Source organism: Lytechinus pictus, unplaced genomic scaffold (assembly GCF_037042905.1).
Source record: "Lytechinus pictus isolate F3 Inbred unplaced genomic scaffold, Lp3.0 scaffold_25, whole genome shotgun sequence".
NCBI lineage: Eukaryota > Metazoa > Echinodermata > Echinoidea > Temnopleuroida > Toxopneustidae > Lytechinus > Lytechinus pictus.
In genome coordinates this window covers 399,266-471,354 of record NW_026974145.1, presented here as the reverse complement: position 1 = coordinate 471,354, position 72,089 = coordinate 399,266, and the positions used below count along the sequence as shown (strand labels likewise).

General features: G+C 36.1%; 1 protein-coding gene across 1 annotated transcript; it reads right to left on the bottom strand.

Moving 5' to 3' along the window:
- Nucleotides 1-12,842: 12,842 nt before the first annotated feature.
- LOC129253960 (GDP-mannose 4,6 dehydratase-like) lies at nucleotides 12,843-61,498 on the bottom strand. The gene is made up of 9 exons (XM_064115255.1): nucleotides 61,367-61,498; nucleotides 34,077-34,127; nucleotides 32,973-33,060; nucleotides 29,678-29,787; nucleotides 25,068-25,260; nucleotides 22,698-22,802; nucleotides 21,045-21,172; nucleotides 18,162-18,280; nucleotides 12,843-13,552 (listed from the first exon to the last, which is right to left on the bottom strand). The coding sequence occupies exons 1-9, from the start codon at nucleotides 61,496-61,498 to the stop codon at nucleotides 13,363-13,365; spliced, it is 1,116 nt and encodes a 371-aa protein (XP_063971325.1). The 3' UTR covers nucleotides 12,843-13,362.
- Between the last annotated feature and the right edge of the window lie 10,591 nt (nucleotides 61,499-72,089).

The following is a 72,089-nucleotide window of genomic DNA, read 5'->3' as shown; positions in this document are numbered from 1 at the left end:
AGGGGGAATACAGTATGATGGGATGGAATTTTACTGTATACGTTTATATGGTACAGGGCCAAAATGAAAATCAGACTCAATATCTGTTTGGGTGTTTGAAATATAAGTCTATATCAGTGTGAACTTTCCAATGAGTGAACTGATGAATTGATACAATTATATTTACGAAAATCCCTAATTAACCATTCTTAATCATAAACCATACATTGATTTAATGTATGGTTCAAGTTTATCCAATCAACTTAGCGATCCTAATCAACTGTGTGATATGATACAAGGGGTGTACTTTGGAGATGTCTAAATTTCCATTTTCCCAACATCTCAACAACAAAACATGATCATCAAAGGATACTACAGATGAAGTTGCTTAGATACCAGTGGGCAGTCATCTTAAAACATGAAGAGTCACCCCCTCCCCTTATATACCCCTCCAATTACAACTAATTTGACAGAAAGATACATATAGGATAGTAAGCTGCACACTTCACAAGTTTTTGTTTGTATCTGTTTCAATCTTCACATACCAGAGAGATAACAAAACCCACATAGAAACCTAATTATTGGATCACAATGCATTTCCACAAAGTGGCAAACACCTCTCTTTAAGAACTCTACAAACATTTTAGCCAGGTTCACATGAATGGACAGGAAAAGTTGGGAGGAATTCATTTTGTTCATGATTTCAAATGTTGGGCTTTATAATAAGTACACAAGAAATGAACATAGATATTTATTGCAGTCGACACATTTTGGGGCCGTCATCGTTTCAGAAGCATGATTTTTTATATAGCCTATACATGTTTGGACATCATATAAAACTCTTGTTTTGCAGTTTACACCATTACCAAGACAACAGTAACCTTTAAATAAGGCCCTGTGTCTGTTATATTTTCATCAAACGCCTATACCAACTGAAAAAAAGACTAATCGTGAAAGGCCGGGTGAATGTTAGGATTGCTTGATCACGCATTCACCCGGGTCTTGCCTACTCTTTTCGTCGACGGATATTCTCGTTTCAGCCACTACTTGACGACGAATATAGCCAAGTCACAAGGCCTTGTCAAAAGGCTAAGATAACAGTGGCATGTGAACACAGCATCTTTCATTGATGGTCTGACTCATTCAACTTATTTCTGGATTTGTCTCTTTCATAGAAATAAACAAAAATATATATTGAACAAATTTTAAAAGAAAAATATATATATTTAGAGATTCAAAGAAAATTCTAAATGTCAGATTTCACTTTATTGTAATTGAAGTCAAATAAAAAAAATTATTTAGATTTAATATTTTCAATGCAAAAAAACTTAATATAATTTGAACAAAAATGCATGGATTGGGGACAATATTGAAGTAAGTATGCCCCTTTTGCTTGTCACCAGAAGTACACATCACATTTCTAGCCACTGTCGCATTGTACGGGATTAAGAGGTAAATATTATTTTGGATAAAATATTAATAATATGACATCTACAATTAAAGATTGGGTAAATGAAAGAAAGAAATGAGTCAGATCGAAGTGTCCACTAAAGAGAAATAGAGACAAGGTAAGAAAACGGAGTGAGACAAAAAATTCAATTATGAAATGCACAAATGAAGAGCCTTTTCTTTCTATGAGTATTTGTTTTTGCCATGCAGGTGGTCTACTTTCAATACCTTGTTTTTACATGGGGAAGGATAAGCCAAGTTGAAATGAAAAGGAGGTATGTGGAGATGGGCTGGAAAAGGGGATTTCTTTATCCCTGTTCAAACAGACAGACCTTCTACTGCTTGCAGCTCTTCAAAAATAAAAAGAGGCAATACTTGTTGTCTTCTGACTCTGAGAGCTTGATAACGATATTCCCCACCCCCCAAAAAACAAAACAATTCAAAACAAAAAATATGTTGTCCTGATTCCCTCGTATCCATACTGTAATCATTTTATCATATCTCATGTTAGGTTGCAATATTAGATATTTGAAATATCAGTTTTGTGAAAGATTTGCTAATTCCGACTGATCAAATATAATCTAAAGGAAATGTCTCCAACATCAAGAGATAATGAATTACAAATATGTAATTCATAAAACAGGAAATCGAATATATACCATATCAATTGTAGAACAAATATTATTGTTGAATTTCTAATTTTCAGAGGGCTACTTTTCACAATTTTCTACCTGAATCTGCAACATTAGATAAGCTTTAACAATGCAACGAATAGGGATTTCGAGGGCTCCTTTTTTTTAATTTCCAGGGTTCTTTTGCACATTTTGAGGGCAACATCGCCCAAAGCCCCCATGTTATTTTTTCCCCAGCTTTGAAGTATTAGAGTCATCATTTAGACTGCCCATAATCAACAAAACCCTGGTAAGTTCTGTCAATCCTCTACATAACTCAAACTGAGAGGGAGCTCTTGCACTTAATGGGAAATATTTGTAGAACAACACAACTTGGTTGAAAGGTTGCACTGGAATCTCGAACATTTTGGATAGCCATCTCTGCTACTTTCTACATCATAAATGACTATAATTTATCAAGGAATGCTTGACAAAATATATTGGGATATATAGGTGGTTTAAAATGAAATAGAATTTCTAAAATATCAATTTAAAATATATATTGATATTTTTTTGTATCCAAGAAATTGACCAATTAATATCTAAAATATATATTTTTTTAATCCAAGAAATTAATCACTACAAATTTAAAGATATTATTGAAGAAATAAAATTTGGTGACTTTTGTCATTGTTTGTGGTCAACAAACTATCAAGAGCAGATGTACATGTATGGCATTATGTAATGAATCTGTCTTTGTTTGTGAGCTGTGATATAATATAATATTTGACGTCTTTACTGATTGTACTTTGGGTCCACTCTGAAGTTGTTTTAGACAGGCACTGAATTAAAAAATACAAGTAATTCTTATTTATCAGCGTTGAATTCTGACAGCGGTTACATGAATATGGCCTAATGCCAAGAATCGTTTGTATTTTATGTTTTCATAATACTGTCATTTTTCTTCAATGGAAAATCTGGAGGAATTTTCACCTGTCTATCATACTTAAAAACCAGAACTGTAGAAATGAAATGATTATATGCTGCAAAGAATGTGTAAATATTTGCTGGCCTTACATAAAACTTTATGAAAAAATGGGATCCTTTGACTACAGATTTTCTTTAAAAGTGTATATGTGTTATTTCTTGTCGAAGTAAATGACAGGACACCATTAACCATGTTTATTAAAGGAGAATGAAACTCTTGGAGCAAGTTAGCTTTTGTGAAAGCAGAAAAATCAAAGAATAAGATCAACAAAACTTTGAGTAAAATAGGACTAGCAATAAAAGAGTTATGAGCATTTGAATGTCGAGATCACTAATGCTATGGAGATCCTCCCATTGGCAATGCGACCAAGATCTGTGATGTCACACACGTACAACTCTCCCATTTGGACACTGAAAATATACCCCAAAACATCTCTTTTTGCTTATTCTAATCATATGACAAACGATTCATCAATGGTATAATGTTGTGAAACCTCTGTACTTGTCATCTCATAAAGAGAACACCTCACCTTGTGATAGACTCTATAAAAGTGAGAATATAAGTGAAATAAGTACCGGTACTAGAGTAATGAGGGAGTTGTACGTGTGTGATATCACAGATCTTGGTCGCATTGCCGATGGGAGGATCTACATGGCACTAGTGATCTCAATATTTAAATGCTCATAACTTTCTTATTATTCATTCAATCTTCCTCAAACTTTCAACAATATGTTTCTTTGATTTTTCTCTTTGATATGGATTCAGCTGGTTTCAAGGGTTTCATTCTCCTTTAAATGTTAGTGAAAGAAGACGTGCAGAGGGGCTCCCTTGAAGGAAAACCCCGCTTCTTTTTATCTCAAATCACTCTGAAAGTTATTAAATCATACTGGTTGATACAAATACACAGGCTGCTAACATTTCAATTATCACAAAAAATAAGAACTAGATTTATGATAGAATCCAAAGCAAGGAACACCAAGAAAGTAAACTGACATCTTGCCTACCACATGGGTAAACTTGTGACCCCAGCAAGGGTGTAGGTTTGCCCCCTATCCCGGTGGATATAGGCACAATTTTCAGGTTGAGTTGTCTGGAAGACTGAAAAGGGGGGCACTTTTGCTTCACTGAGCACCTGGCCAATTTACACGACTTCCTGGCTGGGAGGAAGATAGAATGCTCTAATTGAAAGAAAGATGGATGAATTGAGAGGGATGAATACAGAGTGGAAAATACAAAGAGGGGGAAATTGCCTGCAACTGCAAAATGAGTAATAATATAGGACTAATTGAAGCTTACAAAAGGATAAAGAAAATGCAAATTAAAGGAGAGTACAAAGGAATGAAAGAGGAGAAATATATTTTAATTGAATTGAATTCACTTTTGTCGACCATAAAAAGTCAATATAGAACATGTATTTTAAAATATCTAAAAGAGGGAAATGAAATGACACTTTACTCTGTCATTGTATTGAACTATCAAATCAGACTTAAAGGGATGGTCCAGGCTGGAAATATTTATATCTCAATAAATAGAGTAAAATTCACAGAGCAAAATGCTGAAAATTTGATCAATATCATATCGGATAACAAAAAACAAACTTATTGAATTTTAAAGATTTGCATTATTCCGATGAAACAGTTCTAGGCATGTCTTTATGAATATTCATTAGGTGGGCTGATGATGTCATATCCCCACTTGTTCTTTTGTATTTTATTACATGTATTCAATTTTTTTCTACCAAGAACTAAAACAATTGGATTGACAATTGATTAAGTGTGTTTCATCATAATGGAGACACATCATTTACACAAGTATGAAAAAATGAAACATTTATGATTTCATGTAATAACATAAGAAAAAGGAAGTGGGGATGTGACATCATCAGTCCACTTAATGAATATTCATGACGATGTGCATATAACTGTTTCCACAAAATATTGATAAATTTTAAAAATTCAATAACTTCGTTATTTATTTGTTATCCGATTTTGATGAAATTTTCAGCATTTTGCTTTGTGAATTTTACTCTTATTTATTTAGATATATATATTTTCAGCCCGGACCATCCCTTTAAAACTAGACATAACAAATCTTGTACAAAACCCTTGTAAGGAAATGACAGAGAGAAGAGAGGATAAAAAGTATGAATTTTGAAGAATGAAATGAGATGTTATAGGATAAGAATGAGAAAGAAGCAATCTAATATGATATGAAAAAAATATGATGAAGAGGAGAGAGATGGATGGCTTAGAGAACAATTTTGACAGTGAATGATTCTTTCTTGATCGAGTCAGTGCGGTTAAGAGGCAATACCCCCTTCTGCCCTACAGCAAAAGGACAAAATTGAAAGACTCCAAATTATGCTCATTAACTTGCATAGTGTGACCAATATAGCAGTGCAAATGGGGCCAATTTCCTCCCATTGATAGCGCCAAGACCTTTTTATTCCACGTCCTATTCACAACATTTTGTGGTCTCCCCGTCTATCTGTGTGCTTCGATTGGAATCAATCTCATTATCACTTTATAATTCTAGTATTTCACGCAATCTGGTCAATTAAAATGTCTGACCTTTGAACTCTCATTTCAAATCTTATCCATTATTTTAGAGCCTTGGTTGGGTCGAGAACTAAAATTGAATTTTAGAAAAATCCAAATTGATTTTCTAATCGATTTCTTAAGACACTTCTTAGCACAAAATAATTCAATCAGGAAAAAAAAAATTAAATGATAAAATAAAAATAGAATATATGGCTACATCCCTTTTGGGTGGACAGATAGAGACATAATGAGAATCAAGTGATTTTAACCTAATCCAACGTCCTAATACCAGAAACTAGTGTGCTTAATGAGGTCCGTGTTTTTATGAGACCATTTGCATCCAATGAGTGTACTGTAAGAAGCCAGTGGTCTTAATCGCATCAAATGTATAAAATAAATAACGTGAAAGGAGAGAAGGAAATAAATACTTCCGAATTTGACAAGCACCAGTCAATTAAGATTTACACCTCCCTTTCAGAAATTGGAGGCGGAGAAGTATTGTGACACAGAACGCTCTTCCAGCCGCACACCACAGAAAAACCACAATGGTCTTATTACACGCAGCCTCGCTGAGCTTAATGCCCCAATTATCCCTTGATATCAAATCACATTGGGCTAGGATACAAAAAGGGGTGCTTTTGGTGGTAATTTGTCAATATTTTTATAAGATTCTCAGGTTTTGATATGGCTGTGATTCGAGCAATTGTCATAAATCTTTGGGCAAAGGAAAGACGGCTTAGAGGTAAATGTCGCTGCTAATACAATTCATAATAATGCGTACATGTATACTTCAGAGATGATCGAGACTAATAAAGACTGGAGTTAATTAATAATTAAGATCTTGAGGATAAAATTGAAAAGCACTATTTTATCTCTGAAATAATGGGATTTTCAGCATTTTCCTAGCCTAGTTCTTCAACAAAAAATAAAGTAAAAATGCAATATATCTACCATTACTCAACTTTGTTTTTTTTACCATTAATTAACTTATAAACATATTCATATAATGATAACAGTAATTCACTAAAAAAATCCTGCTAATTTTATTTATTAGTATTACATACAATTCAATAATGCATACTTTTGCCATTTTCACTGAGCACTAAGAATAAAAAAGGCAGCTTAAACTTGTCTGACTTATTCCTAAAGAGGGAGCTATGTAGTCATTTCAGCTGAATATTTGAGAGTGAGAAAGGTTGGTGGGTAATATGTAGTAAAAGGGGGACTTGGTTCTCTGAGCACTATGGAAGGTAGAATGGTACTGAAAGCAAAAATTAGAGTAAGATGATCTCTAAAGACTGTAATAATATTTCTTAATAAACTGTCTGTTCTGTTCCAAGTTAAAGGATCATGTGTAACTTAGTGTAAGACATTGTAAAAAAATATTATGATTTTAAAATGATTAAAAATCCAAACAAAACTTCTTCTATATATATTTTTTTTTTCTTAAAATCTCTATATTAAAACATGTAAATTTCAGTAAAACATTTATTTAAAGAAATAAAGCAAAATAGTTTATTTTATTTTAATAAAATAGTTTACTTCACTTTAACATTATTCCCTTTTACACAATATTTGCAATTTGTTTGTAACTTACTGACTTGAATAATTGTGTAATAACCACAAAAGAGAGACAAAAGTGAGAGACTGAAGCAGAAAGAGTTGGACGAATAGAGATAGGAAAAGAGAAGTGGAGGAAAATAGGAGAAGATAAATCAAGGAAGTGTGTAAAGGGAGGGAGACAGAAAGAAAGAAAGAGACAAACAGACAGACAAATAGACAAAAGGAGAGAAAGTGATTGAGAGAGAGATGCAAATCACATGAAGAGGTGGCAGTGTCAGAGGTAAATGGTAATCAAAATTGTTCATCCTAGATACAATTAAGCTAATTACTGTGAACAAAGACCCTACACAGACCCAAAAAGACAAAAAATACCAGCCTTTTCTCCACCCTTTACATCTGGTTTTATACTACTAACGATCAGCTGCCACTTTTGATTGGAGAACGTCACCTTCGGAACCAGTACCACCATCCCGTATTTGGACTAGCCCCGGAGCAAAACCATGGCTAAGAAATTGAAAAATAATACTCAAATCTGGAATAATCTCATAAAGGGGTACCAGCTACTGCTAGAGGTGTTGGAAAGTAGAAAGTACAGGGGTTGTGCTCTTTTCTCATATTAACCAATCCAATGCCAATGAAAATGAAGTTCTCAAGGGGCATTTAATGTACAAACGATCACAACACTTGTTCAATTTCAACATTGTACAAGTTTTTTAAAGCCATTATTTCACATAAAAGTCTTTGGAACAGGTGAAGCTCCAACAGTGTGATTCAACAATTTTCAAATGTGTTCAGAATAAGAAACCAATTTCATTGGAGTTGCCTTTTTTTTTTGGGGGGGGGGTGCTGCATAGACGGATTCAATGTTTAAAGAAATATGTATTTACTTTTTAATGTTCAGGTTAGGTTTAAAATATGCCTTCAAGATTATAAGCTGCGCGACATGACGCCCATCAACTAGCTCAATATCATCTCATATTACAAATATTTAGATTATCTAATTCCGTACTTCTATCTGTGCAGCTGCTAAAAGGAATCAATACTTTGATATCATAGTATTGCACTGTTCTCTGTAGAGGGAAGCGTCAGTTAACATTCACCAATCTAACTGTTCACTCGTTTGGCCAAGTAACGAAACAATAAAAGCATTGTCTGTAACTATGTCCAAGTCCTCTTCACAAATCCTTAAAGCCAAATTTTCAATGGGAGTAGGGACCAAAAGGGATACAGATCACAGATAAACATGAGAAATCCATCAATGAATTTGAAGAATCTGAAAAAAAGAAAGATGTTACTACTGAATGAAATCCTTACTTAAAGTTCAAGATTCTCTGGGGTTTAAAGGTATGTAAAGGTGTGTCAAGGAACCAATTACATCGTGTCAAGATGCTTGAAAAAAAAAGAAAATCAAAATAAGGTATAATACAATCTGAAATTTGATAATTGAATGAGATGCTTTGTTGTCTAATTGTAATGTTTTTTTCCTTTTATTTGACACAGATGATGACAGACTTCCAACAAAAGAGTACAGTTCCAAAGCCCTCACATAAAGGTGTCCACTCGTCTATCAGCGGCCACTTAAGCCCCTCCAGTACAGGTGTGGTGGGCTACCATGGCCCAGTGTTTGCAAAGCTCAGGGAGTGACAAGCTTCTGAAAAGCTCAGATCATCCAGGATTTGGACAAAAAATGCTTCCACCTTTAGTTCTGAGGTGTGTCTATCCATCGTTACCTCCAAGCATCTGTTTCCTCTCAATAATGATACCTCTATTTCTTCTTGAGTTTTTCTCTCTTTGCTGAAAATCTACATCTAAATACCTCCTAACATGTGTAATGGGTACCCTGTATTTGGAATTTATCGGTCAGTTTTCCAATTGTATATGCTATATGTACATATATAGAACTATAAAAAAAAAAAGAGCATAATATTCATCTCTCCGTGAATTCTCAAATCATCACCCATGATACGTCTTCAGCTTAAATTCAAGAATTAGCCATATGCATCATGCAGAAATAAAAGGAAGGAAAAAAGGAGTAAACTGCTCCCTTCATTTAATCTGTAATCCCATAGACTACTTTTTTTTGTTTCAGCAATGTGCTTATATATATATAAAGAAAGTAAAGTTATCCTGATGAAAAGACCAAAACTCTGGCTTCCTATTCAACCAGTGAGATTCATGTGTATCAACAATGCTTGCTAGACATTGAGGGATACCACTTCTTAAGTAATCAGTGTAATTTGGAGTAATTAGGCAGCGTGCGACCATCATGAGATCACCAACAACCCAACCCAAATGATGATGTATAGGATGACGGTCTGCTATGAATTAAACATGAGGTGGAGAAGTGTGATTGGGAATCTTTGTTGATGAAAGCAGAGCTCGATTTGTCTGCTGAAATATACACTGCCCCAAAACATGTTTTAAGTGTTAACCATCTGGATGGAGGGGCCACTGCTCGACATGTTGCACAAACACGGGACATTCGTGTAAAACATCGACTGACAAATTGGGAGCGTGACGCCTTTGAAAATCAAGGGAACGAGGGAGTGCCTCCGTGGATGCAGTAGGAGATGAAAAGGCAAAGTTTCTGCGCTACTCTGATTTATGAAAAGGAAAGAAAAACTTCCTCTTCTTTGTGACTTAATCCAATTACGAGACGCCTAAAGAGGAACGGGAATCACCGTGGCGTGAATTTGAGGCGCAGGAATGGAGTATGGGGTGTCAATCACGGCGGTGTGACGTGAGAAGAATGGATTGGGGATAAAAGAAAAGAAAGAAAGAGGAAAAACGATTGAATTAGCACATTAGTGGTTCCTAGATTAACCAATAGCAGTAATCCAACCTTGCGGCTCACTCAGTGTGAGCCCAAGCCCAGGCACAGTATGCTATTATATCGTTCCACATTGGGGTCTGGTAGATGAGGTAGGCGAACTCTTGCACCTCTCCATTGTGAGGCTATCCTTTACCTCTGGCCCCTTCATTCAACCCCTTGACAGCATACCATTAACTACCATCTCAATATAACCACAAAAATACAAGAAACAAGATGAAAAATCCAATGATTCTTGCTAGGTTTCCCACCCCTGCCTCCCCCCTGCCAACATTTCTGGGTCTTGCATGGGGGCAAGGAGGGAAGGGGACTGGATATATATAGAGCAAAATGCGTCTGAAAAATGCCCTGGATGGACCTTCTGTTGTGCTGATTGCGAATGGTTGCCCACCAAACTTCCAAACTTCTACTTGATTTGACTGTACTTGTATTGCATTGTGCCCACCAGTCCTATGGCATCAAAACACTTCATGAACAAAGCTCGTAGGAGGGAACCCAAAGGGCACTGAACTAGAATACGAAAACCAGAAGAAAGGAATCCAGAAGAAAAAAAAGAGGAAAAATGGTTCTTTATATCACCAGCAGCCCTTTTAACAATGGGAGTGAGTGGTTTATAAACATGGGAGATGTGAAATGTCTCGTTGATAAGTCACATCTTTCATTGTGTATCAAAGATATTTACACCCTCACACACGGAAGTCAATGAATGGGACTCAGTTCAGGTTTAACTGCATAATCAATGTACTCTATGTGTTCTTTGATAGAGGTTGTCAGTTAGGATTAGCTTGTCTGGCATAAACAAAGATATTAGATTGATGTCTCAACGACAAGACAACATTAAACAAGAAACTATGTCAGTGCTATTACAGATCAATGTTTGAATTATTCTACAAAAAGATTTTTTTGAAAGAGCATATGGTTAAAAGATGAAATCCAATGACATCAAAATATAGATTAGGGGGTCTTTTTTCAAGAGCTAATCTCATCTTTATCATTATTACATATCCAACTGCTATTTATAAAGTTTTCTAATCAGTTATTGACCCCAAACCAAATTTCTCTCTCTTTATTCTTCTTCCCCTCCTCCTCTCCCACTATTATTTCTCCTCCTTCTTCTCCTACCCCTTCTCATTCTTCACCCTCTTGTCATCACTGCCATGCATATGATTTTGCTTAGTGAATATTCCAATGTGACAATTATGACATGCTCTTATTAAATCAATGTTGCGTTTTTTCAAATATTCTTTAAAGCCTGTAAAAATGTTTTAAAAAGAGAAATTAATCACACTGATGTATCATTTAACATACCAATTTGAAAACAGGAAAATGACAGTTGTATCTTTTTTCATCCATTCATTTTTTGTTAAAAATTGAATTTTATCCATGAAGATACCTACAGTAGTCAAATTTGTGTGTTTTTAACATCATTATTCTTTTGCTAATATGGCATAAAAAATCTTTAAAATTTGACGATCACATACAAGGATCAAATCCTGACATTATCAGCCCATTTCATGAGTGAGATTTGGTTTTATATCAAGAGGAGAAAAACAAATAGGTTTTCCTTTTGTTGGGATCCTGACCAAAATTAATTTCCAAGTAAAATTGGCCTGTACATGTATATCTACCAAATAAAAAATACAGACCCGAGTATAAAAGGACCAGTCCACCCCATCAAAAAATTGATTTGAATAAAAAGAGAAAAATCTAACAAGCATATCACTGCAAATTTCATCAAAATCGGATGTAAAATAAGTAAGTTATGACATTTTAAAGTTTCGCTTGATTTCACAAAACAGTTATATTTATATCCTTGTCGGTATGCAAATGAGGAGACTGATGACATCACTCACTCATTATTTCTTTTGTATTTTATTATATGAAATATAATTTTGTCCCTGTTGTCTTGTGAAACAACGATTAATTCCTCCCTGAACATGTGCAATTTGCATTGTTTAATACTATATAGTTCAATCAAGTTGGTCCTTTTTGTCAAATCTGTAAAAAAATGAAATATTGTATAATTCAAACAATAAAAAAAAAAAAATAGTGAGTAATGGACATCATCGACTGTCTCATTTGCATGTCACTAAGTTGTGCATATCACTGTTTTGTGAAAAATAAGCGAAACTTTAAAATGTCATAACTTTCTTATTCTACATCCGATTTTGATGAAATTTTCAGCATATTGCTTGTTTGATTTTTCTCTATTTATTAAAATAAACGTTTTTCTGGGGTGGACTTGACCTTTAAAGAGAAAATGATAGAGACAGCAAGAGAGGAAAGGAAAGGATGGCATGGCAGCTAACAATCACATGAATGGTTGTAAAATATACAACGAAGTCAGGAAGATTTCTAACACTATTATTACATAGAAAAGGGAAGAGAATGATTGATATCTTCTATTTATGAGATACAAGTTTTGATATAGAATACTGTAATTACGCTTTGCTTTGTTATAACTGTATATTGTACTTCATGAATTTTTGTAAATTGACCCTTTCAGCTTGTGCTGCTGGTCAATTTTTATGTGCATATATACCAACAAATAAATAAATAAATAAATGAATAATATTCCAAGAAATATTTAAATGGGTTTGATGATATCGCACTATGAAGTAACACAGATTTTTAGTTTCTTCTGTCACATGTACACTGTTTTTCATAATGCAATGGCACTTATTAGACAGTAGATGGCAGTAGACCACGTACAAATGCATTCAGGAGAAAGGGGATTTCCCCATTTTAATTGTTTTATCAATGACTCCAGTGGTAGCTGAAGACAATGGCACTACATCAAATAAATGATGAAAATGAATAAGGGGGTAGCTGTACAACAGAATTTCACATTAGAGTTATTTCTATACTTCTTTTTTTTGTTTGACTTCTTTCTTACCTTTCCTTTTAATACTTAAGAGTTATCTTAGAGAGATTAATTTTTTGCTTCTTTTTCGCTTGATGATTCTTGTCTGATAATCAACTTTTCTTTCTTCCTACATGTAAACCTCTTACTCGCCCCCCCCCCACCCCTCATTTCTTTCTCTCTCTCTCTGAACACAACACAAACCATTGCAACTAGAAACACTCAATAGGTGCCTGACCAGAAAGACTACTAACTAGGGATTTAGAAGCTGTGTTGCATTTTGCCAAAAGAGGGCAGTATGTAACTTCTCTCACTCACATGAAAAATCTTTAGGCATACAAGCTTGCCAGCTGGGCACTGAATTTTGCAAATTTAAAAGATTTTTTAAAAAGCATAATCAGGAAAGAAATCAAGTTGAGTTTTCTTGAGAAAAAAATACCAAGACAAAATATTGAATTGAATATAATATTGGGTGGATTTTGTGTGCATACTGTACATGTAGTGCTGAAATCAGTGTTGAACAGATATTTGGACATTTTTCAACTTAAAAAATCCCAACCTCTATGAAAATGAATAAGAGATAAAGATCTCCCAATTCCCCCATCACCAATTAGTAGCAGATGGGCACTTACCACTTCTGTTGGTCTGTAGAACTTGGGATCCACTCTTACTCGTACGACTCCAGTTGCCTTGTCTTTTCCAATTTCTTCTTCTCCTTTGCCCTCCCACCTACAAAAAAAATTAAAAAACAGAAATTATTACATGGTGTCTCCTTACCAGGCTATTCCCATTACATTAAACTTGGATTAATAACATTACCTTATCTATAAACATCTGCTGAATATTGTATGAATTCAAATAAACTATTAAACAGTAACAGAGCTAGGCAGCCAATCACAATAAACGTTTCTATGATAGTATGATGGTAAAGATAGATATAACTATTTATGAAACAGGCCCCTTATCTGATTTACTGTTTTTATAATTATGACCAAATGTAGATTTCATCTAGATTAATTGAATTTAAATGACTGTCAACCTTGCTCATGTGACTATAGATGTGACCAGCCACCCCCAAACCAACTATAATCTGCCAGGCAAGGTTGTCTGTAAATAGCCAAAATGATAATTTGATCTTCATATAGTGAAAACTGGTAAATTAGCTTTACGTCAAAATTTGAAGTTGTACAGTTGAATAAAAACCAAGATACAAGAATTTCTTTAGCCCCCTCTTAATAGACAGTGTCCAGGCAGAGGGCGGGTGGAAAAATCGGGGTAGAATTCCTCAACGAGGTGATAAAACCACTGGTGGTATCCTCCGTGCACCGTCATAACAGCCGACACTCTCTGAAATCCTACCCAAAAAGGTTACATGCAAAGTTTAATTACAGACGAATATTGTGGAGTTAAAAAACAAATAATGCTAATGCAATGGTATGAAAATTATCTACCTTTAGTTTGGTCTTGAGCTTGCGGTAAAACCTGCAGCATGCAACGAGCTCGATCGATTGGGTATTTTTTAGGCTAGCCCATAACTTTTTTAGGAGGGTGTGTATCAGAACACGCTATTGTCAAATATCAATAAAGTATATTCCAAATAGAAATATAAGATTTTGATTGTTTTGAAAATGAAAATTGACGGTGGAAAACAATGTAAATGAGAATCGTTATACTAACAAAATGGCAACATATTTGTAAACAACCCGATCTCTCTTTTTTTTACCATGCACTTATAAGGCGCGCACTTTGGACAAGACATTGCGCATCATCGAGCTTTTTGGACAGACTGCACCCCGATTGCGTCTTAACAGAACGTGCACCGGGTATAAGCGGGTGGGGTCGTTTTTCTACCCCGCTTCCACCCTCGTTGGAGCAGGCTGAAATTTTGTGAAATCCTTACCGACACAGTCCTGCTTTTCTCTAAGTGGGAGCATCTTAATAGGAAGGGGAGATTTTTTCACCCTGCTTTTATCGGGGAAGGGCAGTCAGAAAAGTGTCTGTTAAGATGGGGTATATGTCACAAAATTTTGCGAACTGCTTGGAAATTTCACTGAGATTGTAGTGTGCACATCTCATGCTCATTAAAACCTGTCTAAAGCAATGGCAAAGGGCAAGTAATGTGAACTATACTTGAGTATTAGCGAACATTACAATATTACATTAGCGTAGTAGTCACTGATTGCTTATTTTTCCCATTAAATATTACTTTTATCCAGCCTGTAAAATATATATAAACCCCTCAAAAAAAGTTTGGAAATCTGAGTTTGGCCATTAATTTCTCCCAACTCCCAATCAGACACAATGCATATTTGATATCATTCAAAAGATCATTAATTCTCTTTAAAGGACAAGTCCACCCAAAAAAAATGATGATTCGAATTAAAAGAGAAAAATCCAACAAGCATGACACTGAAAATTTCATCAAAATCAATTGTATAATAAGAAAGTTATGACATTTTAAAGTTTTGCTCAATTTCACATAACAGTTATATGCACACCCTGGTCGGTATGCAAATGAGGAGACTGATGACGTCATCCACTCACTATTTCTTTTGTATTTTATTATATGAAATATAAAATATTCTAATTTTCTCCTCATTGTCAAGTGAAACAACAATTAATTCCTCCCTGAACCTGTGGAATTAGCATTGTTTAATACAATATGGTTCAGTCAAGTTGGTCCTTATTGTCAAATATGTAAAAAAGTGAAACATGGTATAATTCAAACAATAAAAAACAAAAGAAATAGTTAGTGAAGGACATCATCGTCTGTCTCATTTGGATGTCACTGAATTGTGCATATCACTGTTTTGTGAAAAATAAGCGAAACTTTGAAATGTCATAACTTTCTTATTTTACATCTGATTTTGATGAAAATTTCAGCGTTATTCTAGTTGGATTTTTCTATATTTATTCAATTCAACATTTTTCTGGGGTGGACTTGACCTTTAAAATGATGCCATGCTTGTTATGATCATGCCATCATGAAAAGAGCAGGATTCCAAAGTGTTGGATGAGGTCTGAATTGAAAAGCTGCAAAACGAGCAGAAATAGTCTTGAAGGGTCTATAAAGAACACAATTCTTTTGTCTGTGTCAATAGAGATGAAATCCATTCAAATCAAGCCCCCCTGCTTCTTCGTTTTTGATGTTTTGTAGTGGTTTATGTAGGGATGATTCTGTGAGATTTGAGTTGTGGTTTGAAATCCCCATGCATGTTTGTTTGTTTGTTTGTTATGTGTTTGCTTGTGCAGAGATGTGTTTGATTCCATGTTAATGTTGATGTTAAGATGCATGAAAACAAAAGAAACCACTGAGAAACTCACTCATCACCACGGAAAAAAAGAACAGTGACTTTCAATATTGTGTCATTTTGCAACTTTTGGATTTTGACCTTGCCCCACATTTCAAGGCACTGCACCTCCATGTGAACCATAATCATATCATGTAGGGTATCATTTTAAAGAGAATTAAAAGATCCATTCATTGGTATCAATCACACATAAAGTAATATGAGAGAAGTTCATATACAGATGTTTAGGCATTTACTGGCTGAAACAATCTGGCATTTTAGAATAAGCTTTATATATACCAGGATATTAATGAATGTTTGTTGTGTTACAATTATTTAACTTCTAGCTGAAATTGTATCGTTAAGTGTAAAGTTTATTATGTTTTTATTCTTGTGGATGTCACCTTACAAGTCCAGGTTTGGGAGGAAAGCCTACGGGCTACAGTAATTTGTTTTACTTTTTCCTTTCATGACAAGCTGGACTTGTAATGTAGACATCCTAGTTTCTTCCCTCTTTGTACTCATGTACTTGCTTATAAGTTGATCTTTGTGGAAATGCTGAATAGAATAATAATAATCCACTCCTCTTATAATGCAAAGCCCAAACAATTACATAAAAAACTGTGATAAAAATAAAATGGCAAAAAGAAGCTGCTGAAAACTGCTTATCTAATAAGAGAGCCAATGGAGTAAATTAGAGTAATTTTTTGCCTCCGACGAAGATTCTGCTAGGATCGAAAGCTTAGGCCCCTTTTGACTTTCTAATAAAGATAAAATGAATGCTTTCAGGTGTTTCGTTGTAATACATCCTTTGTATCATATCCACTTTTGACTATCGGTAACTTCAAATGTGTTTTACATCTTCAATTCAATGTCAGATCTTGTATCATTGTGAGAAAAAAAATTAAGTATTGAAGACTGTAGAGGTCCCTTACTTCACAGAGCATACTATTTACTTTTGACAATGTACATGAATTTTTTAATGAAATAAAAAGCAAGTAGGGACTTCAGTCAATTTGGCATAATGGTGTGTTATAGGCCAACAAGAGCCTTTAAGACAGTACTTGCTCCGACGAACAAAACTGAGGAGGATATCAGTGGTCCTGTATATTTGATTCCTTGTCAAGAACATACAACTAAGGGTTTGTGTCAGGAATCATATATTAGAGAAACAGAACGTTCCCTTAGGGCCAGATTCCTTGAACATCGTCACCCTGGTTCTACTTCTCAGCACATCCATATAGAATCGCCTGGACAGCAATAACGTAAAGTGTCGGACAGGGAGCTGTGGTACTTTTAGGGACAGTGATTTTCCGTTTTACCGGTAAATAAAACGAAAATTTTGTTCTTATACTTTTCATGTAAAAATTCATGGAATTCACCTTTGCGAAACGGAATTCAGGTTTTTGCTGTGTACATTTTCAGTGACAAAACAGAATTTCCATTTTTTTAGATCAAGTTGAAACGGAATAACAGATTTTCAGAAATAGAAAAGACCGTTTTTTTTAAAGGAAAATCACTGACTCTATACTTTGAGAGGTGCGAAAAAAGGGAATTACATCCAGGTGTTCAAACCGTCTCTCAAAAAGCACAGAGGGCAATGCAAGCTGCTGAATGTCTATCTATAATCCGATTATCGATCATTATGACACTAGGGTAAAATGGGGTCACATTGGTGAGAAAGGCTGCAGTATATCAGTAGCCAAAAATTTTGAGGGACTCTTCAACATCATTTTCATATGTTGAGATCAAAAGGAAAACATTTTGTTAAAATCAATTCATATTGTAAAAAGCAATTTTAGATAAAGACCCCATCCAAGGCGAAGTGTTACTGACAAATTTTTATGCATTTTCACTGCTTGCCAGCAGCATATTTTGTTAAGAAAAACTCCACTCCACACACTTCGCAAACAGGGCTTTATTGTGATCATCACCAACTTGAATTAGCTGACGTATGGAGATATGTTTAAAGAATATATTTTTAAATGATAACAAATAATAATGAATATCACAAGTGGCCCAAGACTTGGCGATGCCCGAGAACTTACACAATGTCTACTCCAATGCATTTGAATGAAGCTAGTACAAACTCCCTCACACTGTGAACTTGATTTGTTGCTATTACAAAGTCTTCTGGTTCTTTTTGTTGTAACATCAGCCACATGGCCTATGAGAAAGGAATGAAAGGGAATAGAGAGAGGTTAGATGACAAAATGATAAACTGTAAATTTGTAAGGGAAGTCAGGAGAGTAATAAAGATTTGCAAAAGAAGGGAAAAGAATTCCAATATCAATATACATTTGAAATCCAGTGAATTTTAATCACATTTATACATTACATTCGAAAAACAAAGGTACAATAACAAGGATGTAAGAACATTATCTGCCCCGTTCTTTGCTTTTGTTGACATATATGCTAGGAAAATGTACACCACATCCCAACTGTACACCTGTTCAAGGCAGTTCAAATGACTGATCCGTCTTGATTTGATACTAGAGCACGGTTCCCACAGATATTTGAAAACAGAATTCAATGACTTTTCTATGACTAAATTGCTGATTTCCATGACGTCCCATGACGTCCCAGGAGTTATGTAGAATTTGGGATGTAACAAAACTGGGAAAAATGGAAATCATGAACACCGATTATAATAGCAGAGTATGATCACAGAGTATGAGAGTTGCGAGACACAACAAACTGGAAAGCTGCCATAGCCATCAGGTAAATGAAATTCCATGACTTTTCCATGACTTTTCACAAATTTTCCAAATTCCCTGACTTTCCATGACCACAAATTTTTCCAGGATTTTCGTTGACTGTGGGAACCCTGTAGAGTACAAGCCACGTGAGGTACAGTGAACATCAAGCCAGCTACAGCGTAGGAGCTTTCCCATGCATGCGGCTGCTTGTGGTCGTATGAGAGTCCGACAGAAAGATTACCGGTATCTTAAATTTTGCATTTCATTGTCTAGTGTCTAACGTTAGATCTATATACTATGTCTGCACACATTTTATGTTCTGTAAGATGGCACTTATACCACAAGCAAATGTTGAGATTGTAAAAATATGAAATTCTAATGACTTCCCAAGTTGATATCTACTAGCCATATATTGAACTACAAAGCTGATCTTGGAAGCACAGGTGGAATGGAGTGTGAGCGGCCCCATGCACAGCCGGGCACAGTCCGCGCTAGTTTAATACCATTGCGGTAAAAAGCTTCATTTGGTGGAGCACTACAATACAATATCACAGGTCATGATGACCAAGTGACCTTTGACCTCTCCAAGCGCGTATCCCTCTATCTCTCTCTTCCCCTGTCATCCTCCCTCCATCCTACCCCCTCACTTCAACTCTTTCCTCTCTGTTTTTTCTTAATTGTATTATCGTCTTATCTACCAGGAAAAGTAAAAATCTCGTTGGGTCATGATCTTTAATCTTCCAAGCATTGGATTTACATAGCTCTGTACCAGCTGCACAGAAATATTGTCAGTGATAACAGAGCACTGACAGTTGGCCCAGTCACATCTCTCGGATTGTGATGTCAAACGTTGATCCCAAGATTTAAATAAATAATGCGTTGCTGTGACATTCAGAGTCGCTGCAACATTATCGGTTGTAACGAAGCCTTTGTTTGTGCATCGTTGGCGCTAACGTTTCTGTGCATCTGGAACTGCCGTGCACTGCTCACTATCGGAGAAGTGCAGTTCTTTAGGTCCCTGCAGTGGGCCAGGGCCTCTCTCTCTCTCAACTTCCATATCCCACCAACACTTCAACTTTTGTGGTTAATCCTGGACGAGGAAATATCCAGGATTGTGTGAGCCCAGTAATTCATCATAACGTTGAATTTTATAATCTACTGGCTTGACACTGAAAGCTCTGGCATTGCAGCCGAGCACAATCTCACTGTAACAAAGCACTGGCTAGTCTTGGATGATGCTCTAGTTTCAAATAAAAAAAATTAATTATTCACTTGAACTGTCTCAAGTATTGCATAGAGATATAATATAATGTACATCTTTCCTACACCGGTTCCATGACATTCGCTCCTGCAACAATTGCTTCGCTAAAAATTCCATATACTAATCGAATCGGATGTAAAATAAGAAAGTTATGACATTTTAAAATTTCGCTAAATTTCACAAAACAGTTATATGCACATCCAGGTTGGTATGCAAATGAGGAGACTGATGATGTCATCCACTCACTATTTCTCTTGTATTTTATTATAAGAAATATGAAATATTCTAATTTTCTCCTTATTGTCAAGTGAAACAATGATTAATTCCTCCCTGAACATGTGGAAATAGCATTGTTGAATACTATATGGTTCAGTCAAGTTAGTCCTCATTGTCAAATCTGTAAAAAATTAAATATAGTAGAATTCAAACAATAAAAAACAAAAGAAATAGTGAGTGATGGACATCATCGACTGACTCATTTGCATGTCACCGAGTTGTGCACATCACTATTTTGTGAAAAATAACGAAACTTTAAAATACCATAACTTTCTTATTTTACATCCGATTTTGATGAAATTTTGAGCGTTACGCTAGTTTGATTTTTCTCTATTTATTCAATTCAACATTTTTCTGGGGTGGACTTGACCTTTAAGTTAATCTTAAGTCTTATGTATCAAATCCTTATCAATTATCAATAGCGCTGCGGTGCTCATGTTACAAATTTCATTCCTAATCTGCTTTTCAAGGATGTTAAAATGAGACAGCTTTATACTGCATTGCTTCAATCGTCCATGCCGCAAAACTTCATCCTGATTCGGCAAGCCACGAAAGATAAGTTTGCAAGGCCTAAGCATGTCCCCAAACATGCTCTGAATCAAGGTTTCCTAGTTTGAACTGAGGAGTATGAACATAATATCAAAGATGAATATGATATCAAAGATGATTTCAGAGTCGCTGAGATTGAGACTCACCTCTATATAATCTTTAGCATGTCCCCAATCACGTTGTGAGTCGATGTTTCCTAGTCTCAAGTCTTCCTGCTGACCTAGGTGAATCTTGGCAACAGCTCTTGTGATTTTTCTGGTCACAAATGTTTCACCTAATTAAAAAGGGGGAAACTAATTATTTGTATACCAAGTAGATCAATGACTTGTCTTTAAATTTCAAAAATGATTTATTGTTCTCTTCATTCAAATTCACTGAATAGCTAAAAAAATCAATAGCAAACATTCTCTATTTTGATTTGGATGAATACATTTTAATGCCATAATGAATAAATGCAACATGATCTGATAACATAGTTTCAAGCCCAGACAATCCCAAGAGTTGAGATGGACAACAAAATGCATTAAAACACATATATTAACATAGTCAGCTCCAAAGCTTAAACGCTAGTACTCCCTAAGAAAAAAATTCTGGTTTGATCCAAAGGAAATCAAATGGCTCTCCTACCAATATGCTTTCCCAACGTGAGATTCCTATTACAGAAAGTATACACAGAAAATAAAAGCAATTCAGAGGAAGGCAGCTTTTTTGTAGATGGAGATCTAAAGACAGATCAGTAGTGTCATAACAATGTTCTAGACCTTAAAGTGATCATTTCACTTTGTTCTGATTTTAAAAATTCTAATTGATTCTTTAAAATGGGCTAAACATTAGGCTTATAGTGTAAAAATACCATCCCCAAAGTTTCAAAGTACCATATCTACAGGAACAATTTTAAAACCTTGGAGATGTTAACCATAGTTTGAAAATAATTGGGGGTTGGTTTCAATGACTATGTGTATACCGCAAATCTGTGCACGACAACACATTAACTCTAGATGAACACAGCATGACCTACATACAGTGTGTACAAGGTATACACTGAATGTACAGTGCAGCTAATAATAGTGCATAGGAGATACAGACAGCAGAAGGCAGTCAACACAGCCAACAGACTTTTTGAATTGGAGAAAACTGGTCATAAGCTGAACCCGTCTACCAGACGGTTCTCAAAATCAGGCTAATGAATTTCTTCTTGTATCTAAATTAGAGTTTTTCATCCTATATTGTGGTCTGCTTCAGGGTTTTTGAGGACAAATACAGGCAGTTTATATACACATGTTTCATCTCAGTTTGAGAATCTTTTAAATCAGCTGCTCACAAAGTGAAACAATCCATTTAAACTGAGAATATCTTGGCGACCTCCACATTGAATAAGAATTTTAGCCTGCATATGCTGACTAGGCCTAAAAAAATTGTTTGATTGCTGTAATAAAGATTTAAAAACTTGGGTAGGTTGGTTGGTCAACTTTTTTCCCCATGCCTTGTAATGAATGATGTTTTACAGCCCCATTCACCAGTAACCCTCCCCCCCCCCAAAAAAAAAAAAAAAAAAAAGAGGCAAATTAATGAAAATTAAGATTGGTCAGCACATGTCATTTTGGGGGGTCAAATTTAATTCAAAAAATCAGAAGTCAGCAAGTTTGACAAGGGTCGGTCTGATTTATATGGTAAGCAATTTTTTTGGGGGGAGGCTTTTTTGTCATTTACTGTAACAGAAAATACTAAAGATATCAACAAAGGCTATTTTAAAGTAATCCAAATGCACAATTTTATTAGCTTTTAACGGTCTTACACACCTCTCCTTGGGCTCTCATGGTTGAATAGGATACCATTGCAAGCAAACATATTATAGGCTTCTCTGAAGTTTATCGTGATCCAGTACGCATACAGCTTGGCTGCACCTGAGAATATCAATATAAATATATTTTATAGTAATCAACTAAGAGTTGGAAGAAGAATAATGGCACTGATGCTGCAGTCACATTTCCCTTACAGCGGCCGTATGGCAAGTCCAAAACAGCTGTTTTATTCATTTTTATTCAAACCACCTATATGTAGCTGGTAAAAAAAAAATTATAACGGCTGTTTTGACTCGCAGTACGGCCTTCATAGGGGAAATGCGACTGCGCCACAACCTTTGAAAAGGCCACAGTGGAATATCAATAAAAATCCCATGATTTACATGAATCATTATTGATTATTGAAATGTAAACAAAATATAATTCAGTATTTCTTTTGGGGGGACAAACAGTGGATTTAACAGGAATGTCTGCCCTAAATGTAAGTTGTTTTGACAGAAGCAGAGAACAGGGAAATAAGATAGATATATCAGTGAGCACTTAAAGTGAAATCTATATCAAAATATATTTCTTAGTGAAGCAAATGACCAAATAATCTATTTTGCTTTTGTTATAAAATGACATATTCTTCTTTTTTTTTGCAGAGGACTTGCATGTATCCAAGTATAGAAGTTGTATAAACAGATCTTTCATCTAGAGTACAATAAAAATTGCACACAAAAAAATTGTAAAAATTACACACAGAATGGAGAGAGCTTACATCTTGAATGATCACAGCTTTCCTTACTTTAAATTGACTTTTGCTTTTAATAACGATGGACTGACAGTATGTATAAATAATATGATAATACTGGCCAAATCATCTGCACAATGGGGGGGGGGGGCCAACTCAGTCAAATTCAGTTCAGAAATTGTATTATTTTACAGGTTGGCCTACTCAGATTTAAACTTGGATTCAACCATTTGTCCATTTCGGAATTCATTTCTTGATCTTGGCCTAGTATTTTACTTGAAGTTTGACACATCTTTTGAGAGGAATTACGGCCTAAAATTTTTGTGGTCTTTACTGCTTTGATTTATATTCAGGTACAGTTATTTTCGTGGGATGCATTAATTGCAATTTATTTGCAACAAAATCGTGACCTCAATATTCTTCTAAGTTAGATTAAACTTCGGGTTAAATGTGGTTTTAGAAAATAAGGGCAAAGTATTGAGTTGAAAGCAACCAGCATTTGTAAGCTTATCAAAATACTTAGTAAAAGTTTTACCAAATCCAGGTACTGAATTCAATAATGGCAATGGGCTCGAATCATTAGTGACTAATGGTAATTAATCTTAAAAATCTCTCATCAATTCAGCATTAGGAGTATATTAGAACATGAAATGTTAGATACACGCAAGAATATTTCAATCACACCTTTGGTAACCCAAGTGAGAACCACAAAAATCATGATTGGTTCTGTGTGAGGAAGTTTAAGCTTTATAAGTGGGAGTGGAAAAACTAAAGAAACTAAAACCAGAAATTTTAAAGGTTTCTGCGGTTAACATCAGAACTGCAATGCGGTTTTATATATCTATTGCTCAACAATGCCAAGAATGCCCCATTTCCCTGAAAATGGTTGTTAAGTGTTTTCAATCATTTGGACTTCACTTAACCGCAATTGGGTTGTTTTGCTGTTTTTTGGCCATTAACACTTACACTTCAGTACAAAATAAAAGAGTGGGGAATTTTCAGAAATCCGAGTCAAATTTACAATATTCCTAGTCTGAAACTAATCACCACTTTGAAGTTATTTCCTCATGATTGATATCATTGCTGGGGTGTTAAAACCTCATACCTAAAGATTAAAAAAATTGATTAAAAAAAAATGAGTCAAGTAATATGGCAATTGTGGCAACGTCTAACTTTCTGAAAACAGTTTCCCAATTCCTGTAGAAAACTCTTCCAAGGCACAACAAGGTTGCTACTTATACTATAACTCTAAATTGAAAATCCCCCGCCCCCCAAAAAGAAAAGAAAATCCATATTTTATTGTTCAAATTGGAAATCTGAGAATTGACATTTTCCAAATTCATTTTGCCAAATTAATCATGGGCCCGGCAGCCACTATGCAGTGCCAGACCGACGAGGCTCTATCCGTCAAATGTTGAACGTCAAACAGGGTAGCAGCAACTCCCATTTTTTACGTCTTTTGGTCTGACAAGGCCGAGTTTGAACTCCCAACCTCCTGGTTGTGAGACGGACACTCTACCTTCTGAGCCAACACACCGGTATATAATCAAGCTTAATCTGAGCTGTCTTTAAATTGTTAAATTTGGTTGAGAAAATATCAAATCATCATCATTATAAATAGAGTTATTATTCACCATAAGGGGAGCGGGGATAGAAGGGCGTGGTCTCCTTTTGGGGTATCTCTTGAACCTTGCCAAACATCTCACTGGTAGACGCCTGGTAGAACCTGACAGAGTCATCCAGACCACAGGTCCTGATGGCATCCAGGAGCCTGAGCGTTCCAAGACCATCGACATCAGCAGAGTATTCTCCCATTTCAAAGGATACCTGAAATTAACACCAAAGAAGTTGTCAACTTTTACATCAGCATTGATTTTCCATATCACGGTGGTCTATACTTTCACATGGTCTTAAAACAAATCTGTCTAACTCACTTAGTTTATACTGGCCACTTTGTCTCAAGCTATTTGGTCTGATACAATTTAGAATATATACCATGTGAGTAAAAAAAAACTTGACACCTCACAAATCCCCAATTTAAGAAAAAAATATGTCATGAACGCATGATCATTACATGTACATGTATATATGAAAAGAGAAAAAGAGAAAAAACTGAAAAGAGTATCTTCTCCCAAATAATTTGATACCATATTTGGTATGTGTTAACGCATGGATGATTAGGAGGTATGATTTGTGCCAAAGAAAGGCATGAATGTAACGAATGAACCCCAGATGCCACTGATGTCACAATCCTACCTGAGTTAGTTAACGTATCTGCAATGAAATTAACTTGAGAATTGATAATAAAAAGTGTTCATTGAACAATTAAAATGCACATTATTGAAAAAGTGTTTTGATATGGATTTTAATGCTCTTGTAGGATTATGACATCTGAACTCATTCATTGCAGTCATGCCTTACTCTGGCGCAAATCAAAATTTGCATCACTGCAAAGAATACCTTCTGATGATCCAAGCATTAACACATACCACACAAAATTAAATATGGTATCAAATTACTTGGGAGAAGGTACATGTACTCTTTCCAGTCACATAATAATTATGTGTTCATGACATACTTTTTTTTACTCACACAGTATAACATTTATAATGCGCTGATTATCTAGTTGCCTATTCAATGGCACACTATATATTACCCCAGGTATACAGGAAGCTCCAGCTGCTAAAAAGGTTGGCGCATTCAAGGAATTAATCGTGCCAGGTACCTATTCACCTCAGCTGGGTTCAGTGCAAGTATTCAAAACAACCCAAAACCTATTTGTTTCTCAGTAATATCCACTTAGATTATATTGTAAGCACTTGGAAAGTAGAATTTACTATTAATGTTAGGTTACGTTATGTTATAAAGCGCTTTGAGCATGTTCAATTGAAAAGCACTATATATCACGCTTCATGTATGCATGCGCATTATGTATGGGTTGAGTGCAGCACAATGTGGGTACCGGGTAAAATCTTGCTGAAGGAAAACATGCCTTACAGTAGCTGGGATTCGAACCCACATCTCTCTGATGGAAAGATGCGAGTCTTAACCACTAGACCACAACGCCCCCAAATGGATGACACCCAGGATTCAGTGTGTTCTGGGCCCCGTCTTACAAGGAGTTGCGATTGATCCAATCAATCACAACTATGGACGGCCAGCAACATCAACATCTATTATGCATGTTTGTTCAAAATATTTTCTAATTATGATTTATATTCATGCATTCATTGTTTTCTGGAAAATTCAGTGTGCATTTCTTTGTTTACAAAGGACATTGTGCAAATTTCCTGTAGAAAAAATTATGACACTGATGGATTTCCATAGAGTTACTATTGATTGGATCAATCGTAACTCTTTGTAAAGCAATGATTGTCAATATCGTGGAGGGCTACAGCCACCTTGCCTATTGGTTTAAAGGGGAAGTTGGTTTAAACAATAAGCTTGTTGTAAAAATACCAGAAAAAAAAATACTGGTGAAGCTTTGCGGAAAATCCATCAAAGATTAGGAAAGTTAATAGGATTCTAAGTTTTTGATTTGTGATGTATATATACGAGCAGCTGCCCCATATGTTATGACTGTACTAGTAATATAAAATGTATGAATTTAAAATGTTCAATGGTTCACGATGACTATTTTTTATCTCCTTTCAGAAGGTGCAAAATGATTTGCCTATTGATATGCTGAAGGTACAATAAAATCAATTTTCAATTTTTTGAGAAAATTGCATTTCATTGATTTTTCATCATATACATGTATGTGGGGGGGGGATAGCTGCTCCCATATGACGTGACAAATCTAAAAGTTATCATTCTAATAACATTTTTATTCTTTGATGAATTATCCTGAAACCACAAATATTTTTATTACTTTTACTGATATTTTTGCAATAAACTATTTGTCAGGGTAAACATCCCTTTGATAGAAATCAGGAATATCGGAGCACTCACCCACGTGAAAGGAAACAGGGAAAAAATCAAATTGTTTACATTAATTACCCCTGATTATCCATAACATCTACATGATGGTGGTCTCAATCCAATTGGTCTTAAGCCATTTGATCTAACACCACTTGGTATATAGCAACTTGTTCTAAACCTCTTAAGGCAGATTCAGCAATCATCAAATACCATCTATTTGGTATCATTGTCATTTAGCCCAATATAATAATAATTAACATTATTTGTATAGCGCTTATCACAAAACAAGTCTCTAATATATTTGTGGGTTGAATATCATCCCAGTTGTACACGTCTATCATTCAAATAATGAAAAGGAGCAATTACTACTTTGTCCATGTAGATTTAGACCATTCCATCTAATGACCACATGTTCAATTGGTTTTGATAAACACGTGGTGTTAGACCATGGGGGTATCAGATCAAATGGACATAATGACAATTAGACCAAATGGTCATTAGATGAAAAACATGAAAATTTATACTTTATGCCATTGAGCGACACAATCTAATCATTAAATACCATTTTTGCAGTTCATGCTACTTTACTTATGAAGCATAAGAACTATCAAACATGTCATATCACCTTGTGAAGACAGAACATTGAAGTGGCATGCTGCCCTCTTCAGGCGATTTGTGAAAAGGTAAAAAAAATTCATGGGAGTCCACACTGATTTGTAAAAAAAAAAAGAAATCTCTCATTAGCTTTACATATTTGAAACTATTGTGTTGTCACATTGCCACTCCAGAGTATGACTCCACAAAGATGAATTTGTTTGTGTATACAGTACATCTGTCCAAATTCAATCATTAACTGTTGGATTGAATTCCAAGCAAAATGCTGGAAGTTTCAGTAGTGTTCTTCATAAATTTTCAATTTTTTTTTTGAATTATGACAATGAAATTGATTGTTTGCATTAAAAAAAATGAAATTTGCAGTGGCAAAGTTATTATTTTCTGAGTAGCACCTTCCATTATGTATACATGTATGATTTTTCTCAGTTCAAATTAGATGATATTCAACGCAATATTGAGTTTTGATAGAACTTTTACACATGAAAAAGAGAAAAACAGGTGATTCAGATTTCAAGTTTTTTTTTCTGTAATACAAACTACATGTAAGATGTAAAAAAAAAGCTTGAGTCTCATTGACCCTACAATGATATAAAATACAAAATTATAGTAATATAACACCATTTAGTTTTGTCATGATATTGAAAAGGCACCCTTAATTCAACACTGCAAATCTCAGATTCACAACAAGGAAATTCACTCACCTTTGCCCTGCAATTGAAAACACTTTTTGAGGATAATTTCTAAAGATGAGAGCATGAATTCCTCACCTTTCCCATTCTTTTTCATCGTCTCTGAATTTCCTTCATACATATCAACCATGATTTTCCATCAAATCTGGATAAAAATGGTACAATTTTTCAATCTTTTTTTAGCCCTCAAGTGAGCCCAAGGCAACAAGTTTGGTCCCCACATCACCTGCCTTGCTGCCAGAGGAACTCCCCTGTCAAGGCATTTTTTCCCCCAAAACTAGCTTGCCCTCCAGAGAGCTTGATGCAAGGGCTGTGTTTTTATCTTCACCAGGATGTTGCATTGGCTTTTAGGGAGTGGTAACCCTGGGCCAGTATTCAATCAATCAAGTATTTATTGACTAGTAAATGACTTAATGTTTTACTTGGCTTAGCTAAATGTTTATATTCATATTCAATTCACTTTAAGTACATGTATTTAACTTCATCAAGTCAACTTTAAGCAAAATACTTACTAATAAGTAATAATAAATAATAATAAGTAATAATACTTACTAATAGTAATAAGTAATAATAGTAGTTGCTCCTTTTCATGTATGCGCAATGTATATACTCTGCTGTGTGCAGCACGTTGACTTTGTGTATGTACATTTTTGTTAACTGCACGCAAGCCAGACTTGAGCTAGGTGAGTGGCTGACTTAGATTTAAGCAAAATACTTAGCCAAAAAATACAATTGATTACCAAAGAAGGTTTAGTATTTTACTTCAGCAAAACTCTTTAAAAATTCTTGCCTGGTTAAAATGGAACCGAATTAGCTGCGAATCCATCCGAATACACGTCTTCGGGTGGTTTCAGGAGTATTCTGTTCTCCTCCGCGAATGCGAAATAATTCAGGAACATTCTCCATCAAAACCACCAAATTGGGCCAAATTCTGCTAGAATTGGTCCAAATTGGTCCCTGGCTTTAAGTATTGGATTGAATACTGGCCCTGGGCTTTTGTCAAGGACATTGGTATTTACCTTAACATGACTCTGTGCACCAAGGTTGTAGATCTCTGAGGGACGGACTTTGCTCACGATCTTCACTAGACACGTACTGTCAGTCAGGTCACCATAATGAAGTACCATGGCTAATAAGGAGAAAAATACCAGGTACATAGGTTAAAGTCTATTTTAAGTAATGCCTTGGTAAATCCCCACAAGAATCCCTGTCACTTTTCAAATTCATTACAAGATTATATGAACCTGTATGCCCTAAAAGAGTTATGAAGTGGAAGAAATAAAACATCTTTTTTTATTGGATAAGGTTTGCATTTTGCATGAAAATTTCTCCAGTTTAAAAACATTTTAAATTCATTTCGGTCGTGTGCTCAAGCAAATTCAACAAAACAATAAAAAAAATATCTGTACACTTTTATTCTTTTTCATATAAAACCAATTGTGTATCAAGTCTGTAATTGTTCTGATATCCAATCATTACACTTGTAAAAATATATTCTCAAAGAAGGAAACTCCTCTTGTGCTTCAATAATAATGTCAAAATGTACTTTATAAATTTTAAAGAGAAAACTAGGTACAATTAACATATTATTTTAATAATAAATGTATGAATGGTCTGTGTTCGGCTGTACTTGTAGCTAAGTTTATGAGCATAGAAAATTATTGATCATTCATAAATATTTGTTTAAAGCCAAAATGTTTTAAAGTTTCACCAGAAAATCTAAAATTACAATAACTAGTTTGGATGAGTATTTTTGGTCTAAACTATTGACTAACACCAGCCAACCTTGAACTTCAATAAAAATGGCATACAGATATAATCAATTTGGATTTTGGTAATATAATTGGGTGGACAGTTGCCTTTGAGGGGCAACAAAGTAGCGGAGATTATTTCTTCACAAAATAAGCCAGGTATAAGCAAAGTTTTGTCCTTTTCAATTAGGAGATAATCCTCATTAATCCTTGATGAAAAGGATGTTCCTTCACACAATACAATAATGGAGAGTTACCTACATGTAAATTAGCCATTGATTATTGAATACACAAAAGACAAGTTATCAAAGGATCAAAAGCCAGGCCAAGTAAGCCCCTAAAAGGTATCAGAGGCTTGACAGGACTCTTGTTTCATTTGAAGTCGCTGAGTCACAGATTTTCCTGAGCAACCATTGGGCGATTCATATTCAGTGTCAACCTTTTAATAGTGTACCGTTTGGTGTTTCATAGCTGATTTTACATAGGCACAGCACCAAACCTTCAAATATGAAGCTTGTCCAGGAAAAAAATCGCACTAGGTTTTAATTATCAATGTGATTTTAACCATTCTTATATCACATTTATGGAACTTGGTAAGGCACGCTGAATTGTACATCCAACACCAGCACCGGAACGGACACCAAACTTCAAAGAAGCCATTGTCTTGCTTTAATATGAACTAGGCAGAATACAACTGGCTATCATTTTGATGGGTACCTCGTACCTGGCAGTCACCCAGGAAGCTAACTCCTCACTACCCCTGATGACCCTTCTGACAAGGACAACATTTTTCACTTTCCCCCTTAAAGGCCAATGTCCGTGATTAGATTGTTCATTTCATGTACCCCCTTCTTGGCAGCTACTTCTTTTTCATCGTCTACAATAATCTTTGTTCTAGGGGATGGAAAGGGGTAATAAACAGACTCTTCTTTGAGCAGTTGTCCTTGTTTTTTTTTTCTTTATAGACAAGAACTACCTTTTTTTTTAAATTATACACTCAATTAGTTGCTGGAATGATATAATTCTGAAAAAAAAACTTGCTTTCACCTCAAGGAGACAATGTGGAAACAATGGTTGTTGTGGTGAGACATTTTGCTCTCGTTTCAGTCAACCATTTTTCTATTTTTTTTCACAAAAAACTAAAATAATCAAAAACACTTTTATAAAAAAAAAGCTGCAAACCTAACTTAACCCAACCTAACTCAATGCATGTTTCTTGAAATTGTCCCAATCTCTACGATATGGTTAAAAAATATCAAAGTAAACTGACATTATGTACATGTATATAAGCAACATCTCTTTGGAAAGATGCTAGTCTTACATCTAATTTTTGAACAGTCCAGGAATCTATTTCTCCAGGAGGCTGGATTGTAACAAACAGGAGCTGGCATACCAGCACCCAATACCCTAATACAATTTCCCCAGAAAAGGTGCAGAAATCAACAACATTTCTCAAAATCAAATGTTGAAATGTAATACTCCTTCACCACAGAAGGTGCTGAGATACAACACATATTATCTACATTGTAAAAGGTGCTGGGATCTCAGATCCATTCCTCTAATATCTAACACCTGTGTCCTATAACACAAAAGGTAGTGATTAATCGCACACTTGATTTTCACTATTTCAGGCCAAGTCCACCCCAGATAAATATTGATTTGAATATATAGAAAAAAATCAGACTAGCATAATGCTAAAATTTCATCAAAATCGGATGTAAAATAAGAAAGTTATGACACTTTAAAGTTTCGCTTATTTTTCACAAAACAGTGATATGCACACTCAGGAACATGCAAATGAGGCAGTCGATGATGTCCCTCACTCACTATTTCTTTTTTTTTTTATTGTTTGAATTATACAATATTTCATTTTTTACAGTTTGGACAACAAGGGCCAACTTGACTGAGCCATATAGTATTAAAATAATGCTAATTCTGCATGTTCAGAGAGGAATTTATCTTTGTTGCACTTGGCAATGAGGAGAAATTAGAATATTTCATATTTCAAATACAAAAGAAATAGTAAGTGGATGACGTCATCAGTCTCCTCATTTGCATACTGACCAGGATGTGCATATAACTATTTTATGAAATTAAGCGAAACTTTAAAATGTCCTAACTTTCTTTTTTTACATCTAAATTTTGATGAAATTTTCAGTGTTCTGTTATGCTTGTCGGATTATTCTCTTTTTATTCAAATAAACTTTTTGTTGGGGTGGACTTGTCCTTTAATTACACATTGTAGTCAATGCAATTAATAATAGAAAAATATTCTATGATAATCGCTAGGAGTATTCATTTGTCTCGCAATCTACTATGGTCAACAAGGAAATTCGTGATCACTCTCGCAAAAAGTGTTCACTAGCTTTCCAGGAAATTCGTGATCACTCTCGCAAAAAGTGTTCACTAGCTTACAAGTTCACGAGCTTTCGAGTGCCGCTGCAACTCTTTAACAAGTGACGAAAATTATCTATGAAAATTATGTTCTATGATGCTTGCTAAGCTTTGTTACAGGCCTCAGATCTTTACTTTCACTAAAAACGATGCAATGATTGATACTAACATCCAGCTTCGTGTGTCTTTGGATCCTTGTAGAGATGTTCAATACGACCTGTGTTGAAAGTACTTGCCCTCCTAATAATTCCATGGACCTGAACAAATGAAAGATAAGGCAAATTGTATTTTCTAAAACAACAAAATATGAACAACCATTTGACATCAAGTTATCATTCAAGTATCGAGTGATTTACAATGTAGCTGGGAAATATAAACAAATGTTTAAAAGCCTAATTGATTGTACCTGCAGTCTATGGGGGGAGAGAGAGTTGGATTGGTTATCAAAGTTTTTTGTTTTCTTCTAAACAACCTACAAAGTTCTTGCATCTCCATCATTTGATGAAAAGGTTGAAGTACAAATTTCAGGTTCCCATTACATTAAAACTTATTACATTAAGATTCACATTATGGGTTATTCCACGGTTACCCACGTTACATTTGGAGACACCTTGACTCATACTTGGAGCTGTAACTCCATTTTTATTGATAGGAACTAAACATCTCTTTATCACAACATAGTACGCAGTCTGACTATCCTTTGTATAAAAACAAAACTTGGGAAATTTCATTATGCTCCTGGCAAATCTTTGAAATGTGTCGGTTACTCATGTTACATGATTTGGACATGCATAAAATAAAAAGTGGACATAAGTGAAAAGTGCCTCATACAAGGCTTTTATGAAAGTTGATTATATCCATTTCAAAGAAGTATATTAGGGAGACAAATTTGTATATAATTAAAAAAATAAAGAACGCATGGTTTTTACTAGGGGTGCAGATAAAGTGGTTACTCACGTTACGGTTCAGATGGGCTATACATGTATGTACAAAGACACATTGAGCTCATGTCCACCAACCTATGGAATTGCCCTTATGCCTTGTGCAACTACCAATGAAACTTGGTTGTTGTTTTTTTGCTTTTGAGTGATATTTTCAAGGTACTTATAATTGTAGTAATAGTAATTTCACAAAACGGGGCCCCATAGGCATAGCTTCATCTTTTTGCAGCATGTCATGCAGTTAATATTTTACAAAGCATCATCAAAGTGATTTTCTTAATAAATTCCCAATAAACAATTTTTTTTTATACTGAAGTATAATTATTACTCACTGTGTATCCCTTCTCAATCAAGAATTCAGCCAGATAAGATCCATCCTGTAATAAAACAAATTGAAAATTAAGAGAAATCACCACCAGTATTATTCAGATGCCAAAGTAGGGACAGTGATTTTCCGTTTTTCCGGTAAATATAACGGAAATTCCGTTTGGTTCTTATACTTTTCGTGTAAAAAATCATGGAATTCACCTCTGCAAAACGGAATTCAGGTTTTTGCTGTGTAGATTTTCAGTGTAAAAACGGAATTTCCATTTTTAGATCAAGTTGAAACAGAATCACAGATTTTCAATAACTGACAATTTTTTTAAACAGAAAAATCACCGTCTCTAGTCTCTACAAAAGTCATTAATAAAATGAGGCACAATTATCCATCCAATAATAAAGTAAAATGTTAAATGCAAAATGCAATATGGAATAAACAGGAGTGAGATGAGTATAACTCATACAGACAACAGTATTTTTGGCTGATAGTTTTAAAATTAGTAAATTTCAAGATTTCTTCAATGAAATTATAAGAGGATATTACCAGTTCACCACATAACACTTTGAAAGACATAGATTGGATAGCGAGAGAATAAAACTAGTTAACTTATTGATAAATGCACATGTACATGTAAGGGTAAAACAAACCTGAAAGGAACTAGTAGAAGCAATTTATCTCTCTTTTTATGTACACATACATGTAGTTGCAAAAGAGAAATTATTGAGTTTTTAGGGGATGTCTCATCAAGTACATTATACAGAACCCAAATCTACCCAAGATCAAATCATTTGTACATAACATAAGTCATATCTTCCCATTAAGGTGGTGATCTAAAATCATTTCTCCAAATCATTTCAATTTTGCCAGATACTGGTGACACAGTCATTACATATACACCCTAATACTGCATGAAACCACAAAAATAATGAATCCTGAATTATGACTCTGGAGTATTGAAGAGGGAAAAAAATGGTGCATGGGGAAACCGCAGCTTGTAAAATATGACCATTTCAGAATTAATACAATTGTGGATACAGACAGTTTCGCATCATTTGCTAACTTCCTAAATTTAATGATTTATGGGAAGAAGAAATGACAATGGATGTTGTTTAACTTGATTCAGCCATATTGATGATTTAAACTGATGTTTATTGATGGCAAAGGGTCTATTTTTTAGTTGTCAGGTAATTGTCAGTCATGTGATACCCCCTCCCCAAAATAATAAGAACTTTAAAAATGAAGTGGAAAAACAAATGACTAAATTATTAAATTAATCACATTAAGAATGTATGAAAATACATGTCCATCATAAATAAAAAAATAAACAAAATGAAATAAAATACAATAAACACCAATAATGATAATATTTATTATAATGAAAATGATAATGATTCTAATAATATTAAAAAATGTAACAATAAATACTAGATATATTTGAAAACAAAATATTAGAAGTGTATGAAACCTTCAATCATTCTTGTCCATCTATGACATATATGTAGGTTTAAATGGGCTGTGATCATGCTTTGAAATCACTCACGCTTTATATATAATGTACACTGTAAGTACGAAAAGCTATATGTAACAATATTCTTAGTCTAGACCAACATGTTACCCATGGTTGATGAAATAAAGCAAAGTAAATGATAACAAGTATTGATAAAATCAACATCAACATGTAGGCTGACATTTTAAAAAGCATTAAAAAAAAAAAAAATTTGGTGGGGGAGGGAATAGAGCTACACTGTAATAATAATATACATGTTACTACTTGTTTTCTTTTCATTTTTCCCCCCAGGTTTCCTGGTGGTAAGATCTTTAATGATCCATAGCTTAACGAGGGACGTCGCTGAACGACAGATCCCCTGGACCTGACCTTTGGTATTTACATGTAGATTTTCATATGAAGCAAGATCGGTGAATTCCATATTGCGCACCTCAACTGCACATATTCGATAATCGAGCTCGGACGCAACAGATACAAAAGAGCTATTGAAGTTTACCGGTATCATAAGTACAATAAGATATTGTATATTGTTTGAACAAATTTAGAGCTGAAATCAATCAAATGCCATTGAAGTTTATGGTCACGGATGTCCTGTGGAAATATTGTGCCCTTTTGTTCCCCCATATGAACTGCAATATAAAATGTGCCTCATAGAAAAGTGGCTATGCTTCAGAATATGAATTTATTAAAGGCATGTGCATTCCATCTCTAAAAGACTGCTCTGTAAAAATAGATTCCCACTTGGTCTAACTACTTTGTCTAAGAACAATTTATGTATTCCCTTTTTAGCTAGGGGAAGTTCATCCTACTGTAACAACAAGTTTATTGTAAAAATAGCAGAATTTTTTTTTAAGTTGGCGAAGGTTTGAGGAAAATCCATCAAAGAACAAAAAAAAGTTATTAGAATTTTAACTACATGTATTTGATTTGTGACATCATATGCAAGCAACTTTCCTAATTAATACCGTATGGTAAAAATTAATGTCATTTTCTCAGAAAATTGAAAACAGTTTTTATTGTATCTTCAGTATATCAACAGACAAATACTTTCACACCCACTTCTAAAAAGAAAAGAAAAAAAAGTCATTACGAACCATTAAAAAAAATTATATTTATGCATTTTATATTTACAACTGCAGCTGCTCATACATGATGTCACAAATCAAAAACTCAAAATTCTAATAACTTTCTTAATCTTTGATGGATTTTCCTCTTACCTTCACTAACATTTTCTATTATTTTTTTGTTATTTTTACAACAAACTTTTCGTCACTCACTTTGTATTATACAGAATGGATATATAGTCAGCCATTTTAACGTTTTAATAATGATAATAATAGTCAGTTCTTGTATAGCGCATAACACATTATGAATAACGTCTCTATGCGCTTCCAAAGGACTTGGATATTATTACCCCGGCTGTAGCTCAAGCAGCCTTCAAGCGCTCAGTGCATTTCAAGGAATAAATTCCTGCCAGGTACCCATTCACCTCACCTGGGTTGAGTGCAGCACAATGTGGATAAATTTCTTGCTGAAGGAAACTACGCCATGGCTGGGATTTGAACCCACGACCCTCTGTTTCATAGTCCGGAGACTAATTCATGGGCCACAACGCTCCACTTATTTTATGAAATTGCCATTGACACAGTCAAATCATCATTTCGATTGAGTTCCAGTTTATAGGCTACAAGCCAATTATCTGCACATGCCTATTTTGTCTGCTACCAGTTTACTGTAGTTCGACCATCTGACAGCTTTTAGCCTAAAGGCCAAATGGATAAAATGACAATTAATTGACTAAATATCAAAGGGATAGATGGCTAAGCACAGCAATTAGACAAACTGACCTTGGAATCAGAACAGAACTTGACTATAAAATTATAACATTTTTAGCACTGATGAAAGATTGGCAAGAACTGATCAATGAAATCTACAAATAGAACTCATTCTCCATGCAACATTATCCATCATAATTTCCTAATGAGAGCATAAAAACATCTGAGACTTGGACACCGTTCTCACTACCTTCCTAAAACTAGTTTACTGGAAACTACTTTAGTGGAAACTAGTTTAACGTGTAGTGAGAACAGTCGAAGCGATCTTGGAAGCGATCTTCCAAACCGGTTCAGAAAACCACCTCGCGATGTAGATTTCAAGATCTTGTAGCCTCGTTAAACTGGTTTTAGCGTGAGGACACAACCGTTCTTCGGGAAGCGATCTTCGCACTACTCCACACGACAGGTGTAGAATGCCTACGCTGCGGTTTCGAATTTCGCGCGAAATGTGTCACCCCACTGAGATCGTTTCCATAGCAACAAGATCGCTTTACGTGAAGTGATTTTGAAAACCACTTTCATGTGATCAAGGGGAACGCTAGCAAAGCGATCTTCCAAACTGGTTTCCTGAATCAGTTTCCAGTAAAATTAGAAAGCGTTATGAGAACGGCCTCTAATACTGCTTTCCCACCAAGGTACGGTTGCAGGGACGGATTAAATCATGGTGTGAAAGTATTTCATTGTACTCAGCGACCGACTGTTTTGGTTAAAAATGATCGGTCGCTGAGTCTGACCTACATGTATATGTAAGAGGTACTTCAGCGACCGATCGTAAACGATGCAAGCTTGATGTGAAAGCACATCTCAGCGACCGATCGAAATGCAATGACCCCCCATACATGCCCATGCGCTATCTCTACTTCCGTCTCCGGCTCGGTCAGCTATACAGCGACCGATCGCTCTGGGCCTGACCAAATTTGGACGGCGGTGTGAAAGCATGTCCAATCGGTCGCTTGGTACGGTTTCTGTGACCGTACCTTGGTGTGAAAGCGGTATTAATGGTGTAGATTGAAAGGATACTGTGCACAGTACATCTACCTCTATAGCTAATTCAGCACTAAAACATAGGCCTACAGTAGACTGTATTGATGCAATAGATACATTGTACCCATGACTCCATGATCTAATCTTTTATATTTCCCAGTTGTTGTTTTTTAAAGAATTTGATAACCATGTAAACATTCATTTTATAATGAGAAATGAGAATGTAATAAAAAAATAAAATCTATTTAATATAATTCATATAATTATTGTTCCCATCCCCACCCCCCCCCCCCTTCTCAAGTGAAAAAAAAATTATTGCACAGTACTAATATCCAACTACATCTAACTCTAAATTTTGTAATTTACATATTTTAGCCATGCCAATTTCTGAACCAAATGCAACATGTATGGTACAGAACTAATTGTATGATTATTCTCAATATGTTCAGTATACTTTTCCAAGCTGACAATGCACCACTTTCCCAAAAGCCTTGGTAAAGGGCAATAATGTGAATTATAACCAAGTATCATAAAAAATGCCAATCTAAGAAAATGAAATAACCATTGTATCTTTTTTAATCCTGTTTTACATGTACATGCACATACATGTAGTAAAAGTCAACCTAACAAGTTGATTTGAATAAATACAAAAATGGGATAACACTGAAAATTTCATCTAAATCAGATATAAACAAGGAATAATGGTATTCTATTAGTTTTAGCTTCTTTTTTTATGGTGAATGCACAATATTTGTGTATCTACATGTACATGTATTTTTTTCTCCAAATGAGTCAGTGATGTCATGTAACATAGTCACTATCTATTTGTATTTTACAAAAAATGAAATATTTAGATATTTCCAGATTTGACAATTAATAGGGACCTTCTTTGTAGCATAACAATAGATTACACTTATATTTCATATAAAACATCAAAGAATTAGTGAGTGGATGACATTATCGGTTTCCTCATTTGTACATCAGCCTTGAACTTTGTAAACATACTGTAACTACTTTGAGAAATCGAGGGACATTTTGAAATGTAATAAATATCTTGTTTTCGAATACTCAATATTACAATTATTTGAACTTTCTTTATTTCTTCAAAGAAAATTGATGTTTGTGAGAAAAAAAATGTTATGCAGCCTGATCGTTACTACAGGGCCAGGCTCTGTATTTTCTGAAAGAACAAACTTAGTGAGAGTATGCAAAGGAGTGATGATGGCTTTAAGATACAGCATGTCAAAGGTGAAATTTTTGGATTAGGGACGAAAGAGAGAAGCAGAACAATCTGCACCAACAAAGACCCAAATATGGACAAATTAAAACCACACACTCGCTGCAAACAAGCCGCGTAAGATCTTTAGACCTCCACACACATTCAATTTTCCTGGAAAGAAAAATGATTCATGGTTCTTTCCGAGAAAAAGCGATATGGAAATCCAAGAGAATGTAAGATGCCAAGGAGGAGGATTCTTCATACACAGCAGCATGGTGTACAGCTTGGCCAAAGCATGGGCAGTGTAGGGCTCAATGTAAAACGCCACGCTGCTGCCTGCTTTGTGAGTTGCCCGATTACTACACCGCATATATGTGAATGGAAAAGCAGCAGACTCCGAGGGGGGGCGTGTACCCTTGTGCGTTCATTCATGCCAGCCCGCATAATTTATCACAGCATTACTGGTGGCTCAAGCATCTATTATGTTAATGAGCAGTGGTGCACATTAATATTAAAACGCCGGTATTGGTGTCTGGGCTGTAGTAGTAGCCGTCTGGCAGGGTTCTGCCAGGTCTGGCCATCTGTGGTGAAATGAGACTCAAGTTTAATGACAATATACTGTACATGTCTGTTGATTGAGGGTGTGGGTAGAAATATAAAGCCACACAATTACTGTGTGTCACAGTGCATGTAAGTCTGGAGGGATATGAACTGGACCACAGCATGCAGAAATAGGAATACTTCTAGTGCAATCACTGGATATAGTACAAGTGATTCTGTATATTGTACCTGAACCCTGGATCAAGAGACAAGACTGAAGAGGGTTCTCTGTGACCATTCAAAGTAATTCTCCTTGGTATCGGCAATTTCTCTCCCATTGAATACCAATGTGAACACACATCACATAGTTTATTTAGCATAGCTGTCTACCTACCCTTTCTCTATCTCTCTCCACTGGTTTTCCTATACCCAGATCCATTAAAAAAACTGAAGCTCAACAACTGACTACCACCTCTCTCTCTGAAAACATTTTGGAAAAATATTAAAGGTACTAGCATGGACCTACTACATGGTACCAGCATGACACCGTTTCTTGGCAAATCAATAGAATCCTGTCTGGTATTGTGACATAATTTGGATTAATTGCCACTTAGACTTTGTTTCACGTCTATTTGATTTCATTCCATGTGCTGTGTGTTCACGATGGTTTCGAAGCTGAGGAGAATTCCCCTTCATATATCCTCATACTGATCAGACATGGAGAACTACTACATGTGCATGATCAATCGCAAATGGCAATGACTATCACATGAAAATACTGAGGAAAGATACTTAAAATACTAATCTACATGTAGATCAATTCCTACAATCATACAATCATACAAACATACTCACTGTCATGTTTCTGATTTTTTTTTTTTTACAATTACACCCTCAATACCTTGATTTTTATTGCAATATAATTTAAATATTTCTTTCACTCATTGAAATTTCAAGAAAATTACATTTTTGCTACTTTGAAGTCACCAAAGTGACAAAATACTCTTAAAATAACTAAATATTAACTTCTTATGAGGTGTGGTTGACATGATATAATAAAAGCCCTTTGACAATTCAAATCCTCTACAATACCCCCCCCCCCTCCATCCGCCAATCCTCTTTTAAACATATAGGCCTACCTTACCCTGTTCTTTACCATTGACTGAACAGCCAATCAATACATGTATCACATATTGATTTCTGTTCAAAGCTACTTAGACCCCTGTTACATCTGAGAGATTCCCTACCTCGGGCCGGCCCGGGGCCTACCTCGGGTCGGACAGAAATCAGATGTAAACATCCCAAACCTACCTCGGGCCACCTTTTAGTGAACCTACCCGAAACCACATCCAGAGGTAGTCTCGGGTAGGTATCGGGCCGGCCCCGGTCCACCGATTCGAAGATGTAAACGCACACAAGCCTTCGAACCTATCTCGGTCCGTTCGCCAGCTGTCAAATTACGTCATAGCGCGCGCTATCCCCTCCCCAGCCCCGTCGTTCTTCGAATGTTTTGCGGCATGCGACATGTGAATTGTGATTGATAAAGTCTTTGATTTGAGTGGAAAGAAGGAAGCATTTTAAACGTATATTCTTTTCAAGTCGATCATATCTTCAACGACTGCTGGGATCATCAGCATTCTTCCAGAATCTCGGGTAAAGGTTAAGAGTCGTTTCGACTCTCTCTGGAAATGACCGGCACCCTGTCATTTCTGTGTAGCAGCCGACGAGTGTAACGAAATGTAAACAACTTCAATTAGCGCGCGCAAATTATTCAGAGCCTAGATCGAGAGCGCCCTTTGGTGTCAGCAATCGGATACCGCTCAAAACCGTACCGATAGGGGAGGGAATGAACGCTGTGATGTAAACAGACCACATTTCGGACTCGGTCCGTTCGTGAAGCTAATCTATCAATAATCCAGTCAAGGTTGCAAGTGGACTCGGTCGGGTCTCGGGCAGGAAACTTTCAGATGTAACAGGGGTCTTAGTAAGGCCACGCCCAAACTAACCTTCCAATGCTTTGTTTTCTTTTCACAAGACCATACAATAGAACACAAGGCAATGAGTTCAATACAGTACATTAGAGTCACAGCTATACATACAGGAGGATGCCACATGGAAATAAGATTAAAATCTTTCTCATATTTCCATAGAATTTGAGGGATAAGGGCCATCATATTGTCCACATGCAGTAGAGTCAAATCATTCACCATTTCATACTCAAAAGGAGAGTGATGAAGAATTAGAACATGTGTGTACCTACTGTAGTACCCATTCACTACACTGTTTAAAACTGGTCTAAAAAGCTTCAACAGGCAATGGTGATATACCCTTTTAGGAGATTAACCAAAAGTAAGACAGACTATAAGCTCAGGGAATCAAAATTTACAGACTTTAATACCACTTTACAATGCAGTGAACAAAATGTAGTGCTATATGTGCTTTGGATTCCCCTGTGCAAAAAAATTAGGACATAATTATAATACTGATTCAAATTATTGATTTAGGAGTACATGTACATGTAGGAAGAGCTCATGTAGCCATGCAGAAATAATTTAAGTCATTGTTGAATACAACAAAAATTATAATCGCTCAAAGACAAATGGAGAACAATTCATTCGGTCTTTTCTAAACAGCTCAAACAAACCTATCAAGTACAGTCTAAACATGCAAAATCTCTTATATCAACAACCCAATCAGGTGAAAGGTATCTGCAAAGGGCACAGGTGTTGACATTACCATTGCCGACAGGGAGTACATACAAGAATGTACACTGTAGTCCCAGCAAGAGAGTTTGAAGAAGGGGAGGTGTGTATGGATTACTGACTTATGAATGACCCTTGACTCAAGACTCTTTCAGCCATCCATTCAAATGTGAGCCCCCATAAAACCTCAATAGCTCAATCTACAATTAAAATGCTGAGGCTGAATATACATTACGGAATTGAATTTCCAATAGAGCTCCACACTGTTTATCAACTTTCCCCTACTGTAAATGAGTCAAGGACATGCAGGCCTATGTCCAAGACCAATATCAATATTGTCCATGCCCCCGAAGTTTGAGTCTCATGTGTAAAAAAAATTATACTCAATAACCCAAAACAAGCCTTGTCATTTGGTATTCTTTATTTTCACAATATTGACTTTCAAATTCAAACATTACATCAAGGAAATTAAATTATGGAAGTAGGATTGGCATTTTGTATGTCTTCAACATTTCTTCTCTGGTTTTGTTTTTTGTTTTTGTCTTCAAAATCTTCCATGAACGATGGTTGCCATTGACACAACGCATGTTGTTTTTTTTTGGCCAAGGGTTGAATTAATCCATTGCCACCATGGCCATGGCCTTGAATTGGTCTGCGGGCACAGACCCTGATTGAAACTTTGATCAACAAGTGGGTCTCCACACAAAGACTAGCACATATAAAACTTGATGTTAGCAAGAGGACCTTCAGTACACAAGGCAATACACATTTGATCAACAAGTGGGTCTCCACACAAAGACTAGCACATATAAAACTTGATGTTAGCAAGAGGACCTTCAGTACACAAGGCATTACACATGTAGGCTGCACATTCAGACCCTTAACTCGAGTGAAGGGTTTGCACAGCAAACTTGCCTTGAATGCACTATTTTGGCACCAATGGCTATCTCATTGGCCTTGGATATTTTGATTGCCATTGTCAAGCTTTCCCATTTGTGCTGTAATATCAATAGGCGGTGCTGCACCAACCCAAGTTTGCCCAATCTCAAGATTTTGAGCTGGATCGGCCTCTTTTCGATTAATCTCGAGATTCAAGAAACCCAGTCTCCACCAGCGCAAGAGGAGCAATTCGTGCTCGAGCAAGGCATCAATGCATTATGGTGTGACGCCGTGGATAAATAATCCCGATTGCGTCTGCACCTGCGAATTAGCGGGATGATTCATAAATAGCGCGCTATGCAGTGCGTATCAAAAAAAAGTTTACACTTTGAAAAAGCCCTGGGAATTAAATAATATACAACATGTGGGTAATTTTTTCACATATAATCTTGGGTTTGGGTCTCATCTATCCAATGAAAGTAAAAGTTTTGACAGAATGTTTCACTTGAGTGAGCACTGTCCATTTTTGTAAAGCTCGCAGAAATCTGTTTGCGCAGAAATGCTTGTTTTCACGCTGTGTCCAGGAGAAAGGGTAAAATCAAACTTACCCTGCGAAACATTTCTCACACATTTCCCTTGCACTTTTAGTCAATTGAAATAAAACGGATACATTCAAGCATTTTGTAACAATTTTGCCACCCAAATTGGAATTTCAACACTTAGTAAGCACAACCTTTACCCTTTTTGTGCCAGCTGGATCTGAGGACATAACTGAATCTGAACAAAAGTTTATATCAGACATCTCCAGCATTTTTTATCATTTAAAGTGGGTTTACATTTCATTTTTCATTTAATACTTGTTTCTCCACACTTTTCCCAAGCTTGACAATGATTAACAAAATGAAAATCAAGCCTGAGCCATTTCATGTAAATCACAGTTCAGTGTAAAGCAATATCGTCACGATGGCCCTCGGTGTGTGGGGGAGTGGGGTGGGGCGCAATAAACTCTTCGAAGTGTTTTGGGCAAGGAAACAAGTTGAAAAGGTGAAAGATATCTTCAAATCAATTTTACTAGCTATATTCCATGTGTTCTTCATGATTAAGGTCTACTTTTATTCGCATAACTATTTCAAAGTTCTGCGCCAATCATTTTTCACTAACTTTTCAAAAGTAAATGGTGCTCACTCAAGCGGAAATATTTTTCGACAGTTATATCGTCATTTGCTTAAATGGATTTGTACCAATGTGAAAATGTGGAAAAATCCTCAGGATATTACAAATGTATAATTTTACAGGACTTTTTCTAAGTGTAAACTTTTTTTTATACGCACTGTATTGCAAATAATCATAAGTTGACTTGGGATTGCAATCTCGAGATTAATCCAGCGAACTATCCTGATGATTGTGTCCAGCAGCATCTCCATTACAAATAGTTCTCTCGATCGAGATAATTTGCCGGATCAGAAATAGCGCGATAATTTGAAAACTCAGGCTGGTGCAGACCACCCTAATGTACCCTGCAAAACAGAGGCCTTGCCCAAAGGCCTGCAATGGACCATAAAAGGGGAAGTTCACCCTGACAAAAAGTCGTAAAAACACCAGAAAAAAAATATTGATGAAGAATTGAGGATAACCCATTAAAGATTAAGAAAGTTTCTAGAAATTTAAGTTATTTTATTTGAGACATAATATACACTGTACATGTACAAGCAGCTGCCCCGTATGTTATGTAATATAAAATGCATAAATTTCAATCTATTTAAGGGATCATGATGACTAAAAGATTTTTTTCTCTCAAGAGCAGGTGTGAAATGATTGAGCTGTTGATATACACTGTACTGAGGGTACAATTCAAAAAAATTACTTTTTTTTAGAAAATGACATTTTATTGATTTTTTTAAATTCACAATACATACATGTAGAAAGCTGCTTGCATATGACGTCACAAATCAAAAATTAAACTTTTGATAACTTTTTTAATCTGCCTTGGATTTTTCACAAAACTTTCACCAATATTTTTTACTAATTTTTCTGCTATTTTTACAATAATGTTTTTTCAGGGTTTAATTTGACCAATGAAATAAAGCACACTTCAGTGGTGGTGTTGTATGCATATTGCCTACAGCAACATCAGAAGGAATGTCGTGCTTGGTAACAGACAGGTCCATCTGTATCCTCAGCAGTCTACAGACAACAATCTATATGATGATAAAAGTAATAACAACCTATCATCAAAACCACACTGATATCTCCGGGTGTGCACAGTGGGGGATAATGTGGTTAAACAAACTCAATCATCGTCTGACACTTCCCACAATTTTAATTAAACTGCCCATCATGAATCAAAGTAATAGTTCAGAACTTTAACCAACTGCCAAGCCGAGTTCAACCTGAGGGGAGAGTTTCACGAGTTTTATCAGTGATTTTCAACGACAGACGTAAGACTACTGGTAGAATCCTTGCATCTGATTGGCTGAGAGCAAATTAGACAGTGAAAATCACTTATATGCTTTTCACAATGTATTTCCTTAACCCCAGAATATTTTTTTTTGTTTCACACTGTCTTTCTTAACCCCATACTATTTGCTTAGCAGGGGTTAATGCCTTAACCCTGGACTATCGCACAGCTCATGACTATTGATGATTTTGCCACACAATTCGTAAGGGGATATTTTGGGGTAAAAATTGACACTCATATGAGAAATGGCACTTGCTAACGCCTAAAATGGGTCATTATCAGGTGGAAGGGGCACAGAACATGTTCAAAAGGGGGCATTTTTTGCAAAAAAATGGCACTTATACAAGAAAGGGCACTTGGTAACACCTAAAATAGGCCCTCCTCAAGTGAAAGGGACTCGTTCGTGTGGGGAATTTTTTCTTGCATAAAAGGACACTTTTCTTGCGTAAAAAGGGCAATTTTTCAGTGCAATAAAAGGGCAATTTTTCAGTGCTTCAAAAAGTTGGGGCACTGTGCCCCCCCCCCCGCCCCCAGGATCGGCGCCCCTGACCATAGCTTTGAGTGTGTACTCACCTTTGTTTAAAAAATGCAATATATATGAACAAGCCATGCGCAGCAGACCAAATAATCGGTTATAGCTGTCCATACATAATTGTTCAGTTTTCTGGTTTATCAGTCATGTGTGAGGAATACCTTGCACAATTTCAAACTCCATAATACTGTACATTGTAACTGAATTGCATTTACGTGTAAGTTATAAATGTATTTTGATGATCCATTAAAGCACACTTCTATTATCAAAGGAAATAGAGCTGTTTCTTATATTTTGTACGCACTGAAGTTTATAAACAATACAAGCAGATTCATTTTAAATCTTATCAAAGCCAATCAGTATCTCATTTCAAGATGAACGTTGCCTGGTTCTGAGAGATCATCACCCTGGGATATGTGTGACAACATGTTTCTTACAAGACCAACTGTGCATGCCATGATTCTAACTGTGACTGAACTTTTCTGATCCACATGATCAGTCACTTAGACTCCAAACTCCAGAAATGAAACAACTCATGTTTAAACTGCACAGTCCAAAGAGCATTCTTCAAGATGTTACCTTTTGTCTACAGAACTAACAGAACTCTCCCAAATAATACAAGGACAATAAGACTCGACAGTTTTCATACGGAATACCATGCTATACATGAATATGTACCTTCATGTCTCTATCAAACATGGAACCGCAGTGTACTGAACTTCTGATCAGGACCAAACGCAAACTGGATTTCATTTTGGGCTGAAGTCTGAAGATGGGACCTGATTGCCATGATTCTTGAAAGATATCAATGGCATGAGCATACATAAAGACATCTTAAACATCGCAGTAGGTACAAGTATTTTTGTTATGGTGAAGTTCGGGTGAACACCCATCCATTGAAAGGATTGGAAAGTCCACTTCTATTGCTGCACGATGTGAAGGGCAAGATTCAATTTGACAGGACCAGTGTTACTGCAGTAGTTTATCTACAAGGTATGCTTGGTCATTACATGAAGTTCACGTCCATTTCATAAAGACAAAGTTATGATCTAACTTTGCCATTGTTGTAACTAAATGTACCATTGAAACCTTGATTGTGATTGGTTGCTGTCTGAGCAATGTCATCTTGGTACATTGTAGCTGCCATAATTGGCAAAGTTTCCTTGTAAAAACAGGGTACCAGGTCTTGAAGATAGCAGACTTTCTCATAAAATAATTGTTTGCTGCATCTGAACTACATGTACTTTCTTTTACCTTTAAACCTACCCATTTAAATGAGGAAAAACAACTCTTTAATGAATTGTTTCAGGGGCCCTATACATTGTAAAATTCAAACTGAGGAACCATGGTTAAATCATGCAGTAGGCACTTAATTATTGTAGAGGGGGGGGGGGTTTATCTATGATCTAAATGCACATGGAGTCATTGTTACATGTATCTATTATTTTAAAAAGTGAGATTGGCATATATCAATGATTATTTCCTATTTCTAAATACAAATTTGAGTAATCCTAGTTATACTTCAAGAGGGTCATTTTCTGTCATAAATAATAACAGATCTACATATTAAGTACTGTATGGTAAATGAGAAATCCTAAGTACACATAGAAGAACGACAGGGATTAAAATATAATGAGAAATTCTTTTTACGGGTAACAGGCCTCCAGTGAGTCAAGCATTCTACGACCTTGAGTATTGGACAACTTCCAACACTAGTATAGATATACATGTATGGACTGCTATGAGAGGCATGGTTGTTTCGAGAGGCTCAAGGGGATATCAATGCGACTATGCCCGAGGGTTTTGCCCCAAGGGCATGGTCTGGCTGACCAGTGCGGTACCCGCAAGCCGAAAGAAACAACCATGTCTCGAATATTAAAGCACTCCATATATATTTCAAGAACCGAATAGCCATAGGCCTAAGTCTAGCTTGTCCAAAATAGTCTAATGTGAGATCTAGAGTCTATGGATCTAAGATTAGATCTAACAAATACACGGAACAGCTAAGTTGCTAACGAATTCTAACATTAGATTATCACCTAACACAAGTACGACTCTCTAACGTTAGGCCTAAATGTTAGACACTACGAATATCATCAGCCCATACAACTAAATCAATTAATAGACTAAGTCTAACTTCTCCAAAAAAGTCTAGATCTACAGTCAGATCTAAAAAATGTTAGAACTAATAAGTCTAGATCTAAATTTTAGTCTTCTGTTCTAACTGTTTACTCTGTTATTCATAACGTCCCCTAGATCTAGCTGAACTCGCCTTTGTGAGCATTGCCATTACGGCATGAACAAAATCGACAAGGCTTGACGACTCATGCCCGTAATAAATTCCCTTTTTTAGATTCTTTCCAATATAGACTTCATTTTTTAAGAATACTCAGTAAAATATTTGGAATAGATCAAGCAGAAGTCAAGAATCTGTATCGTTCCATACTTCCATTGATATGTCATATCCATTGCGTGCTGCGCGAGTTGTCTAAATTTATCGATTAAATCGCGCTGATATGGTCCGCAATCACCGTAGAAAGCAACATTTTGCCCGCAATCAAATGAGAAGCTCAGCCAAATTTAACTATGCCCATTGCCCTCGGTAACCACCTTAGTTTGTTGTTTTGCAGGCATGGTCAAATGCATGACCGCACTTTTGACCAATCAGAGGAACGGATCATTTGACATTCTTAAAGAGAGGTTAATAATTCAGGATAATTGCACTTGTTTTTTTATTTGTAGCTCAACTTAACTGCCCACTTGCAAACACAAACAACAAGAATTTAGGGCTGTTATCGTTGAGAAAATTCTCTGTCGATATCATGCTAAAAATATCTTAACGATATCGATAACTATCGACAAAAGAACATAATCAATATGCATTTTTCATGCATTATAGCAATGTCACATACTCGCGTTGGTCAAAATTTGTATCTGCCATCGTACTATCGCTTTAAAATCCGCGTTCATCGGATGTAAATGACTACATAGCATCTTTTTAGAAACATATTTAGCATAAATACATCCTCACCATTCACGTTATTAGCATTATTTTAGGGTTGAAGTTTTATTGATAATTTTTTGGCTTTTTGGACATCGTTCTGAGCAGTCAACGTCTTTCGCCTATCCGCCATTTTGATATCGTGCTGTACATCTTCGAATGTAGAGGGCAGCAACACACGGCTAGGCTGTGTGATAGCTGCCTTTTACGTTACTTGAGCTTGTGCTTGTGATGTTTTCGATTCGATCGAATGGAGTCGAGTGCAGTCACGATGTTTGGATTGTCAGTGACAATCCAAACATCGTGATTTGTCATGATCTCACCCCCACTTCGCTATAGTAATAGCGAAGTGGGGGTGAGATTGTGTTTTGTGGCTAGTATTTTGTTGAGATTTTGGAGTAATTTCTGTTGCTGTTCTGTGCAGTTTGATGAAAAATATGTTTTCTGTGATTTTCCATTTGAAAAGCCACTTTCAAAGGGCCGTTTCCGGAAAATCACTGTCTCTACATAATAGTGGGTATTATCGACAAAGAGAGAAAGGTTACCGATATCGCAAAGTGGCAAAAAAACAAGCGATTATAGACAGGACTATCGATCAAGATGTTATCAATAACAGCCCTACAAGATTTTTTTTTATGGGGGGGGGGTTGGTATTTTCGTTAGTTCTTGAATGCACCAAAATTTAAAGAAAAAGCACACAACACTGGTCATCAGATTCTGGCTTGCCAACATACATGTACAACACCTTTCCACATAATACAATCATTTCACGTGCAATTTGGTAATATCTTCAAAGCAACATTTTGTACCATGTCTAATTGATAAATTCTATTGAATTCAATTGTAATAATGATATTTAATATGAATGAATTACTAATTAACTATTGGATGAACTATTGTCTTAGTATCCATTGAGTTTTTAAACTTTATTTTCTATTAAATACATGTAATGCTGACCAGTACATTCATCTATCACTTTTCATGGTAAAGATGTGACATGGAAAAGAGTAAAATCATTTTAATATTGACAGGCTACAGGTGCTGAAATACATCTATAGGCCTAAATTGTTTTTATGCACAATACATGTACACAACCGATGATCCACATATATATTGTGCCATATTTCTGGTTTTAAAAAAAATGTATTGGATACATGTAGGTTCAGGCTCATCCAAAATAAGCTTATTACTACACATTTGCTGAAATACATGTAAGTGAGTTTTGGGGGATGATTTAAAGAGTTCAATGTTGTCAATTTCATGGAGCGAAGAAGGGAGGGAGTTCCCCCTTTTATTTTTTATCAAATCATGCTTTATTTTTGTTGTTGTTTTTTTCTGTAGTTTAAGTGTCAAAACTAAAAAACATGTAGTTTTTACCCATATTGGTTGCTATTCTCATAAACCCCTTGATAACTTAGCCTAGGTCACACTTTAAATGTATGAATTGCATGTTGGAAAACTATTTACCAAGTTTTTAAAACAAAATCATACTGCTGTGCCCCGTAATTCAAGCAACATGTACATTAAGGAATCAATAGGGAATTTTATGACCTGATGTGCAGGAACCAGCCTTGGTCATATCTTTCAGATGGGAGGCTAAAGGTCGATCCTAGATATAAATAGTCATACACGTAGTCCCACATGTAGACTTTCATGGTGTTGCATGAGTGTAACATCAACTGGAAATGACTGTTGATCATTTGTTTGTTTTTACACTCGGTCAACACCATGAGTCTACAAGTGGGACTACATATTGTAGTTCCACATATAGAGTACCCATGTCTGCCTAATACTAAACGGATGAGTCCTGGGCTCCGACCTCCCTGGGTTAGGTGTTGACATAGTGTAACATTTAACAATCTTTTACAGTCAAGAAAGAGGTGGATATTCAACATTTTTGGGGTAGATTCAAACTAAATCAAAGCAATTTCAAGGAAGTATGGAAAATAGATGGCAATTTCATGAATATACCTACCGTATGTACAGTGTGAAATTTCAGCAACTTTTGGGAAGGTTAAATTTTTCCCTTGGCTCTAGAGCTACATGTATATACAGGTAAATGGTAACCATTGTTTTGGCACATCCAAGTATCTTAATCAACAGTGCTTGCATTAGGAACTACTGTCTTAGATGGGGATTGTCAGAAATTTATAAATAGACCTACATGTACAATGTAGAATCTCTACTAAGTCTAAAAATCCCCAAAGACGGTTTTTCCTATCAACGAAAACTTAGACTGACATGTCACTGACAGCTTCAGAAGTTCAGTTATTCTGCTGGATGTTTACAAACTCCAAACAAAAGTACATGTACCAAACAGACAGATGTCTACATACAACCATGCAATATCACTCTTTAATTTCAATACAAATGGGATATAATAATACTATTAATAGGACTGCAACCATGGCATGAAAGAAGAGGGGGGGGGGGGCTGATTGCATGAAAGGTTCTGTCCAAGGACCGTCTTTCGTGTCGCCCATCTTTTTATAATGCGCTGTATGCAGGATATTTTTGACATTTATGATCAAATAAATTTTGTTAGCTAGCTTTCAAATCAATTTTTACACAATTTCATGAGATATCACATTTTATATAAACAAAGATTTTGTTGACTTTACCGGATGAATAATTGTTTGCAGTCTGCATTGGTCACACGGCAGGTAGGGTTGTATGCATGTATTGCATGTGCATTGACATCGCCACAAGCAACAAACGAATTGATTCAATGTGATTGCCAGGCAATAAAACAATGTTCAGTGACCCATAAAATTTTGTATAATACCGTTACAGACTTCAAATTTAAGAGTTACCAACCTCTCTATACACATTACTCTAATTCACTCGCTTACAATAAAATATCACTACAAAAAAAGAGAGAATATCCCGAGTATTCCCGAAAGATTATCGATGTAAAATTGAAGGCTTGAATTGCAGACGACAACGGGGGCTCCGCGATTTGCTACCGGGAAGGCGAGGGTAGCTGAGGCTAGAGCGCCACGTAGGCATTGCTACGCATGCCTACATTTTCCACTCATCAGAACATGTCAATTCAAGATTAAACCAATTAAAATTCGTTATACTAAATATCCGTAACTAAGTCTTACCTGTCCTGTTATGCCTGTAATGAGAGCGACTTTTCGCTCGCCTGTCGGTGACCCATTTGTAGCCATTTTAGAATCTTTAATGGTGTTCCTTCGATCTTTCTGTCCCAGTCAATACACGTACACACATGCACTAGCAGCTACCTAACTGCACAGATGAGCGAGCGAGCTTGGCCAAAAGAGCTGTCGGGGCAGCGCCGGGGTCAAATTTGCTTGAGAGGCCAATGTCGTCGTGATTCGCTATACACACTTTACGCATGTACGCACACACCACACACATGGAGAGAGAGCGAGAGTACGAGTTCGCCGTATGTACGTACGGATACGACATGAATATTCATATAGAATGCGGCACGCGCGGCTCGTCGATGACGTCACCGTATATATTGTTAGATTAGCATAACATCACCATACTATTAAAAATGGACGTGTCGAGGCAGGTCAGAGTCAGTAGCGTACCTGGCTATTACGTCATGGTGTTTCTGAGCCCTGAAAAAAGGCCCTATCGGCACCCCAACCAACCAGTTGCCTCAAGAAGAACATAAAGGGGAGGAGCAACGATACCAAAACAATTTCATTCCCGTCTGTTTGGTAGTAACTCGTTTGCGGAAGGGAAAGAAAGACGGATTGAAAAAAAATTGCAGCCAGCAACCAGGCATAGATTATCATTTGCAGTGCTGCTGTGGATCTGATAGAAACCCAGTAAAAGGGAAGGCACTCGTCATGAACGACTTAGGAATTGGAAAATTCCTGGAACCACTCGGATTGACACAATATGCTGGAATATTCAAAATCAAAGGATTTGATGTCGAGACAGATTTTTTCAATATTGATGCAGCGAGTCTGACAGAAATGGGGATAGAGAACGATGAACATCGAGAGCTCATCTTACACGCAGGTACGTGGTGATTTCATCCCCTACCATTTCATTGACAGCAGTCTATTCGGGGGCGTGGGGGAATTCCTTTTTTCCAATCCTTAATTGCCATCCGCCTTCATATTCTCTAATTCATTTTCAATGGAAAATATAAAGCTCACAGGTTTTCATTCTATACATCCTCATGTAATGTGGGAAGATTCGCGACCGTCGACCATGTTTCCTTGGGAAAATTTGACGGAAATGGTGCTCACTGCATCTTTACCATACATGAGTTTCCTTAAACGTCATCAGTACATTCTAATGGCAGCCATGTTGAAAATATATATGCTAGTGGAGCTGCTGCGAGTTTACTGTACACTGAAATCTACCCCCTTTTAGTTTCGCTTGGTTTCCGACGCAATTAATATATGTTTTATTTGGTTTTATCCGGAATTGTTCGTCGGGTATTTCCCCCTCATTTGCGTCTGTCAAAATGAACGAATGTTTGCTCCTAGCAACGCGTTTAGATCAGTGGAATATTGCACAGTGACGGTGGGATATCTGGCGTAGTGCTGTGCTCGCTTCGGCCACAGTCCCGTATCATTGCACTAGTAAAACATCAACTCTCTTTCGTTGTGAATACTTTTTAAGAGTATTTGGGTATTTTCCCCAAAAACTTGGGGGTTTATCTCAGTAAAAATATGGTACAGTGGTTGCATGACTCGTAAACTATGTACCGATACACCGCCTCTTACGCGTGAGTGAGTTTCGCCAAATCGTGTCGGGACGCGTCCGCCTTGACACCCCTGTTGACGATATAGAATACAAGTTCGGCACCCTGGTTTAAATAGTGGATTGGAATAGATATGACATATGGAATTTAACGAATTTTTCAAGTTGAAAAAGTATTCCTCAATGAATTTAGTATCACGTGATAGCTTAAGAGTTTAGCTCTCTTTTGATATAACTTTTTTGCCAGTTTAGTTATTTTTCTTGGATTTGGAGGGGGAAATCGTTACCCTTGAGGGCTTAAATTGGTCAAGAATAGAGAAGATTTTCAACAAATTCAATGTGTAATCGTCACCCATCTGTTAAGTTTGGAAGAAATGATTAAAATCTAGGTTTTTTGCGCTTACCCGCACGCTGTATGATTGTGCCGATTGGGGTCAAAAGTTCAAGTGAATTTTGTTGCCCTGTTTGGGACTGGTCCTTGTCAATCAGCGTGTATAGATGATGAGAAATAAGGTAGGAGATGTGATACGCGTTTCCTATTCGGTGGACCCGTGCGTTCCCGTGCCTTTTCCGTCTCATTTCTGCATTTACAACTAAGCAGGGGGGTTTCTGCCTACTGCCGGACAGCGCTGCCAGAGGTCGCCCGGTCGTTCGGCCCGGCTCACAACCCACTCGTGCCATTTTGTAGTAAATGCCTCTTGAAAGAATGAAGAATTGTATTTTCAAACAAGATATGCAATCTGCGTACGTGTTACACTACAATTTGTGTTATTCAAAAGTGAGGAATCAACGTATGACTCCGAGAGAGAGACTATATAAACTTTCATATTTTGTTCTCCACAACATGTGCCTTTAATGTGATGCTGAAATAAGCATGAAATTTCATATTTCATAATATAATGACAATCAAAACACGTCCACCCGAATTTTATATCTCTTAGTAAATTCAGTACACACATGAGTTAAAATGTTTGAGATAAAAACTGCAGAAACTCTGTCGACAACAGTTTTTTATTTGGAGGCTGACGAAGAAAAATAATCTCTCATCTCTTACATATTGTCTGATGCCAACCTGTTGTCCCGAACCGAAAGTCGTATGCTTTCCGCCAGCATGAATCCTTAGTTCCTCACACTATGAATAGCCTTCTTAGTGCGTGAAGTGGTGAACAACTTAGCTGTTTGTCAGAAAAATAGGAATGCCGTTTGTGCGATGTAATTATCTAAAAAACAAATTATTCTAAAAAAAGATCGAAATTTCAGTTTCATCGGAATCTGGCCTAAGCATTGTGATAACTTGGAAGACAAATTGCTAAATGATTTCATACTGACTATACATTTTAAACAAAACTGTTTAGCTCATAGCTTATCTACAAGTATGCGATATCACTTCTAAAGATAAAATGATTTGACGATATCAAACTCAATCCAATTATAATAGTTGTTACAAGTACTTTGTTTGTTAGATCGAATAGCTTCCATGGAACATCATCCAGTCACAGTTATGTGACGTATTCTAAATTCAGACCTGAATGATTGCAATTTGGTCCATCATGCATTTTGTCTTTGGAGACGATCGTGAAAGATGGAAGTAAATCTTGATATGCAATCAGAATTCTTTGCATGAAATTGAGTTTAAGCCCCTTACTTCATTCGCATCGCTATCTTGCTTCACAAGCATTGCATTTATTAATGATGTCTACCATGTCCACGTTATTTTGATAGATTCATCGAGAAAAAAAAAAGGAAACCACACTCTTGACGACAAGCATTCATTGAATTCATTAACACAAGAAAAAAAAATCAAAGGATTTGAATGACTTCTTAGGAAGTGGGTGATGGCGTTTTTCACTTTCATCTTGTATTAATGACGAAAAACCGCAGGTTGGAGATGAGTCATAACTCTCACTGCCTCACGGCGATCTTCCAAGATGTGGACACTAAAGAGAGGGATAAAAATCTAGTTTAAACATCCGAGGATCCATCTTTCCTCGCCGGGTGATGGCAAGTACATGTATGATACGGAGCCCCCAAGCTACGAGCGAGTTTTTTTTTATATTGCCCGACTGACCGCATATGAATTTCTGAGATCACATTCTAGACTACCAACATGGGTGATAATGACAGAGGTCCAAAAAGCATGGATACCATCACGACTATGGTGACTGCAAGTTTACAACAGTGCACGAGAGTTGCCAATTTATTTACTTAAGTCATGCAGTATTCTTTCATTGTATCATCATAGATGCACCGATCATATAACATCATTTTCTTTCGAAAGAGCACAATGTATTATTGACTGTAATGCAAGACCATGATGGCTTGCCTAACGTATCGCTCACTTATATTTGTGATTAAACTTGACCCGGAAGAAGAGCACATTACTAGTGACTACGTATGATAATATCAAGAACTCATATTTGGTTGCTGAATGGCTGGATTAAAAAAAAGTTGATTATCATCCTCTTTGACATTTTCCACATAAAATTTATCGATAAGAAGACTTCGTTTCCCCCGTCATATTCATGTATGCACGCCTCGCACCCTAAGCAACATCATTATTAGTAGGTTGTGTACTAATTGATCGATAGAGCGGAGAAATGATCTCAATGAAAGAGAGGTTTCCGACCCCTATTTCTTCCTATTTTGTATTCCGGTTTTCTCCACGCATGCCTTGCTGTACCCTCGATGTCCGATTGCATTACATACCACATTCTTTTAACACACACACGAATGTACATCTTGAACCCCTTGACAAGGCAAACTATTATAAATCCCCAGCCTTGGCTTCTTATATTCTAGAGGAACACCACTGTCATGATCGCAAGCCATCAAAAGCTCCCCCGAAAACCCGAACTTTAATAAAATGGCAATTGGGAGAAATGAATTTTACTTTTCATTTGAAATATTGTCCCTTCTCCTCCATTATAATACAATTTACTAAATCCCAGAGTACGACGATTACCATCTTTCTTTTTTTTTTCATTATTTTAGGAGATTTCCATTTTTAAGGAGTCTTCCTAAAGCTGCATGAATAATTGATGCAGTCCTTGACTGTCATGTACTACAGTTGGTGACACAATTAACATCCGTGCCTCGAAGTCTAGCTTCACGCACGTCTCTTTGCTATAGTCGCCACACTATTATGCGTGTTGTACCAGCACGCCATCTCCTCTTGTTATTGCGTTTCTCTTTTCTTCTTCAACCGTCAGCAATCGTGGTAACCATTAATTCTATTTTTAACGGGATTGACTTCCTGGGGAAAAAAAGACCGAAGCCCGCGTCAAAAACGTTGAAATCGATAACACCACATAGCTATATATGTTTCCATTCTTTATATAATCACCGATTTGATTGTCATCTTTTTAATCACCATCAACACCAATATCGTTGGTAATTCATTCTCCTCTTTGCTTTTATTTTTTGCTCTTTATGATAGAAGATATTCGTAAATCAATGCTTATACATGTATGGTCTCCATATTGTAATATTTGTAGCCAATGTTTACTTTAAGCATACGAGAATAATTAAAAGGGCAAACAACCAAGCAAAATCAATTATTTTGATGTTTGCGGAGTATCATGTCATCACTATATCCACGAACGATTCATCCCGAATCTTTGGTTTTGTCGAATCTTAGTTCATCTCACACCACCGTCCATGACTAAAACCACTTGGTCTACTATCGATTTGGTCCTATTACCGATTGATCGAACCATCTCATACTTACTTGGTAAAATGCCCTGGGCTCCGTAAAACAAAGAACCGCACTGATTGGTTCCAGGTCAGTATTTTAAACAGAGTGCGCATGCAACGATGATCTTCATTGGTCATTGGTATTTAGCGACTGATTGCAAACCTTTGTGTTACGGAGCCCAGATTGTGTATTTGCCACTTCATCTAGTTATTATTTTGCACTTTGTCAAATGGATATTTGTTTCATAAACATTTGATTTGATGATATAAACTAAAATACATGTTTGTTAGACCAATTGGATATTATACGAAATTGATATAGCCTAACTGGAAATTAGACAAAATGGTATATCGTCTAAAAGTCAATTAAGGAAATTGTTAGTAGACGAACTGGTTGTAGTCAACCTAGGAGAAACACAAGTGAGATGGGACCAAACAGAGAGTAGGCAAAGTGGGTGTAGACCAAATGGCAATTTGTTGTCATGGTTATAATTTCTCGAGATCGCTACAATTAATGAGTCACCTCCACAAAGGCGCCGCAATCAACGTATCTCGATTACGTCACCATAAAGCATAAGGCAACCATAAGCACAGTTCATAACTTTATAATACATTTCTCCACAATAACCGTCACCGATGTATTTCCATATTACAAGCTTGAATGCCATTTTATGGGATCATTTCACTTTTTTCCCATTTGGATCATAGATTATCCGTTTAAGCTTACCCCGTATATCTTACATTTTATTACTTTGCCTCACATTGGTTAAAAAACATTTAATTTTCTTGAGTTTCCAATCTAACGTGATCAAATGACTTTGTATTGGTTATTTTCGGGGGTTCACATCTTGGCGTTCTGAATCGTAATGAATTTAAAAATGATTGGTTACGAAGATGGATATGTAAGCGAAGACGAAGAGTTGGAGGATGATGATGAGGTCAATGATTAGGATGATATTCAGTACAAGGTTATATAGGATCCCTCTCCCTTCCCGAGGACAATTCCCACCGTAATTTGTTTCGAAGGAGTTTCCCTCTGGGATCACTTTTTTTTTCGAGGAAGTTTTCAACCAAATGAAATGCATATTGTATACGAACTTTTTTCTTGGGAAATTTTACCCGGGAGTATTGTCTTCCTGGGATGACCTGCGTCATAAAGCATGATGCTCAGTGTTCACCATTCCGATTGAAGAGCGATATTCAGAAATAAAATGAATCTTATGAAGGACACCATGGAAACTCACAGTTGTATAACTCAATTCATTGGGGCATTTTAGTAATCACTTCACAGACGCTTTCTATAACACTGAGGATCTATTGTAAAAAAAAAAAACCTTCATGACAAGAACCCTTTGTCGAAAATCGGTAAAATCAAGACAGCAGTGTCGTCCTTGACTCTGGACAAACAACATATTTGCAATTTTTCGTCCGGTCCGAATTTTAAGACGATTTGCTGTCCCGGTCCACCAACTTTGGACAATGACCTCTAATCTGTCTTTTTTATTTACAGGCATTTTCAATCGATTCTCAACGTTCCGAAGAACGTTTGCGAAATAGATGCTAAAATATTAATGGGTCAGGGTTATTACCCAAATACATCAATATGATCAATGACGATTGCGACTATCGTTGATGATGGATGAAGACCTGGACAACAGTACCCTTTACGGGGCATAAAAAATGAATAATGGCCTGCAAAAAAATATTCTTTTATAATCCATGGTTCTATATTGCGTAAAACACAATTCATAGTATTATATTGTCTTGAGATGCGATATCAAACTGGGTCAATATAGCCAGTCAACGTGCATGGCATGTCACGTGATACGATGTTCTATCATGTTTGTTTCGTCGATCATAATACGAGTGGCCATGTGGCACGTTGAGCTCGAAATGGCAAAGATGTGCAGCTCATTTCTAATTCATTTACCCGCCGAGAATAAATTGACATTTGTGCCGACGTCACTGTCTGTTTGGTCATTGTCACTTGAACGTCCGCTTTTCAAAGGCGCATATCATTTATTTTTCTATTGCGTTGATCATGTTGATAGCATGTGTTCAATGTCATATCAGGCCCGGGAAGTATAATTCATTTTAGCGTATATACGGTAATCATTTTGCTCTTCCGTTTGAAATGCGAAACATGAACAAGACATTATTTTACAGTCACACCAACGAAAACCGACTCCAAACCGACCAATGGTCTCTCATTGGAAATAACATGATGGCTTTGGTCTGTCTGATGTCGATTTCGGCGTTGTAACTGTACCATTACATTTCATGTGTGTATGAGTTTACCTCTCAAACTACTCGTCAACCAATGTCAGGCACAGAGGCTGTCCGACGTCAATTATACACTTTTCGTAGTCAATGGGAAATTTGACGCTGCACCTTGCTGCATCGATCGCCAGTTTATTATTGCATTCTTTAACTACAAGTATCTTTGATAAAATTTGAAATGAAAGCGTTTATATCGTTACAAGTATATACATGTACTTCAATGTGATGACTTACAGTGTGTACACTACAAATGCGATAGGACATGAACATGGTTTTTAAAAAATCTGAAAATTGTGTCCAAACGAGTATTTCGCAGTTGTTAGTCAGTTAGTGCATGGTAACAGTACTTACAGATGAAATTAATTCTGAATAAAATACAGCACAGTAAATGTTGAATCTTTGTTAAAGTTCAGTGTTTTAGCGCGTGTTTTATTCGCTGAACGCTAGCTGTCTTTCCGATGATTCTCTAAATCTTTTATTATTGCAATAGAGAAAAGGCAAAAAGAAGAATAGAGAAGCACAATGATTATGTTACGATTTACTGTAATTGTTTTTTTTTCTTTCATCGATGATAATTATAAACCATGAACATGATAGTTTATTCCAATCTTATTTTGCTGCTTTGCTTGAATATAAATTGAGGCACTTTAACTTTGCTGAAAATGCTGGTTTTTTTTAGATTGTGTTTAAACGTATATCCGAATCATTCTGTCTCTTGCTCAAAATGTTTATTTTATTGTTTGTTTATTTTTGCTTTTTAATTGGATTCTACAAACTCTGATTTTATCAACCTATAGGCCTACAGTACCATTTCATGTTGATAATTATTGTTCTTCTTCTTCATGCATTTCTTCTTCTTCTTCTTCTTCTTCTTCTTCTCCTTCTTCTTCTTCTTCTTCTTCTCTGTCGTCTTCTTCTCCTTCTCCTCCTCCTCCCTTCTTCTTTTTTTCTTCTTCTTCTTCCTCCTCTACTTACTTCTAGCTTCTTTTCCTCTTCCTCTGTCGTCTTCTTCTCCTTTTCCTCCACCTCCCTTCTTCTTTTTTTTCTTCTTCTTCTTCCTCCTCTACTTACTTCTAGCTTCTTTTCCTCTTCCTCCTTCTCCTTCATGCTATTCTTCTCCTCCTACGTGTATTTTTTCCTTCATATTCTAGAACTTTTTCTGGTCTCCTTGTTTTTTCATTTTTTCTCCTTTTCGGCTTCTTTGCTTTCTTCTCCTTCTCCTCCTTCTTCTCCTCCTCCTTCATCTTCCTCTTCTTCTCCCCCCTCTTCCTCTTCCTTCTTCTTCTTCTTATTTCTATTCCTCTTCCTCTTTTTCTTATTCTGTTTATCTATTTATTTATTTATTTATTTATTTATTATTCATTCATTCAAATATATTTTGACGGGAAAACAAGTTGAGAATGGGACACTGTCATCTACGGTTTCATCCACTATGATTAGAATAATTTATTTCCGTTTTAATGGCCTCCTCTCCCCCCCCCCCCCCCTTCACTTCCTCCCCTCTCACCCCCTTTACTTCCCCCTTCTCTCTCTCTCTCTCTCTCTCTCTCTCTTTCTTTCTTTGATTACATTAATTAAGCTATGCCATATTAAGATAACAACAGCCATAAGAAAGAATTTCATCACTTGAAATAGGACTGATGACCATGAAAGTGTATGTTCACATGAACGTAGTCCTAACGAAAAAAAAATGTCTCATATACATATAAAGTACATTGCCATTAAATGCTAATTATAACTAACTATTAAAAAAACTTTCATAAATGCAGAGTTTTTACTTTCTATATTATGAATTTTCTATCACTTTCGTTGAATAACGAACACAACAAGTTACATGTACTTTTTATTTCATTCTTTCCTATCTGAAAACGGTGGTAATCTTGGTGTTGTTGGTTAGCTATATTCGGAAATATGGTATCGCAATTGGTATAGGTGGTCGACTGTTGGTGGAAGTATGTCGGCAATCAAAATAAGACATCTCTGGAATTTTCAGCGTTGCGGTATGAGTGGTCTCCATTGATGTAATATTTGATGCATGTTATAAGTCATATGTATAACATTTCTACTTTCCCATTTTATCTTTGTACATTAACTTCTCGGATATCCGTCGACTCAATTTCTTGAATATTCCTAAAACTGTCCATGTTTCGTCACCACGCTGTTACGTCCCCACATACATGTTTCAAGTTATTTATTTCAATTAGATTTTACTGCCAGACCTTTCCTTTAAGTGTCTATGACTATGAGAGTCTTGCAAGTTTTCCCTTTCACGCACCCTTCCTTGTCAGGAGCCTTTGGTGGGCTGTAGGCTGCTCGTTTTATTACATCAGTATTGTGTGTGTATATGTCAGGGATAGCTGTTTATCACCCCCTCAACATCCACCCATGTTAAGAGAAGACTTGAGGGTACAACTTCACTAATGACATTTCTTCAATGTATGCTGCTATGCTTCGACTCTCGCTCAGAGGTTGGTTGGTTTTGTCGGTTGAATAAAGACCATTGGCTGTGCATCTGCGTTAATGAAATTATCAGGTCGTAGCCTATTGAAGTGCACACATGATTATTAAATCCCGGTGACGAGTTTATAGTTCAAATGTTTTGATACGACTTCGGGTAACTTTATTGTGGAAGGTTCTTTAAATTAAAATATGTACTTTTGGTGATAACAAGGAAATATGATATAGCTGTTCCACTCAGAGGCGGATCCAGGATTTTTCGAAAGGGGGGGGGGCACATTTTCCCGAGGAAAATTTTGACAAGCAAAAAAAAAAGGTTCCAACCAACAATTAAGGGAATTATGTCCACAAAAAATTGACAAGCAAAAAAAAACAAAGGTCTTCACTTTCGGAAGGAGGGGCACACTTAAAGGCATTTTTACATTACAAATTTAATTGTGCCTCTCAAGGGGGGCACGGGCCGGCTGTGCCCCCCCCCCCCCTGGATCCGCCAGTGGTTCCACTTCTTATATTTATCATCATCACGTTACAATGATTTGTGACGTGATGTTGTTAAGTATTTCATGCCATTGTCAATGTCGGAATTTAACAGATGCAGAGTCTACTTGATGTCTTATTTGGATCACATGAAGGCTTTTATGACGTCAAAAAAAATTTACTATAGTAAATAAGTGACACGGGACTCCAGATCAATTTTGTCACTTGTATTCTTACATACACTTTGTTCATGCTGTTAAATAAATTATTGTGCCTCGTGGTCTGTCATGGCTCCATGACATTTGCTCTGGCGACAAATGCTCCGCTCTAAATTCCACACACTTTTCGAATGACCAACTTCAACCCTGGATTTGACACTATACACTTTCCTTAACCTAACATAAAACATATTGCAACCCTAACCCTACATCTTAGACGATATAAAGCACGGAGCAATTGTCGCAGGAGCAAATGTCGTGTAACATCTGTCATAATGTACAGATTGGGCCACAACTATCGACACCGTTCTCCAACTGCAGGGCAAAGGTTAGTTAGTTGTACACCATGACAGAGAATGAAAGGAGCCAATCCATTGGCTGGAAGTCAAATGACGTCATTATAACGCAGGAGACGTAATTGTAATGTCTGTTTCTTATCAAATGTCAGTCGAACGGAATGGCGAGAGATGCGATACATGCAGTGATGTTATAGTTTATGAGTATTGGCATGATTATGAATGATAACTGTATAGACCATTGTGATGACCATCATGATTTCGACGTCTCGACGATAATTACAGTGATGATGGTAACGTTCGTAAAAATGCCTTTGTGTTAAAGACAAATGGGAACGGGATAACTTTCTGAAATTCTATATTGTGAGGATTGACATGGTTGGAATCTTGGGAAGAACACCGCGCTGAAGTGTTAAAGGGAAATGGACAATAGACAATGGTAAACATTATTTCAGGTGATGTCGTACATTCAAATGGTTTTCATGACCGCAATACATGTACATGCATTCATCCATCATGTCATCACAGTTTATACAGTGCGTCCCAGAAAAAACGAAACCGAGATTTAGCGATGATTTATCATAACTTAATCATAAATAAAATAGACAAATGACCTACCAATGTAAAGCTTAGAATCTCCTCTTTCATCTGGTATTACTTAGATTATTCATCATTCACGCATGAGCGAGCAAAAACAATTCGAAGAAAGGATGCCAAAAACTCATTTGGCGGGGGGTATCTGAATTTCAAAAAGAAAATCTCATGACTAAAAAGTTCAATATCTGCTCTTTTCTTTAATACCTTAATCACAGAAAATGGTCACGAAGTAAAGAAGTTATGATCCCTCGAAACAATGCTTGTATTTCCACAATTTCATTAAATAATCGTGTTTTCACCGGTTTCCCACAGAAGCTATCGCACGGTAACAAAAGACTAAATGCATGGCTGATCGTCAACAAAACGGAGTGTCGAGTGAGTTTGAACGCTAGCCTGTAAAATCTCTTCATTTTATGTAATTATTGAAATTCAAGCCTTATTTCAAATAACCAGAACTTTGTTATTTCTTGACCATTTTCTGTAATTGAGGTATCAAATTAAAGTGCAGATATTGAACTTTCCAAAAATGTGGTTTTCTTTTTAAAACCCAGATACGGCCCGCCAAGTGACATTTTGGTATCCCCTTTTGTTTTTGCTCACTCATGCGTGAATGAGAAATCATCTAAGTAATTTCAGATGAAAGAGAAGATTCTAAGCTTTAAAATGGTAGGTCATTTGTCTATTGTATTTGTGATTAAGTTATGATAAATCATCGATAAATCTCAGTTTCGTTTTTTGTGGGACGCACTGTATAGGGTCATACATGTAGTCTTGGTATTTCTACCTAAGGATTTGTAACATCTATCACCCCCATTCTGTTCCACAACGGCGTCCTCTAGCCTGCTCACGTCTCAATCGTTCAGAAATAGGGGTGTGTCTTTATCTATTCAAGCTTAGGTCATATTGGGTGATTTCAAGTTCAGTGTTGACCTATTGGTTATGGGTGTTAGGTCAATTTTTTTCACACGAGCATAAATCCAAACATGAAATGAAGACGGTCCTGAAAAGTCACTCACTAGTTTGTTTAGATGTCAATAATGTGATCTGGATCAGTTTTACAAACTCATAATAGATTTTGGAGCTAGGGGAAGCAATCCAAATTCCAACACCGGACTTTAAATCACCCATTGTCTGTAGATGGTTGAATAACCACCATCATCCAAATCATGATATTTTTTCTACATTTATTCTCTACTCATGACTGTAATTACAATCAATCGAAGCGCTTTATTTTTAATAGGATTGTCATCACGACCAAAAACACGACGACACTCTCCCACGGTTGTACATTGTTCAAATTTTGGGGAAATATGCCCCTAGTCTGCAGGCACAGAACCTGATTGTAACTTTGATCAACAAGTGTGCCTCCACGCAAAGACTAGCACATACAAAACTTGCTCAGAGAGCCTTCAGTACACAAGGCATGAGTAGGCTGCACATTCAGTCCCTTAACTCGAGTGAAGGGTTTGCCCAGCAGACTAATATTCGGCTCCATTTGGCCCCGGGATAGCACCCCATGCAAACAAATGGTCTTGCGTCTTCTGTGCGTGTACATCAAACGGGTAGAATTGAGCTACTACATTGGCATCTAATAACGATGTAATTGCCGCATGCCAAGAGAGCTAAATTTTCTTCACATTGAAGTAAATCACAAAGGTTTATTTTCAATTGGTCCAATCCCAATTCGTCCAATTACAAACTCATCTGCTATCATTTAGTCTATCGTCAGTTCGTCCACTATCCACATGGTCTAAATCCATTTCGTCCACTCATCATTTTGTCTAATGACCATTTGGTCCAATAGCCATTTAGTCCATATACCATTTCGTCTAATTGGACTAAGTGCTAATCGGGCGAAAGGAATGAAAATAAAATGGATATTTGACCAACTGGTTATGAGACGAAATGGTCATAGACGAACTGGTGATTAGACGAAGTAAAGATGGGACCAAATGGTTGTTAGACGAAATGTTTATGGACGGAATACCATTAGACTAAATAAAGTTAGGCCATGTGGTGAGTGGATGAGTTAGCAGTAGACGAATTTGAAATTTACCATCACTAATATCATTTTGAGTAAGTTTTTTTCATGGACTAGAAATGTTTTTATGCCCTTAGACCATATTGATATAATTGCCCCTTTTCACTTTTCACACCCGATGCCCTTCTTTTTTGGATGTTTCTTCACTTCAATCTTGGTACCGACATCCATATGGTTGGTAACGCGCCCCTTCTTTTATTGTTTTATCTTTTCATTTGTTTAATGATCTTTTACAAACTACAACATTCTCCTTTTTTGTCTCATTTTGCAGCATCGACTTCTTTCTCTTTATTCACGGTTTGCATTTCTCTTTCTCCTTAGCACGCATCTGGACTACAAGTATTACAAGACAGATCCAAATACCATAAACGTTCTTCTGTTTCGAAATGCAATCATCGGCTCACCGCGGAATATTTTAGGACTGAATCATAACCGCTGAAATGTGATTATTGTCAAGTCCTAGGAATGGTCCGTGGCATAACATATTTTTTAATAGAAAGACTGATCACTGAACTAGAGTTATTTAAAGGTTCATATTCAACTTTCAGTTTCATAAAACTTGCAAATCGTTTGTTCACAGCTTTTGAGATTGAGAGTTACATTATTGGTATGACGCAATATTCGTTCAGACCTCTTAGAAAGGCAGCAATTAATTTATTTTTGTCTATTATACGTAAAATAATTTGAAGATGTACTGTAGTAAATCAAATTATAAAACAAGTTGACAGATATGGTGTATCACCTAAAATAGACGGTATTTAGCGATATTCTATTTGTAAAGCATATATGTAGCTTTGCTGATGTTGATATCTATGTCTATACCATCACACGTATGCATGTACATGCTGTATAATTTTTGCCGCGACACAAAAGGCCCCAACGATCGAAATGAAATATTTAAAAAATTGCCAAATTACTTGCGAGTAACAAAAGTACTAACAAAGTCGTATTTTCCATTAAATCATTGGAATGGACGAAGATCTTAGCATTTTTGTTGAAAATATTCGATTGTAAAAAAAAAATGCTCATAAAATTCTTGGCGCCGTTTTCTTTTGGACGTGTGGGGAGACGATAGACACGATGGAGAATGTTCTCAGATGCCAAGAGCCTGAATATTGGAGCATTGAGCGAGTGGGTATAGATTTACGATGTAGATTTGAATGGTTTAGTAGCGCACCATCAGTCATGAGTTGTACTCAGCTACTGTCTGCAGCGAGTCTTTCAACGATCGGTCCATTTGGTATCTAATCATTGCTCTGAACGACCCTATATTCATTATCTTCAAATATATTCGTATTTTAACAACCATTCTCCCCCAAAAGTACTATGATAAGGCGCAAACTAATGATACAGTCTCATTGCAGAGAGGTCAATAATATGTGACCCAGTTCTACACAGGGACGAGTAAAGTCACAGTATAGGCAAAAGATGAAACTTAATGATTAAACTTTATGGCCCGTATTCTGATAGCAGGTTTAACTTTAACTCAGGTTTAAAGTTGTGGTTTAAGTATGGGAAGCCGAAAGTATCAAAATTTTTATTAAGTTGTATGTTTTTATGTTTACTGTGCTCTTTCCTGATTCATCGATGGTGAAGACAATCATCTATTTATACTTCCTAGACAATTATGAATGATTTGAGAGCCAAAATGAGCTGAAGTATGATATCTCTACTGTTACTGATTTATGTAACAATTGGCTATCCATAAATGAAGGTCCTCGGCCAGTTTTATTTCATGACCTTAGCATTTACAATAATCGTCATTCGACATTCACCATCAATGATCTATTTCAAAACCACGACTTAACCACATTAACCAAGCCACAAGTCCCACAAATATATATATATTATACCATGGTTGTAGTATATAGGTCTATGATTATCCATATATGTATCAATATCCATAAATCCCATGGCTATGTGGTCGTGATTTTTTTATACGTCTTATAGGCCTATGCCATATTTTCTGGTGCAACCTAACAACTTTATTGCTCCACACATCAAACCAAAACTCATCTTTCGGATTTAAATGTGATTGCTCTGGTTTCAAAATAACGTGTGACTGACTGGAGATCTTCCTACTTGATAAATCTTTCAAAATCATCATCGTTGGAACTGTCTTTGCCAATGTCGAGGTGAAGCGCATGCATTGTGACGTCTGACAGTCGGTCAATTCCTATGAGCAGGTTATTTTCGTCACCCGACTACTTCTTTGGATCAATGCGATGGGCTGAAGCCATAGGGTGCATCAAATCCAATTTGACACCCCACCCTCTCTCTCTCCCCCTCTCTTCCCCTCTCTCTCTCTCTTTATCTTTCTTTCTTTGTTTGTTTGTATCTTTCTTTTTTTCTTTATTTATTTCTCTCTTTCCTTCTTTATTTATTTTTTTCTCTTTTTTTATATTTCGTTCTTTCTTTTTTCTTTCTTTCTTACAATCTTTTTTTTCTCTATCTCCCGCTTATTCCTCCTTCACTTCCTCTTTCTTTTTTTTCTCTTGATACGTTCATATAATTCTCTCATGTACTGTACATTTCCCACTTTTTGCGTTCCTCCGCCTTTCCTCCTCTTGAAATTTCTCTCTCTTTCTCTCTCCGTATATTCATTCGTCATGTTTTCGAACGTTCCCCCAATCCCGTCGTCTCTTCTTCTTCTTTCTCTTCTTTTCTTCTTCCTCATCATCCAACTATTTTTCTTCTTTTCTTCACATTCCTATTTACATTCATCATCATATTAATTAATGATAATCATCATTCATATTAACTATCATCTTCTATCCTTCCATTTTCTATTCATTATCGTCTTTTTTTCTTTGCAAGTTATTTTTCTTCTTCTTCTCCTCCTCCTCCTTCTTCTTCTCCTCATCCTTCTTCTTCTTTTTCTTTTTCTTTTTATTCTTCTTGTTCTTGTTCTTCTTCTCCTTCTTCTTCTTCTCCTCCTCCTCCTTCTTCTTCTTCTTCTTCAATGACACCAAGGATGTACAACGTTTCCCCCTTCCCAATCCATTTTTTTTAATTGGAATGTCTCAGGATTTGTATATTTTTCTGACAATTTGTATTGATCTGCAGAATATGTGTAGCGTTCTGAAACTAAAACATCTTTGATTCCTATTAACAAAATATTGGATGTTCTATTATTCATGTCTTTGATTTTGATATTAATGTATAATGCATGACACACGTGTTTCTAGTGTTTTTAATTACCAACATCTTTTTAAAACTAATTAGTACATTTCAGCTGCTACTCTGGTTAGGGTCGTGCAATTTATATGAGCATTTTACATACATGTAATGTCACCGGTTCGTTTCAACATTGAAGTCTACACAACACACTTCCGCTTTCAATGTTTCGCAATTTTTCTTTAATTATTTCCGCGGCCCAAACCTGCCATGATTATATCCAATACTATATGCGAGTATAGTTCATGTAATGTTTCATTTTCAAGACGTAAAAATGGAAATCCCCATATAAAACAAACAATAACTATCATGCCAGTTCATAATGTTTGCACAGACAAGTATTCGATCAAGTCTTCATCAAGATAACTGATAGCGTGAAGACTTTGTTCTACACTCGACCAACGTGTTCTTTATCAATTATCAAAACATGATATATTGCGTTATTCGATGTAAAACTAAAATGTATATCTGTAGATGCCAGGCACAGAAATGGATGACCTAATGTATGATAATAATTGACTAATAATGATAGATATAAAAATATATTCATGTGTTTCTTGTATTTTAAATCATATTCATGTGTTTCTTGTATTTTAAATCATATTCATGTGTACATGAAGGTGGCATGTACTCTCTCGAATTGCAAAGATTATACGTGTAATGTATGTTAAAACGCTTAACCAAAAGGCCAAATCATTCTCATATTGTGTGGGCCAAGCGTTTTATATTGCTGCTAAAAAAATAGAATACCGTTATCTGATTATTCTCCCGCGAAAATTTTCAGATCGCTTGCTTCGGTCGATTACCAGTATACTCTTCCCTTTCAAATCAGATTGGGCGGCACGCCAAATGTGTGTCTTAAAGGGGAATCTAGCCTTGGTCATAAAATGTTGTGTTAGAAAGGAGAAAAAATAAATAAAAAGAATTGTGAAACTTTGAAAGAAATCGGACAATCCATCAGAAAGTTATGGCTGTTTTAAAATTGAGATCATTAGGCTATGTAGATTTCAAATTGGCAACTGGGTAAGTAAATCATGACAAGGGGCAAATACAACTTTCCCATAGGGCATGTACTTTATTATCAGGTATTTGTGGGTTCCTCATAAGTACCCATTCCCCTGGGACATTACTCTAATTATAAAATAGGTAATATATTGTTTTATGTCCCCCATGAAAGAAAAAATATAATTTGAATTAAAACTGTAAAAAAGAAATTTTAGCCATTTTATGTATTGGAGAAGGCCGTACATGGAAGAGTAGTCCTTGCCTTACATCACTATGACATCACATATGCGGCCAATTTGAAGTCTCCATGGGTATAGCGATTACCACTATTTTCAACTTTTAAATATTCAGAACTATCTTAATGTTTGTCCTATATTGTTAAAACTTTCACCTATCAACTTGTCTGATTTTTCTTTTTCCTCTAAAAACAAGTTTTATTTGGGTTGGATTCCTCTTTAATCAATTTAGATTACATGAGATACATGTACTCGCTAAAAGCTATTTGTTTAGTCAATCTTTATTTCATATACAGTATGTTATATACAGATTTTCTTTGGGTATAATCTTCAGGAACATTGGCATTTGTTTTCAGTTTATGTTATAAACACATGCATACTCCCTCTTAACCCGATATAAATATATTCTAGGCGTTACGTTGAAATAGACAGACTTTGGATAAGCATTCCTATTGTGAAAGCAAGTTTTCAGGGACATTATATTCTATCTTATTCTAAACGTAATAGCTTTAAAATCATTCATTCTGTATTAAGATGTGAATAATTTACTTTGATATCACATGTTGGGTCTTAATATTCAAGTCGTGTTTAAAGTCAAATGAAAGGAACACCCAGGACACACCAATTTACGATGACCATTATGTATAAATATCTTTCTCGTAATACTGTCAGTATCATTATAGTGTGACCGGGGTTTGACTGACAGATGATGTTGCCCCGTGGACAGATCCAGGATTTTTTTTTATGAGGGGGCTCATCATGATATAGTTTTTGACGAGCAGGAATAAGGCGTTTATCTTAAAAAAAAGATAATGGAACATAATGGGAGTGTGAAATTGCAAGTTCAGATTGCGTAATAAAAAATTGCCCCTCTGGCTTTTCAAAAGAGGGGCAAATATTTACCCCTTCTCATACCCATTCGAAGAATTGCGTGTGAAATTCAAGTCGACTGATACCACGGACCTACTCAATCAAAGTCTAAAGATGCGGGTTTGTCCCTCTTAGAGATATTTATGGAACTGAAAGTTCACTGCAGTTCTCAAAGTCTGTCCAATTTAGATTTTGGTTACATAGTCCACGTGTACATTGTCTTGTTTGTAAAATAGAATATTGATATATTGTGGTTGTGTATTTATTGTTATCTGTATTGGTTTCAGTTGCCTTTTGAGCTTTACATGAATATCATAATTCATG

Coding starts and splice junctions, on each gene's coding strand:
- LOC129253960 (XM_064115255.1), bottom strand. CDS start 61,498: ATGAAGGAGAAGGAGGAAGAGGAAAAGAAGCTAGAAGTAAGTAGAGGA. Junction 29,788..32,972: donor AAAGACACACGAAGCTGGAT/GTTAGTATCAAT, acceptor TCTCCTTATTAG/CCATGGTACTTCATTATGGT. Junction 18,281..21,044: donor ATGCTAAAGATTATATAGAG/GTGAGTCTCAAT, acceptor CCTTTCTCATAG/GCCATGTGGCTGATGTTACA.